This window comes from Impatiens glandulifera, chromosome 7 (genome assembly GCF_907164915.1).
Source record: "Impatiens glandulifera chromosome 7, dImpGla2.1, whole genome shotgun sequence".
Taxonomy (NCBI): Eukaryota; Viridiplantae; Streptophyta; class Magnoliopsida; order Ericales; family Balsaminaceae; genus Impatiens; species Impatiens glandulifera.
In genome coordinates, this window is record NC_061868.1 from 8,180,144 (window position 1) to 8,252,232 (window position 72,089).

The 72,089-nt window shown below is 32.7% G+C and overlaps 3 protein-coding genes across 4 annotated transcripts; 1 reads left to right on the plus strand and 2 right to left on the minus strand.

The window, feature by feature from the left end:
* Positions 1-14,783: 14,783 nt before the first annotated feature.
* LOC124910486 lies at positions 14,784-15,620 on the minus strand. Its single transcript, XM_047451131.1, has 2 exons — positions 15,112-15,620; positions 14,784-15,005 (listed from the first exon to the last, which is right to left on the minus strand). Exons 1-2 carry the CDS (start codon positions 15,459-15,461, stop codon positions 14,948-14,950), a joined length of 408 nt encoding a protein of 135 aa, XP_047307087.1. The 5' UTR covers positions 15,462-15,620; the 3' UTR covers positions 14,784-14,947.
* Positions 15,621-30,991: 15,371 nt separating this feature from the next.
* LOC124945157 (mRNA cap guanine-N7 methyltransferase 1) lies at positions 30,992-34,574 on the plus strand. Its single transcript, XM_047485543.1, has 13 exons — positions 30,992-31,255; positions 31,457-31,596; positions 31,675-31,743; positions 31,806-31,877; positions 32,123-32,224; positions 32,324-32,380; positions 32,612-32,750; positions 32,927-32,991; positions 33,090-33,140; positions 33,739-33,801; positions 33,918-34,041; positions 34,147-34,208; positions 34,284-34,574. The coding sequence occupies exons 1-13, from the start codon at positions 31,177-31,179 to the stop codon at positions 34,380-34,382; spliced, it is 1,122 nt and encodes a 373-aa protein (XP_047341499.1). The 5' UTR covers positions 30,992-31,176; the 3' UTR covers positions 34,383-34,574.
* A 1,154-nt stretch (positions 34,575-35,728) lies between these two features.
* On the minus strand, positions 35,729-37,396 carry LOC124910434. Of its 2 annotated transcripts, XM_047451075.1 has the most exons (5): positions 37,096-37,396; positions 36,517-36,619; positions 36,335-36,431; positions 36,099-36,259; positions 35,729-36,015 (listed from the first exon to the last, which is right to left on the minus strand). In XM_047451075.1, exons 1-5 carry the CDS (start codon positions 37,311-37,313, stop codon positions 36,010-36,012), a joined length of 585 nt encoding a protein of 194 aa, XP_047307031.1. In that variant the 5' UTR covers positions 37,314-37,396; the 3' UTR covers positions 35,729-36,009. The 2 variants fall into 2 exon arrangements, with proteins under 2 accessions (XP_047307031.1, XP_047307030.1); XM_047451074.1 differs by having other exon boundaries at positions 35,729-36,259.
* Positions 37,397-72,089: the final 34,693 nt, after the last annotated feature.

Here is a 72,089-nt window from a genome sequence, read left to right on the forward strand (position 1 = left end):
GAATCATTGTTTGATCCAGATTGGATCAATGCCATGCAAGAAGAACTAAACCAATTTAAAAGAAACAAAGTTTGGCATCTAATTCCCAGACTAGATAATCAATATGTTATTGGAACTAGATGGGTATTTAGAAACAAACTAAATGAAGATGGACTAGTTGTTAGAAACAAAGCTAGGCTAGTAGCTCAAAGATACAGACAGGAGGAAGGAATTGACTTCGAAGAGTCATTTGCTCATGTAGCTAGGTTAAAAGTTATTAGAATCTTCTTAGCATATGTTGCTTTCAAAATTTTTAAAGTATATCAAAAAGACGTTAAGAGTTCCTTTTTTAACGGCATACTCAATGAGGATGTTTATGTGGAACAACCTCCTGGTTTTCAAAATCATACTTTGCCTCATCATGTTTTCAAATTAGATAAAGCATTATATAGACTTAAGCAAGCTCCTAGAACTTGGTATGACACATTGTCAAAATTCTTATTTGAGCATGATTTTGTTATTGGCACCGTAGATAAAACACTTTTTTTAAATTTGTCAAAGACTCACATATTTTACTTGTACAAATTTATGTAGATGACATCATCTTTGGTTCAACTACCCCAAATTATGTGAAAAGGTCTCTAAGTTGATGCATGAAAATTTTGAGATTAGCATGATGGGTAGGCTAACATTCTTCCTTGGACTTAAAGTTAGGCAGCTTGAAAATGGAGTATTCATAAATCAAGCTAAGTACACCAAGGAATTACTGAAGAAATTTGGTATGGAGAACTGCTCAGCTACTTCAACTCCCATTAACTCATCGAGCAAACTAGACAAAGATGAAGGCGGTCAAAATGTTGATATCACAGCCTATCGATGGATCATTGGCTCCCTACTCTATCTAACAGCTAGTTGACCAGACATCATGTTAGTTGACGGCGTGTGTGGAAAATTTCAGGCTAATCCTAAACAATCTCAGTACATAGTTGTTAAACGTATTTTGAAATATCTTAAGGGAACTCAATGTCATTGATTGTGGTATCTAAAGGATTCCAGTTTCAACTTAATTAGTTACTTTGATGCAGACTATGCAGGATGTAAGATTGATAGGAAAAGTACAAGTGGAACGTGTCAGTTCCTTGATGATCGTCTAATTTCGTGGTTTAGCAAAAGTAGACGTATATTTCCACTTAAACAGTAGAAGTAGAGTACCTTGATGCTGGAAGCTGCTGTTCTTAGTTGCTGTGGATTCAACAACAGCTGAGGGACTTTGGCATTAAGGAAGATGAGTCGCCAATCTTCTATGACAATACCAGTGCTATAGCGATCACATATAATTTGGTGTTGCACTCAAGGATAAAACATATCGACATTCGACACCACTTCATCCGAGACCATGTAGCGTAGAAGCACGACCGACTGGAATACATGTCAACGGATCAACAAGTGGCTGATATCTTCACAAAGCCACTCCCCGAGACTATGTTTCTTACTTTAGAAATATTTTTTGTCTTTTAGATTTAAATTAATTAATCATGCATAAACTTAGGGGGAATCTGATGGTCAGCTGATAAGCTAGACATGCTGAAACAACTATCTCTAACTCAGCTGAAAGAAAAGTCGGCTTATGACACTATACATCATACGTGGCTATGCATAAGCAACTTGTAATTTCAGTAGAGTAATGACACTCAACTGATAGACAAAGTCTGTTGTCGACACTGTATATCAGTTGAATACTACGCGCTATCAGCTGAGTACTTTAACTCAGCTGAAGAAAAAGGTATGGTGCCAAGCATAGTATATCAGTTGTTATTGTGCGTCAACAGAACGCCTTCGGTAGAGTAGTGACACTTAATTGAAATACAAGGCATGCGCACAACACGGTGTATTAGTTGTCTTAGTGAGTATTAGTCGACTACTCTTCAACCGAGGGGAACAACATTTCAATCTTATCAATACGTTGTCGCATTATCTCCCTTAGGATAATGAATGATCACATTTATAAATTAAATTTTTAAAAATAAATACTTCCCTTTATTTCTTTTTGAAAATTGTGTATGCCAATTTTGTTCAAATAACATGAAGACACGTGGACTGTCATGTTATATAAATATGTGACAACATTTCTAAACGACTCACATTCTCAAAAGCGATTCACATTCTCTCTTTGCGATCTCAGCTCTAAACCCTAACTTTCTTTATCTTCTCTCTAAAACCTTAAGCATCTGACATGACGTCTTTCTCTCAGAACATTCTTCAAGTAGACTTCGAATCTGTATACACTCTAGCGATTCCTAAGATGGTGGAGATGTTCTGATCTCTAGAGGCAATTGGCCTGAAGAAGTTCCTTGAGGAACCAACAACATACATGACGAAGAGGTACGCCAGTTCTTCTCGACAGCGAAGGTCGTCGTGGACACCATCCAGTGCATGGTGAAAGGCACTGATCTCACTGTCTTAGAAAAGGCATTCTCCAAACACATTGAGCTTCCGACGGAAGGGCTCATCGCCTTCGGCCAAATACCAACAACCACGATTAAGGAGATGCAGACAGCTTTCTCAGAATTTTCTTAACCAATTCCTCTTTATGGAAAGAAGAAGTTGATGAAACCAGAATATCGTCTATTAAACGATATTGTAGAAAAATCCCTTTGAACAAAGGTAGGGTTGTTCGACGCATACAATCAGTACCGCTTCGAGATAATGGTGTGCATCACAAAAGGAATGGTCATCAAATGAACATCAGTCCTCTTCATAACCCTAATGACCATGGTGACGCTCTCGAAGTAGAAGCATACTGGATTTGCTGTGCAGATCAGTAGGATGCTCAAGCACTTCAAAGTAAACGTAGGGAGAGGAGTAAACATCCATTCATCTAGGATTCTGACCAACGGGACGGTCAACACCTACATTCTCAAGATAAGAGGGGTGCAGGACTCCAGCCTCGAAATATTCGCACAACAGTCAAGCAGATAGTTAACAACCCTCTTCAAGCGACCAACAGCAGAAAAGAAGGAGGCTGGTAGTTGAAGAATCTACTGAAAGCTTAAGCAACCGAGCCCTTGACTCAATAGGAGAGTCAGCCGAGACTATTTCTAATGCCAAGAACGCATGGCTGGAGGAAACAACAGCATCAGAGGTAGTAGTAGACTCTAATGTAGTAATTGAAGTAAATGTCACTATAGTCCCAGTTACAACTCCTAAGGTAACCCATGTAGTGGTACCAGCCGAAGCGTCAACTGAACGTCTTGCCGCAGTACCAACTGAAGTTGAAGGCTTTGCTGAAACACTAGCGGCAATGTCAGCTGATAATCTTGCTGAAAGATCAACTGTAACGTCAGCCGAAACCCCTGCTGCAACACAACAAACATCAACAACTTCACCAGCAGTTGTTTTATTAACAACTGTCTCACCAGAAGCTACCGTAGCAGCAACTCCACCTACTAAAGGTATCCAAATAAGTGAACCAGTCCTAGTTGTTGCACGACCTGCCCAAGTTATATGTAAAGGAAAATAAATTGCAATCTTCGAACCCAAGGCTCCCTCCCCGGAATAACTCAGCATATATCTGATACTGGAGGAAATCAAGGAGAAAGCGAAGGAAATACTAGAGCTCTTCGACAACTGGAGCGATAGGAGGCTTCACGGAAGGTTCTCTAACTTCCTAACAATCAAGAAGATTGAAGTGCTGATGCATCAAGAGAACATAATCCTAAAGTGGACTTCCACTACCAACATATATGAGGCTCTCAAAAGGAGGGAGTTGATCGCAGTCAACGTTAGAGGATCTAACCTGTAAACACTCCTTCGACATAGAATGGCTAATTACTAGCCAACGAATGGATGCCAGAGTTAATGTGAAGCTACAACAGATCATGGAATCACTCATCGAGAGCCATGACAATCAAACATGGTACTGAGTATTCTGGGTTGTTAGGCTACCATGGGCACCACTCAATGCATCCACCGCCAGTCCTCTGACCTCCTACTAAACGGAAGTGCCCGAATCAACTCCTCTACCTGAGTTAACTCTAGTCAATTTAGTGTCGACCAGCCCAGCTGCCAAGCAACAACCCTCCTCAACCGAGCAGTAAACATCATCGGTTGCATCTAGTCTCTCTGTATCAACAACTGAAATAATCATAGACATTTTTACACAAATTTAGCAGTCTGACTTCCAACATCCAGCGCTGAAACAGGTGCCTCCTCCACGATCATCTTCATCTCCAAAAGAGCCTATGTCAGCCGCTGACAAGGAAGTAGCCATTCAGAAAAGTGAACAGGCTATTTCCCAACAAATCTTACTAGTCGTTCCACACATCAACAATTGACTCCTCATTCAGCAGAGAAGTCATCACAAGGGATGGTGGATCTCCGCGGCCTTATCCAAGACTCACTTGCTCCCCTACAACAGAGCATTACCACTCTCTTTGGAGAAATAGAATCTCTCAAGGAGCGGGTGTCAGCTGCCTAGACAGTATCAGCCCAGGACAAACTTCTTGACCAGGTCACGAAGGGTAATATGGAGATTGCAATAATCAAGGAATCATTGAGTAGGCTCAAATGCGTATTAAACAATTCCTTCAGCACTCACAACAAGGAGCTCTCCGCAAAGATTGATACAATCAGAATGTTGATTGTTGAAGCCATGAACTTCCTTAAACAATCAAGGAATGCTAATGTTAAAAATGGGTAAAGTAGTAAAGGGAAAGCAGTGAGGGGAAACCAGAAAAGGGAAGATAACAAGGTAAAGAAGTCAGCTAGAGCGGGATAAAACAAGCTACAAAGGGAGAAGATAGACAATGAATATTTTATTTATTTATATTTATCATTGTCTACATCTATATATTTATCTATAGTTCCTTACGTATCATCACTTAGTTTTAATGTCATCAAAAAAATGTGAAATTGTTAAATTAAGTTTGGGGGAAATTGTTAAATAAAGTTAAAGGGGAAAATCGTTAAATTATGTTTAATTATGAAAAACGTTTTAATTGATTAAAATGAACTTAGGATAATTAAAATGAACACACATGGTTTTGATGAATGAATAAAATTAAGTTCAACAATGTGTTAATGCGAATGTAAAATCAAAGACTCGCTAACAGCAAAGTTGCCATCAACTGAAGATTCGCTAGTAGTGGAGTTGCTCAAACAGCAGAGTTCGCTGGCAGCAGAGTTGCTCAAACAGTAGAGTTCGATGGCAGAAGAGTTGCTCAAATAGTAGAGTTCGATGGCAGCAGAGTTGCTCAAATAGTAGAGTTCGCTGGAAGCAGAGTTGCTCAAGCAGTAGAGTTCGATAGCAGCAGAGTTGCTCAAATAGTAGAGTTCGCTAGAAGTAGAGTTGTTCAAGAAGTGAGTTCGCTAGCAGCAGAGCTCGCCATCAGTAGAGATCAATAGAAGATGAGATGATCAACAACTGATCTCGCTATCAGTAGAGTAGCTCATCAGCAAAGCTGATCAGTAGCAGAGATGATCAACAACTAAGTAACTCATCAATAGAGTTGATCATCAGTAAACTCGCTATCAGCTAAGTTCCACATCAGTTGAATGTTTATCATCTAAGTCAAGTAGTTGATCACTCATAAATTGCAAATACGACAAAATGTACAACCATCTCTCTACTCTGACATGCAAAATGATAAACGAATATTCCATTCTCTTGCGTACTAAAATCCCGTACGTTAGGCATACGACAAACGTATCATTGTCACGTATCGACAAAATGGATTCGACCGTTGTCATGCCTCAAGTATAAAAAGACATTAGAGAACAATAGTGAAGTTCTCAGTCTCTCTCTGTCCCTCTCTCGTCGTTCTTTAAAAGTCACTACGTTACGCATACACGAGACGATATACGTTGAAAGACGTTAACATACACGACGGTCACACAAGATAGTTTACTCGATAATCTTTTGTATCATTCGATAATCATCTTATTTGTGTAAGTTGAACAGATAATCGTTTGTTCAACAAGATAGTGTGAGAGCTAGAAATTCAGACAGGCAAGTGTTAAGACTTGTGATCTAAGTGAGTTTATGTAGCGTCTATACAAATCAAAGTCTTCTAGTGAAATCCTTCTGAAAACAGAAGAAGGGGTGACATATGAGCTTTTATCTCCGAACATCCATAAAATCTTGATTTGTCTTTTAATTGCTTTATTCATTCTTATATCTTCTACTTCAAATCCTGCAAACATTTTCCGCACTTGAAACTGTTCAAGAGCTTGCTACGATTTTTCCAAGAATAGAAGCAGATTTTCAATCCTTAATAGGATTAAAATCGCATTTAAGTGAAAAATATAATAATAGTATTCAACATCTTTCTATTGTTGGCTTCGATCCTAACAAAGGCATATTGGCTTGTTGACGGAATCTGAGTGGAATAAGAATCATTCGTCAATCCCCGAAATAAAATTAAAAAAATTCAAGTAGAACTTACAAAAAACGTTTTTTAATCAAATTCTTTCAAGGAGTTTCATCCCAAGCAAAGATTCTAAAAGAGGAACTTCAAAAAATTTGGACTTAAAAGAAGAGATTTTGAAATTTTAGGTCGAAGCACAATTGAATCAAATTGGTGATCAAAATTCAAAATTGTTTCATGCCAGTATTATATATAGACGTGGTATCCATAAGATCTGCCGAATTCAAAATTTAGAAGGTCATTGTATTACAATTAAATTAGAAAGTATAGCACTTTTCAAGATTTCTATACTGAATTGTATTGGTCAATTGAAACAAGGAATTACTCAAATATTCTTGATAAAATTAGATGGATGGTTACAATATGTATGAACCAAACTAATGATCGAAATCAAGGCATTGATAGTTAGTATGGGTCTACTAAAGCACCAGTTGGATGGATTTGGGTTAGTTCAATCAAGCTTATTATGATCATAATGAGGATATGAATTCAAATAATTCAATTTTCTTTTAACATGGTTAATCCCTTCGGTAAATAAGACAAACTTAAATGTATTATTCCAAAAAGGTAAGAATCCGAATTGGGTAAAACAATATAGCCCATTAATTTATGTAATTCTCTTCCAATGTGAGCAAATAAGTAAAATCATTATATTTTATTCAAACCATGATATTAATTAGGGTAAATTATTTGGTCGGCATTTGAATTACTCCGATCGTTCACTTTTAGCTCTCAAATTAAATTTTAAAACAAATGGCCTTTTAACTTTTAAAAATGTCACCAATGACCATTCCGTCAACTTTTTGATTAAATATAACGGTTTAAGCTTAAAATAATTTTTTTATATAATATCTTTAATCTTATTTTTTATATTTATGTATATAATTATTAAATCACTTATATATATATATATAAATAAAAGTTTAAAAATAAATTATATGTATTATCTTTAATTATTAACTATATATATATATATTATTTACTTTTATATATATTATTTATTTATATATATATATATTAATATATATAATATATATAAAATAAAGTTTAAAAATAAATTAGATGTATTATATTTAATCATTAATTATATATATATATATATATATATATATATATATATATATATATATAAATTTATACAATTTATAGAATATATATTTTTAAAAATAATTTGAAGGTTAAAAGTAATGTAACCTTTCAAATACTTATTTACTTTTAGCCTTCAAATTATTTTTTTAAATATATATTATATAAATATTATATATAAATTAAATAAAGATAATATATATAAATTATATATATATATATTTATTATATAAATTATTTTAAACTTTATTTTATATAGATATAGATAAAAATAAATAATATATATATTATCTATATATTATATAAAAAAATTAATAATTATATAAATATAAAATTTAATAATAATATATATATATATATATATAATATTATATTTAAGTGATTTAATAATTATATATATAATATTATATATAAGCGATTTAATAATTATATATATAAATATAAAATATAAGATTAAAGATAATATATAAAAATAATAATATTTTAAGTTTAATCGTTAGGTTTAATTAAAAAGTTGTCGGGAAGGGTTATTGGTGGCCTTTATAAAAGTTGAAGGGGCGATTTGTTTTAAAAATTAATTTGAAAGTCAAAAGTGAGTGATCGAAGTAATTAAAGGACCCGAAAGTAATTTGCCCTATTAATTAATATGGATTGAATTTGGACGGTATTATCTATTAAATAATTTAATTTTTTTAAAAAAATTCTCATTGATCAATATATATTTTTTAATTAATGTTTATCTTATTTTTTTTAAATTTTTATAAACCACTTGATTTAAAAAATATATTATTAAATTTAATTTTTTAATAATATTTTTTGTTATAGTTTTTTTATTTATTTATAATAATGTTAAGATATTATAGTCAATAAATATACTTTTTTATTTGTTCAATAATAACTATAAATTTAGTTTTGTTTAAATATATTTGGTTAAACAAAAATAATTATAAAGAAGAAAAAAATATTGTTTGTGTTGCGATAAGAATGTAGAAAAAATGTATATTTTATTGAGTTACGATTATTTTTTTGCTTAGGAATCAATTTTTAGCAAGGAGGAAGATTTCTGGATTAATTTGTATCGTACAACGTTGAGTATACTTATTTGCACACAAAATAGGCTGTGCTTAAAGCCTTTCAATATGTGATTGAAGATATATTGAATGATGTTTATATTTTGGAAGTTATTGAAGAATGTAAATGATAATTGATATTTTATAATTTAATATTTTGTGGTTTATATATGAACAAATATCTATAATGTGACTCTGAACGAATAGTCATAAAAATGTACCAGAGATAGAGGGTTAAAATTAAGAATCGTTGTGCTAAATTAAGTCTATTGTTTGGGTATTATATTTGAAACAATTTTTGAGTCGGTTCTATGTGTTGCTTAAATTAAGTTATGTAATTTAAAGTTTAAATTTGTCATGTGTTAGTTTTTGAACCATGTTTGTATTTGTATTTTACATTTATATGTTTAATTATTTAAGTAGTCTTTTATTGTAATTTAATTTCTTTATTTTTGTTTAAATGTCAAGATTTTAAAACGTTTTTTTAATGGTAGGAACCATGTTATAACAGATTAAACATAATTTTTAAAATAAAACATTATTTTTAAATGATTTCATTGATTCCTGACGGTTCTTAAAATTAATTAAAAATAATTAACTTCGGGTTTAATTTTAAATATTTCGAAGATTTATGGTAACCAAATCACAATTTAATTTTTTAGAATTCCTACTTATTAAATTAATTAAACATAAATAATTTAAAAGATTATTTATTTTGAAACAGAGTTGACAATTGATTTTTGAAAATCAATAAAAGTTGGCACAAGCGTATTGATTAGAGTTTTCTTTTAGTCCGTAGTTTGGTGATACTCGAGAAAAGGTTTTCGCGCTTCATTCTTCGTACCTGTTTTAAAAACGGTCTCTACTTATAAAGTTGACTTTTGAAAATTTATTGTATAACGTTTGCGTTTTAACCGATTATTCTTTCGGTCCTAGTCATGTTTCTAGGTTTTAGCGTTATTTAAAATGATGGTACCTGTTGCGGATGATAACTAGGGTGAAGATACCTGAAGAATATCAATTTTTTAAAGGCATTAGGGTTTAGAAACAAATACCAAACGAGCCTTTATCGAAATATTTTTGTGGAAATATCCTAAAAATATTTAAAATACATTTTCTAATTTTTCGAGATTTTTAGAAAATGAATTGGAATCCCAAAATTATAAAAATAATTTTGGATTTTTAAAAGTGGAACCAAACAGGTCTTAACACTAGAGTCCTAAGGCTGGGGTTCGATTTTGTTGGTCGAGGTCAAAAGACTCTCGGTTCGGGTCGAGGGGCCTCTCGGTCGAGGTTCGGGATCTTTGGTCTGGGTGCCGAAGTCCCTTGGTCTAGGTGCTAAGGACTCTCGGTCCTTGGTTGATCTTATTGGTCAAGGTGTAGAAACATATCGGTCCTGGGTTAGCTTAGGGTTAAGTTTCTCGGTCAAAGTGTATAAACCTCTCGGTCCTAGGCTAGCTCTAGGTTAAGTTCATCAGTCCTAGGTGCGGGAGATCTCGGTCCCAAGGTCGGATCTTTCGGTCCTAGGTTGAACCTCTCGGTCTTAGGTGAAAATTCTCGGTCATATTTTTTGGTCCTAGCTCAAGAACATCGATCGGACCTCTTAGTCATAGGCTAACAAGCCTCGGTCCTCAAGAACACCTAAGTGCAGGTTTTTTTTTTTAAAAAAATTAGCTCTGATTCTTTGATCTAAGAGCTTGGATAGATTCACAAAACTCCCAGGAAAATTTTGATCATCATCTCAATTTATGGATCGACCTGGATGATGATCAATTTGTTCAAAATAGTTTGTGATCGAAAATTGGGTTTTTTATTTTAAAAATGTTTTGAAGTGTAAGGAGCTATCAAATAGCTTCCTTATACTACATATATTTGATTAGTACCAAAACAAGAACACTAGTTTTCGTTTTGACCAAATCAATAACTCAACTTTTTCATTTTATTTTGAAAATTTTGATTCTGATCAAACATGATCGGTATAGATCAAACATGATCCAAACAGTTGTCCAAAATCATTATAATCATGTTGGAAAGTTTTTTGGGTTGTGATTCAATAGAATTAACCCAAGAACAGTAAATCTGTTTTTTTATTTTGAAAATTCAAATTTAAGTTTTTGTTATTTAGATCGATTGATCGATTCTATCATATCCAGATAATTTCTAAATGATCATAGGATCGGTTTCCATCCATAAAACACCATAAATAGCAATCATATAAGATTATGCAATTTGAAATATAAAAATTTCAAATTCAAACTGTAAATATGAATTATAGAGTAATTGGAACCTTACTAAGGATTGGAGAACACTCATTGATCCTTAGGGAAGCTTTGGGAAGCACAGATCCAAGTTTTAAGGCCTTTAACGGATTTTCGAAAAATCCAGAACCATTGAGCTTCAATGGAGGATTTCTATAAAATCGTGATTTGAGAGGGGAGATTGGATTCTCTACTTTTTGGTCGACTTAGGGGCTATTTATAGCTAAACTAAGTCGGTGGAGGCTTTTAGTGGCTTGAATTGACCAAAAGCCAATGGAGGATTTCTATAAAATCGTGATTTGAGAGGGGAGATTGGATTCTCTACTTTGTGGTCGACTTAGGGGCTATTTATAGCTAAACTAAGTCGGTGGAGGCTTTTAGTGGCTTGAATTGACCAAAAGCCATTAATGGCTTTTGGTTGTTCTTGGCTAAAGTCGCAGAAATATGGATGATTCATCCCTATTTTGATAGGTATAAATGATCACCATCGTAGGGTGATCATTATGGACTTTAAATGAGCCGAAATGGTGGAATAAAGAGGGAGTTCCAAAAAGAAGAAATTGAAGACGGATCTTCGTTCTTATCCCTCTGGGTGTTGCGTTAGAGACAAAGGTGGTGCTCAAAACGACGTCGTTTTGAGCGTCTTCGGTCATTCCGTTGGCGTTCTGTCCAGCGTCGTTGTGTTTGGACGGTCTATTAGCATCCTGACTAACGTGACGTTATCCGTTTCGTTGTGGCCCAGGCGCGCATTGCTTTGGCTACAACCGGCTACGTGGCTCCTTCCTAGGCGCTGAACCAATGGTCCTATCGTGCGCTGCAACTAATTCTTTTAGTTTTGGCTACACATGATATATATATATATATATATATATATATATATATATATATATAGATTATTTAAAATTGATTTTTCTTTCACCCTTTTGGCTTTAATTTTGATCTTTGTAAATACATAAAATATTAAAATAAATATGACAAATATTTTACTAATTTATTTTATTTATTTTGTATATTTTTAGGATTAAATAAATAATTGTTTTAGATGAAATGATACAACAATTCATTCTAAATTATGTATTTTTGTTCCTTACTTTTTTTTAAATTTATTTTTAGATAGATAAGTATAACATTTATCCCAAATAATTTTTTTTGTTTAGGCCTTAACCCTTAATTAATTTGATTAATTACTATAATAATTAATCCTAATTAATTGTTTAAAATGGTTTTTTGCCATGAGATTAATTATTTTGATTTTATTTATTTAAAAAATAAGTCAAAATAATTATTTTAATATTATAAATAGGAGTATATATTTTTAGTGCTTACACACTCTAATATAATCTTATCCAAACCGAAATAACTAATCCAAATTAGTATTTTGTATTCGGATCGGTTTGCAATCCGAATTAACACGTTAAATGATCAGCCTTATATACAACAATAAATGAATCTTTCTATAATCTCAAAGGTAATTTGATTCAAGATGACATTATGATTTCCCATGGAGTGATTCAATGATGCCTTCTATAATCTAAAAAATAGATTGATTCAAGATAACATTATTATTTCTCATAGAGTGATGCATAACTTCAAACAGTAAGTAAAAATCTAAAATTTTGTGAGAAAATTGTTTCAATGATCATGTATTGTGTGAGGTGAATTGAACATCGAAATCCTCTTGAATGATCAACCACACAATCCTTTAAAATAATTATGGCATCTATTTTCCAACTTTCAAAAGAAATAATTACTTCTCTTAATCTAACCATGGCTTGATTCCCCAGAGTTTCAAAGTCTGAACTAATTTGTAGAGAAGTTTTAGAAATAAAATCGGCAATTGATAAAACAATTTTGCACAATTAAGTGAAATGAATCATATTATAAAAATGTGGTGATGCATTATTTCAAAGAAAATATATTGAAAATAAAATGAATTTGTGACGAGGTGTCAACTATTTTGCATAATATTTCATAAATCAAGTTCAATTTGCATTACAGATAATAAACAAAATCAACTGATTGTGTGACAAATAAAGGTGTATAAAGGTGACTTGGATCATGTCCCCTCTAATTTTATCATTGTAAATGACATATTATTTCAATTAATATAACATTTTATTGATAAAAGAAATGGTTAATGTTTTATTCAATTAAAACATTTTTTTTGGTTATGATTTTTATCTATTATTACATTTATTTAGTTTAACAATTTTATTTTAAATAAGAAAAAAAATTAAATTTATTATTATATTATATTTTTTATTTAATTTTGTTTATTTATTATTTTAAAGTTAATTTAGAATTTGAATTATCCAATTCAATGTAAATCAAATTTAAAAAAAAAATTATTAAATTAACTAAATATCTAAATTCATCAAATTGGCTCAATGTGAAAATAAGAATCTTAATATAATATATCCAATATAGTATAATCATATTTAGATTTATGAACAAAAAAATGTTCAGTTTAGTATAATTAAGTTTGGCAATTTTTGACCCGAAACGAAAACACGGTTGAAACCGAGCACAAAAAAATCAAGTTATGGTTATGTTTTATTTTTGGGTTCGGGATAAAATTAAGGTCAACTCATTTAACCTAATTTATAAACTGGTCAAAATTGGGTTAACCTAAAATATCAAGGTAGACCCACAAACTTGTTTAGAATTTTTTTGTGTGTTTGTTCTTTCTTGCTCATTCACTCTCCTTGTGCTGATGTCATTTTAATCTTAAATAAATATATATTATATTAATTATATCGGGTTGAATTCGAGTTTAGTGATGTTAATTTAGAGGTGTTCAATCAGTCGGTTAATCGGACAGTCGGTTCCGATTAAGTCCAGGTTTACCTTGTATTTTGCAAACTAGTTAACTAATCGATAATGGTATCGATTTGGTTCTGGTTCTATTGGTTTGGGTCGGTTTTAATCGGCTAACCAGGTTTAACCGGGAACCAATAATTTAATTTTTTAATTTAATATTAAATTTATTTAAAAATTCAAAATCCTTATGTGCGTGGTTATTATGCTATTTTTATCATTATTGACTATGTTATAATATATTATATTATTGTAATAATATAATATATTTTTTAAGAATTCATTTTAACCTAATAGTAATATAAATTATAATTTTTTTTTAAAAATAATTTTATATAAATTATAATTTAAAAATAACTAATATATATTATAAAATATTATTTATAATATATATAATATTTACAAAATAATTAATATAAATTACAAAATATAAATATATAATTAAATTATTACGGACAAAAAAAAATATTTAAATCGAAAACCAAATATTAAACTAATAAAAAAAACTAGCTAACTTTATAATCAGTTAACTGATTGATAAAGCGGTAAAATAAAACAGGTAAGCTATGGGTTTTGGTTATTGGTTTTTTAATATTTTTTTTTTTTTTTTTTTTTGTACAATCCTAAATTAATCTAGTCAATTACAAATAAAACAAGTAAAGTTCATATTCAATCTTGTGATTAGAATTAGGAAATAAGTCAAGTTCAGTTAGTATCAAACAAATATATAAATAAACATTTATACTATTAAAATACATTACATTGATGATTGACCTATTTACACATTTATATTGTAAATATTTATAATGGTCCAATTAATAGTATTAATAATAATAAAAAATAACATAATATTCTACATAAAATAAAATAATATGAAATTTATGCCAAAATTTAAAAAAGAATAATATTATTAAATTTGTTAATTTATATAATTAATTAAGATATATTTTATAATATCATTTTATTTAAATAAATATTCGAATTAAATACTAACAAAAAAAAATGATTAAAATAAATTTATTATTTTGTTTTCAAATCAATAATATCCAACTTAAGATCTGATAAAAAAAAATCATAAACATTTTTGAAAAAATTCCAATTATGATCATTAATTGATCTAAATTGACCTAGAAATCAATAATGTACCAATGCAAGAAGATGATAACAAGGAGAAGGAAGATCATATGCAAGCATCTGTTCTATTAACATATCCAGATCCAGATTCAAATCCAGTATCATCCAAATCACTTTTAGTATTTACACAAGAAGGATCTAGAGTACTTACTATCATCTACCACCAACAGGCAACAGATCAGATCATGAATGGCGTCGCACAGAATCCTGAATTCATCGAAGGTAAACTGCGTCGTCTGAACACAACAATCAAATAACATAAGAACGCAATGTTTAATTCAGATCAGGATTCAAAATATCATTTAATTCTCGATTAAGATCTAAGAAAATCGAATAACGAACCCGAAGTCATTAACATCAAACGAATAGCTTCGAACATCGAATTTAGCCACCGAGATCGCCGATTTCTTCTTCTTGTTCGTTCCTTTATCAGATCCAGCGATCACCTGCTTCTTCTTCTCCTCCTCTTCCTCTGTAATAAAATCTTCCTCGTAGATCGAAGCCAGCGAAGGTCTCCAATCGACAGACGACATGGACCTTGAGATCCTCCGCCTAACTCGCTTCCTGCCTCGATTCAGACTATCATCGTCGGTTTGATGTTCCAAAATGGCCAACGGAGGCAACGGCGGCGTTGATGTGGAGCGGTAGGTTGAGGATCCGCAACAAGGTACGCATTCGAGGAGAAATCTCATCTTGAAGAGGAGGAAGGAGAGAGATGGCGATGAATCGCAATCTCTTTCCTAATCTCTTTGGAGACGAAGATGAATCGCGATCATCTTTTTCATATTGGTAGAGAATTTGTGACGGAGTCACGGAGCTCCGTTTTGGAAGATACTCACGTTAATTATTAACTACGTTCTAATTCTATTTATAAATAAATTATTAATATCACTAAAATGATATGTCACTTTTATTTTACCACGATGATTATCCACTATCAACACTCGCTGCTCTACATGTTCTCCTCCAACCAAATGAGTGTAAATTATAATTTTGGTATTAGTAACATTATTAATGGGATGCATCCCCTTTGAATTTAGACCTCACATAATAATGCAATTACTTTCAACCTCATTTGGTTCTATGTCAATATCATTTTTGCTGAATTTTTTTTGTTAGTAAGAACTCGTTTGATGAAAAGGTTTTTGAAATAAAACTCAGTTTTTATTTCAAAACTTAAACATATTATCAACCATTAAATCAAATAATTTTATTATTTAAATACTAAAATTATTCTTTAATTTTATTCTCTCTTTATAATTCATCATTCTCTCACATATACCATATCTTCTAAAGTCAAAGAATAAATTAGTTTTCAAATTTTAAAAACCAATTTTTTTCTAATTTTTACCAAACAAGGGTTTCTAATTTTTATAATTCTTTTAGTTAATAGTATTTTGAGTTATATTGAGTTTAAAGGTATTTTTCTAAAACCATTTCTAACCCAAAAATTCAATCTCAATCTAAATATGTAGTAACTTGACGGATCTATGTAGGGGCGGACTCGGGTGGGCTGAAGCCCAAAAAAAGAGTTTGTTTAGGGTAAAAACTTGATATTATCACCTAATTTCTTAAAGAAAATTCAATATAATTCACGGTTTATTTATTAAATTATTTAAAAAATGGTCAGACATACCTTCATCTACACGTTTTATCAAAAAATTTCTCATTATTATTTAAGTCTACCCTTAATTTTTTTTAATTCCACTCCAACTCTGAATCTTAATCATTCCCTAGTAACTATCACATTAAACATTAATTTATCTTCAATTCAAAGACTCATTTACAAATGATTATTATCAGAATATTATTTTTTACACAAATTATTTAACTTTTTGAATAATATATATTTATCAATTTTACAAATTTAACTCAATAAAATTGTATTTTTATTTTTTTAGCTTTTTTATTTATCAATAATATTCATTATTATAAATTTATAATATTTAAAAAATATATTAATAAAAAATAAAAAATAAAAAATTATACATATAAAAAAATTATATAAAAAACTAAATATATAAAATTAAACCATGTTACTAGGTTGAAGACTAATTTATATTTGTAAAAATATTTTTGAGTATTTTAACCATAATCACGCAAATATATGTTTGAAAGTGATAGAGAATTGTGAAAAACTCATTTAAGTTTTGGTTTAAGTGTGAATTATAATGGAAGAACTCATTTTGGGTTTGGGACGAGGAGGAGGAAATACAAAGCAAGGCACGGAGAACCCCAAATCTACAGTTATAGCAGGGAAGAAGAAAAAAGAGGCTTACGCGATTCAGAGACTTCTGTTCTAAATAAAAAAACTTTGCTAAACAAAAATCTAGAAAAAGTTGGTTTTCATTATAGACAATAATTTTTTTTCTTTTATAAAAAAATGTTCATCAAGGAATTTTAAAAATCAGGTATAAGGCTCACAACCTCAAATAGAAATGTTTTACAGGGACAAAAGATAGTTAATGAAGAAGTAATAAATTTTTACAAAGGGCTGATTGAAACAGAACGAACACAATAATAGAGGACATCCAAAAATTACTTCAACAGATTGTGCAAAGGAAAACCAGTGAGAAAAGTGGTAACTAATTGATTACAAGAGTCAGTATGGAAGAAGTCAGAATAACAGTGTTTTCGATGAAAGGGGATAAAAGCTCAGAGCCAGATAATTTCAACGTGAACTTCTTCAAAGAAAACTGAGAAACAGTGGTAAAGATGTAATCGAAAGGGTTTTGAAATTCTTCAAAAACAGGAAAATGTTGAAGTAATGGAAAATCATAGTGTTGTATTTGATTCTTAAGAATTCAATTCCGGAAAAAAAAAAAATCAAAACTTTCGTCTTATTTCATGCTGCAATGTTATTTACAAAATTATTTCCAAAATTCTTTCGCAATATTTGAAAAAGGTTATTGATAAGCTTATAGGATTAGGGCAATCATCATTTATTTCTAAACGCTTTATTTCCCATAACATCCTACTCATGCAGAGCTTATTGAATCTATATGAAAAGAAAAACATATCGCCACGTGTGGATTTCAAAATTGACATTAGAAAAGCTTTTGACTCGATTAGATGAGGATTAATCCACGAATTCCTCCTTGTTGCAAGTTTTCCAATTATTTTCACTGATTGGATTATGCAATGTGTATCCACTTCTCACTTTTTTGTGAGCGTGAATGATATTCATGGAGGCTTCTTCAAAGGTGAAAGGGGGTAAGGCTAGAAAACCATATGTTGGGTTGAAATTTTTAATGTTTAAACTAGTTTTGATAATTTAGTTTAAATAATCAAAAAGGGAGGAATTGTTGGGTTGAAATTTTTAATTGATTTAAAATTAATTAACAATCTTGATTTGATGATTGATGAAATAGTTTTTGGATAAAACTAAGTTCAATAATTGTTAGTCATATCAAATATATAAATATATATTTAGATATCAACATCTTAAGTGGTGTAGTGGTAAGCATGCCCGCCGGAATTAGACATAAGTCTAATATATTTGCGGAATTAGACGTAAGTCTAATATATTTGCGGAATTAGACGTAAGTCTAATATATCTGCGGAATTAGACGTAAGTCTAATGGATTGTGAAAGTTAGACGTGAGTCTAACTCCTTTAGATTAATCTGAGGTAGAACCGGAATTAGACGTGCAGTCTAATTATTATTGGATAATTAGACGTGTAGTCTAATTAAGTGAAAGTTAGACGTGAGTCTAACTCCTTAAGATTAGTCTGAAGTGATTGCAATTAGACGTAAATCTAATTCTATTAGACCAGGCGGTCTAATAGACTCTGTTATTAGACGGGGATGTTTAAATTTCATTAGACTGATTTTCACAATTCGTCTAACTGAAATACGTCTAATGCTCAGCTTAAGCAGTATGCTTGAAGCTAGCACCCGCCTACCCACGTGCTCTAACTGTACGCTACTCCTGCTCCACTCTCTTGTGAAGATCAGTACGACATCCAACTGTAGCCAATTGATGAATGCCACATAAGTAAATATTTTCTCACTACTTGTTCTGTGCAGGACAATTTCAGAAGAATATTTGGCCACTATCAGATTGGTACGGCCACGTTCCATATGCACAGTGCCTGCTGTACTTGTGTACTATGGGCGGCTTTCCAATGGATGCTTGCCACGTATCCAAAAGGAAGATTCGACCGTTGAAGCTTTTCAAGAATATATTGTTGCTTAAGGATGAAGATGAAGAGAAGCAGAAAATATAAGATAGAAGCTGAAGCTTTCTCTCTCATTGAATCAACAGATTTCCAGAAGCTTGATTTCTTGAATCAACTTACTCTCTCTCTAGATATTTTATTCTTAAGTGTATTTTGTAAATCACTACGTGAAGTTGAGAGATAAGTTACTGGACTATTTGATAATCATTAACAGTGTGTTGTAAGTTGAACAGAGGTTGTTCTGTTCAACAGTGTGTTAGCTAGTCAGCAAACTGTATTTGATTGAAAAGTATAGTGAATCCTTCCAGTGGTTGGAAGAAGGGGTGACGTAGGAGAGTTTGCTCCGAACATCCATAAACAAATTCTTGTGTTCTTTACTTTCTGCCATTCATCTTTCATTGGTTCAAAGCTTCAAATCCGACGAACATTTCCGCACTTGAATCTGTTTCAAGAGTTCGAAGGATTTGCGAAGAATAGAAAGAGATATTAATCCCTAACAGAATTTGTTAGGATCTAGGTCGCCGCTGGTGGACCGGGGGTTGGACCGGTTAGCGGTTCTCACTCGTAGGGTGGTGGTTAATCCGGTTAGAGATTAACACCGGGGTTTCAATACTACACAACCTGTCACAAACCCTTGAACTAGGTTCAAGCGCGGAAGAGGTTTGCTTTCAAGTTGAAGCGGTACACGTGTATGATAGGCGGAGTCGGTTTCGGATGATGGAGATTTGAAGAATGGTGGGTCGGTTTCGGTTATCTGAATATTCGGTATGGTCAGTATGGAGTCGGTTTGGAACGGTATGGATAAATTAGTCGGTTATGTAATGACGCCAACAGAAAGTAAATAACACAACAGAGTTTTATGGATGTTCGGAGATAAAACTCCTACGTCACCCCTTCCTCTCGAAACCGCGAGAAGGATATTCACTAAGGAATACAAATACAATCCGATCGAGACTTATTTCCTGCTCGATAACACCCGTACAATTTACACCGAAATTGTAATCATACTTAAGCTCTCAATCTTGTAGAGAGATAAACACACTTAATTTATCTTGTCTTGTGTCCACAATTTACACCTCTTCAGCTGCTCCTTTTATAGGTGAAATATGCCAACGGTCATATTTCACTTCCTTGAATCTGATTGGCTGGTCAGCGGTGCAGTGATTCAGTGTCTCAGACCTGCCGGTCGTCTCCTCAGACCTGACGGTCAATCTCAGACCTGGTATCCTGTTTCAGACCTGCCGGTCTGTAAGGCAAACCTGCTGGGTTTGTCTTTTACTCAATGTAGGCACTGTCTGTTTGGACAGTTGTCTGTACTTTGAAGATTTCCTTTCTGACTTATCCCGAAGTAGAAGGATCCGGTAGTACTGTTTCCTGCAGCCTATAGTCTTTCCTCAGACTTGCATGGATATGGAAGTATTCAGTCTGTTCCTTTGGTATCATTCTCAACAGATACCCAAAGTGTCTTCTTGTACAGGTCGGCCACTTGACTTGGCCTAGGTTGGCCACTTGACTTGGCCGAATGTCTTTTGATAGTGAAGAAACCGGATTTCTTCCGATTATACTTGTCTTGTGGATTGATCGGCTGTTTGATGGTTCGGCATTGAGGCTTTGGCCGATCCTTCCTCTGTGCGGTCATGTACCGAATACTCTTGATCGGTTTGGTAGCTTGACCGGTTCGGTTTCTTCACTTGGTTTTCTTTTGTTCATCCGGTCCGGTTCCTTGTTCCTGCGTAGGAAGTTTGTTTAAGTTAGGTTTATTTGAACCGGTATGAATTTATCTAACAGAATTTTATCAAACTGTTTATCCGAAGTCGTCATCAATAGCTAGACCCCCGTCTCTATTGGTGTCGTCGATCCTAACACCATATATCTCCTTACCTATTCGTCTTAACAATGAAAATTCTTGACTGTATTTTTAAAATGCTTCTCAGAAATCATCATTTTAAATTTTACCCGTACTGCAAAGAAAAGTAATAACTCATATATGTTTTGCAAATTATTTATGTTTTATGGCTTATGCGGATGTTGAATATGTTAGTATAATCAAAGAAGTTCTAACAATCTTTTGAAGTATTATAGGTTTATACATCAATGAGGAAAAAATGCAGGCTTTCTATGGAGGGATTAATAAATAAAGGAAGAAAAACATATTCAATATTATATGAATTAAGGAAGGTGAACTACAAGTTAAATACCTTGGAGTACCCTGTCATCAAAACAACTCAGATATAATCACTTCAAACAACTTATAGAAAATGTTATAAATTATGTCATGGGTTGGGATACGAAAAATCTGTCCTACATAAAATCGAGCTCGATAAAAGAGTCATCTTTGAAATTATTGGCTACCGGAAATAACAAATAGTCATCCCAAAGAAAGTAATGGCTGAACTAGATAGAATAATGAGAGATTACGTCTGGAGAACCCAAGGCGGAGGAGGCAAAAAGGTCAAATGGGGGGGATGTTTACACTCCACACTCCCATAGAAGAATGAGGACTAGGAATAAAAAGTTATGTTGAATGGAACAAAACCTTCACCATCAGGAACCTATGGGCGTTTAAGTAGAAAGCGGATTCCCTATGGGTCAAATGGGTGCATACAAGATTTATGAAAGAAGAGCAAGGAAAGAATGACATGGTCATTGAAGAAAATACTAAAAACAAGAAAATATGCATTTCAAATGGTGCAAACCACAATTGGAAATGGAAGAGGGGTACTATTCTAGCATGACCATTAGCTGAATAATATTCTCATTATGTTCAAAGAAGAAATGCACAGAAACAGAGTTAGAAGAGAATGCATCAAGTACTCATTAGAGACGTCTATGAAGGTAAATGTGATTCACTTTTGAGGCGTATTCCAGAAGATAATAGAATCCTAAACCTAATGAGGCAGAACCAACTCAATGAAAGAAATGATGAAATATACTAGAAAATAAAAAGCACCGAGAAGTTCAATACAAGAAAGAAATGAGGAATAGTTAGAACAAGAGGACATGAGGTAGATTGATATAATGTGGTATGGTCTCCAAAGATTATTATCCGTCACCAATTTATTCTTTGGCTAGTATACATGAAAATGTTGACAACAAAAGACAAAATTAGAAAATACATAAACATTCTTAATATCAATTGTGTCTTATGTTCGGGAATTGATGAAAATATAAACCATTTATTTGGGGAATACTCTTTTATAATACAAATTTGGAGGAGGTATGCTACAAACATGAACATCATCAACTTTCCAAGAACATGGGAAGAAATCCAATAGTAAATGAAGAATAAAGCAAAAGGAATATCATTCTATGTAAGTATACTGAAATGCTATTTTGGAGTAGTAATCTGTAATATCTAGAAAGAAAGAAATTCAAGAAATCACAGTGGAAGAAATAGAACTGTTGAAGATATTTGGGGAGATATAACTTCAGATGGAAATACACTCATTCAATCATGGAGATAAATTGAAATGAATGAAGAGAATAGAAAGCTCTGCCAAATATGAAATATTTCGTTTGAGAAAGTCACAAGTAGAATCAAAGTAAAAACGCTATAGGAACTAATTGATTATTGTTGATGTCTATAATTCAGTTCTTATTTCACTATCAAATCTAGAAATTGTTTAGATCTGATTTTAAACTTTTGTATTTTTTCCCTCTTTGGGTTTTTTTATGAAATGACAATAAACTGTTTCCCCCAAAAAATGAGGAGGGTTGAAGATCATTTTAAATGAATTAGCATATTCAATCTTTAATTGGAGAGTATTATAATTAATTGAGTTATTTTAGAGGTAAATTATGAAATATTTATTTTGAATCAAATTATGTTTGTTACCCATAATAATAATGGTGTACTATTTATCATGTATCTAAGGTTATTTATAACTTATATATGCTTAATTTCAAAGTGTTCGGATTGTCGGGTCGACAACGGTGATTAATTCGAATATATATGTGAGAGTAAATGAATATTTGTGTCAGATTACGGGTTGATCCAGCAATAAACTTAAAACGGTTAAAAATAAAATTAAAAATGATACATGTATGTTTCAAAGCAACCTAATATAACAAGTACAACTCCTTAACCAAGTGTGGTTGGGATGTGGTTTGCCGATTGATAATAGGCCGGTAACAATTGACCAAAGTGTGAGGTCATGATGCTAAATGTTAAAAATATTAATCAAATATTTGATTGACCAAAGTTAAATTGTAAAGTCACGTGAGGTTCATTGAAAAAATAATGTGATGAGATATGTGAGAAATGAGTTGTTTTATCGAAATGAATACAATGTAGAATGAGAGTGTTCTATTTTTATTTTAATATATTATTCGTGTTTATTAGAAATTTTAAACATTGAATACATATTATTATAATTATTTTATAAAATTTATTTTGTTTATATTTTTATCCGAGTATACCGTACAAGAATTTTTTTAAAATTTTGTATTTTTTTCTCTTTATCTAATTTTGATAACAAAACATAAATATATTATACTCATTAACACAATTTAAGTGACAAAAAGAACAAGATTACTTTTTAACTTTTAACATTAAAAATATAGCAACAAATTTTATTGCTAAAAAATATTTTAAATAGATTTTTATGTGTCTTTCTTGAATTTTTTTACTTTAAATTAGGTTAATATTATACAATGACAACACCACAAACAAAATTAATATTTTTAATCATTGTAATACACTAAATTTCTAAACAAAAAAGTTATTATAATAGTTAAAGTTAAAAATTATTGCCTAAGATATCTAAAGTTTTAGTTTCGATTTTTAGAATGGAAAGATATATCTTTATAGTTGTACTAACTTTCTAAAATAAAATAAATAAATAAAATTCATTAACAATGACACCACTAACTTATAATAAACATCCAAAACATAAACACGTGTCTCATTCCAAATCAAAATTAAAATATGTGACCATAATCTAAAAATATAATCAATCATCAATTTAAAAAAGTGAAAATGTTACCATAACCCATTGTTTTAAAATAAACTGTCAAATAATTTTGTCTTCAAAACGTCACATTTTGAAATGGTCAAATTCAGGTTCAACCGAACGGTTGGACAGAACGATAAAACCGAAGAAATCAAATCGAATATTTTCGTTTGAAAAAGTTATAATATAAACTATTATTATTTAATTTATTTTCTTTCTCATACAGAGTAGAGCTCTTTCTTTCCTGATTCCTCTAGTTCGAACGAAGAAAGACGAATATCTATGACACTGATAGAATTCTCTAATCTCTTCCTTAATAGTTAACGACTTAACTCACCTTACATATACGACTGTCTTACATATACTACGACTGTTCTTCAGCTGGAACTCATCAGTAGGGCAGAAGGATCGAGGAAGATGACTATAGAGGAGATAAGATCGGAGGAATCATGGTTCAAGCGAAGCGGAACACAACAGGTTGAGGTATGGAAACGCATGTTCATATATATATATATATACTATTAGACCGACGACAACTTGAAGTATGATTGCACAAATTTGCTTTATCTGTGAAAATTCTAATGTTACCTAGGAATCATTCCCCATTACTTTATCAGTCTGTTTCGAACTTTTAATTGCATATTACTATATCTTAATATTGAAGTTGCAACAGAATGAGATTAGGGTTTTCAATTAGTGTTTGGATTTAGAAGAAAATAAGTGCCGAGAATTTCGAATGATAGCTTCCTCCCTTGGATACTATTAAACCAAATAATTAATTCCTCATTTATTATTTAAAAACTTTTCGTATTTCTAGCTTTTCATATTCTTAGCTTTTCATAGTCTTAGACTTTTCATTTTCCCATTTCATGTATATATATATGTCTATTGTTTATCAATAATATACACAATATCAATTCTAATCTTCTCTCTATCTTATCTTCTTACTATCTTCTTTCTTGGTATCAGAGCTTCTGATTAATTTCTTTTTCGATCCTAAGTAATGGCTGAGAGTAAAAATATTCCTCTATTAGCTTCTTCTTTCCTCCAGCCTATTTCTGTGAAACTGAATCAACAAAATTTCGTACTCTGGCGATCTCAAGTTATTCCCGTTTTAAAGGGGAATCGTCTTTTTTCTTATGTCAACGGAACTCTTCTTGCCCCGAGCCCAACTCTTGCTCCGGCAGAAGAAACTTCAGAAGCAGTCATGATCGTCAATCCTGCTTTCGAATCATGGGAAGAACAAGATCAACATATCATAAGTTGGCTTCTCTCCACCCTCACCGAACCTATATTGGCTCAAGTTGTTGGTGATGCTTGTAAAACGTCATTTCGACTATGGACGGCCTTGGAGAAAATGTTTGCAACTCAATCTAAGGCACGGTTAGTTCAGTTACGACTTCTTATTCAAACTCAAAAGAAAGGAACAAAAAGTATGACTGATTATCTGCAATCTGTAAAATCTATTGCCGATTCACTTGCCTCTATCGGCGAAAAAGTCTCTGATTTGGATCTCCTTACCTACGTTCTTAGTGGCCTCGGCCCTGAATATGATTCCCTTATGTTGCTGTAACAACACGAGTTGAACCAGTGAGCATTGAAGATCTCACGGGGCTTCTTCTAAATCAAGAACAACGTCTCGAACTCTCTCATTCTAACGTCTCAAATAGATCAGCGAATGTTGTTATTAAAGAAAACAGTCGCGGATGGAACTCGAAAGGGCAATCACGAGGCTTTTCATCTTCTTTCAGAAACCATCAATATTCCTCTTCTAATGGACATGGTGGATCTAACGAACAAAGCATTCTTGGGTCTGGCGTTGATAGGTCAAGCATGATTGGGCTGAAAAATAATAGGTCCAACAATGGTTATAATGGGCCTAGCAAACAGTCCTATAATGGACACAATAATTTTTCTGGGAATCGTCAAAATTTTGAAAATCGTAACGCAGGAAATAATAGACCAAAATGCAATACATGTGATAAAACTGGTCACACTTCTAACAATTGTCGTGCTCATATACAATGTCAATTATGTAACATTTTTGGGCATTCAGTCACCAATTGTCGTCGTCGATTTGATCAGAATTTTATGCCTAGTAATCCTCATAAAGCAATGATGGCATCAACAACGGTTATCTCCGACCCCGCTTGGTACGCCGATTCGGGTGCATCAGATCATATTACTTCTGATCTGGAAAACCTTCATACTCATTCTCCTTATCAAGGTAATGAAAAAATAATTGTTGGTAATGGTGAGTCTTTGTCAATTTCTAATATTGGCAACTCCAAGATTAATTCTGTGCCAAAACCACTACATTTACGAAATATTTTGCATGTACCTCACATATCGAAAAATCTTTTGAGCATTGCTCGTTTTACTGCCGATAATAACGTCTTCTTTGAATTTCATCCATCATATTGTTCGGTAAAGGACCGCAATACGAAGATAGAGGTACTTCGGGGCAAACTTAAAGACGGGCTATATTATCTTTCTCCGGCACCTACAAATAAACAAGCTCTTATTGGCACCCGATCATCAGCAACAACATGGCATCATCGTTTGGGGCATCCATCAGCTTCAACCACATCATTTCTTATTTCACGTTTCATGTTACCAATAATTGGAAATAAAAATGTTCCATTTTGTGAAGCTTGTCAGTTAGGGAAAGCACATAAATTGCCTTTCAATGTCTCATCGTCACGAACTAATGCTCCACTTGATTTAATTTATTCTGATGTATGGGGTCCATCTCCGGTTTTTTCAAACTCAGGTTGCCGCTACTTTGTTCATTTTGTTGATGACTTTAGCCGCTTCACATGGGTTTATCCCATCCAAAAGAAATCCGATGTTTTAATTACATTTACGAAATTCAAAGCTTTGGTAGAAAATCAGTTCAACAAGAAGATCAAAATACTTCAAACTGACGGGGGTGGTGAATACCGTAATTTTGGATCCTTAACTGAACTCAATGGAATTCAACATCGTCTTTCTTGTCCATACACAAGCGAACAGAATGGTGTTGCTGAACGGAAAATCCGTCATCTAACTGAGATATATCAAGTATTAATAGCTCAATCATCCATGCCATATGAATATTGGGATGATGCTTGTCTCACTGCTGCTTTTCTCATCAACCGACTTCCTACACCCGTCTTGAGGAATAAGTCTCCATATGAATGTTTGTATAAACGAACACCTGATTATGCATTTATGAAGGTTTTCGGATGTGCATGTTATCCTCTAATGAGACCATACAATCAACACAAAATGGACTTTAAATCCATTCGGTGCACGTTTATTGGCTACAGTCCCAATCATAAAGGATATCGATGTCTACATATTCCTACTGGCCGTATCTACATTTCACGGCATGTTACTTTTGATGAGCAAACATTCCCTTTTTCAACTCTATCAAACCAAACCAATCCTCCATCTGAACCACCATCACCAATATCATTCATAAATATACCTATCCCCACATCTCAAACAACCATCCCATCATCTCCATTACCTACTTCTACTTCTCCCCAAATCACCCTATCTAATTCACCAATTAATGAAACACCATCATCATCTCATTCCTCTTCATATGAACCCTCAACCTCATCTAATTCCTCATCATATGAACCCCCACCATCACCAACCACCAATAATCTACCTTCACTAGACAACTCACCTAACTCACCCATTCATACACGTGGGCTCTCCACCGCCATTCATGCTCCGGAATGCTCTTCTCATCATATGATCACACGTGCTAAAACTCGTGCTCTTCATAATGCAAATCTTGCCACAATCTCCATCTCTCCACCAACATGTTTTTTCCGCTGCCAACAAAGATCCCCAATGGCGTTCTGCTATGGCAAATGAGTTTAATGCCCTCATTCAAAACAAGACGTGGACTCTTGTTCCTCAATCCTCTCAGAATATTGTGGGGTGCAAATGGATTTTTAAAGTCAAACAAAAAGCTGATGGTTCCATTGAACGACACAAAGCTCGGTTAGTTGCAAAAGGTTTTCATCAACAAGAAGGCATTGATTATCTAGAGACTTTTAGCCCGGTTGTAAAACATACTACTATCCGGACTATCTTATCTCTTGCTGTCACTCAACAATGGCCAATTCATCAACTTGATGTCAGCAATGCCTTTTTACACGGAACTCTCAAGGAAGAAGTGTTTATGTCTCAACCGCCTGGTTTTATTCATCCTGATTATCCTAACCATGTGTGCAAACTTCACAAAGCCCTCTATGGTCTCAAACAAGCCCCTCGTGAATGGCATACTACTCTGAAAACTGCTCTTCTTTCCCTTGGTTTTCATGAATCCAAAAATGATACATCTTTATTCATTCATCACTCTCCCAATACTACATCATTTTTTCTTGTTTACGTGGATGATATCATCTTTACTAGCAACTCCTCTTCTCACATCTCCTCCATTATCTCTCAACTCAACAATCTTTTTCCCATCAAAGATTTGGGACCACTACACTACTTTCTTGGTTTTGAAGTTCATCGTTCTACCTCTGGTATTTTTCTATCTCAATCCAAATATATTAAAGACATTCTCCTTCGAGCCAATATGAGTGACTCAAAACCTCTTCATACCCCAATATCTTCTGGGTCATCCTTATCTCGACATGATGGTGACATTCTCCCTGATCCATTTCTCTATCGCAGTACTGTTGGAGCTTTACAATATTTAACTAATACTCGACTAGATATTTCATTTGCTGTTAATCGTGCTTGTCAATTTATGCAGTCACCTACTACCACTCATTGGACTGCTGTAAAAAGAATTCTTCGTTATCTTCGTAACACGTCTCATCATGGACTTCTTATTCGTCCATCATCATCAATTGAACTTTCTGCCTTTTCTGACTCTGATTGGGCTGGTTGTCCTGACGACCGGCGTTCTACAACAGGTTATTGCATATTTTTGGGTGATAATATTATCTCGTGGAATTCCAAGAAACAACAGGTTGTTGCTCGATCTAGCACAGAATCTGAATACCGAGCTCTAGCCCATGCCACTGCTGAACTCATTTGGCTTCAATCTCTACTACAAGAACTTCGTGTCTCTCTCATTCAACCTCCCACTCTCTGGTGTGATAATATTGGTGCTGCCTTTCTCACCGCCAATCCTGTCTTCCATGCTCGTACAAAACATATAGAGATTGATTTTCACTTTGTCCGTGAACGTGTTGCTCAAAAATCTCTCACCATCCGGTACATACCTACTGATAATCAAATTGCAGATATACTCACCAAAGGACTTGCGACAAACCGTTTTGCTCTATTACGTGACAAACTCACGGTGTGTGCCACTCCGTTTCGTTTGCGGGAGGATATTAAACCAAATAATTAATTCCTCATTTATTATTTAAAAACTTTTCGTATTTCTAGCTTTTCATATTCTTAGCTTTTCATAGTCTTAGACTTTTCATTTTCCCATTTCATGTATATATATATGTCTATTGTTTATCAATAATATACACAATATCAATTCTAATCTTCTCTCTATCTTATCTTCTTACTATCTTCTTTCTGATACCAATACCGGGAGCCATCACTGAATTTTAGTGAAGAAATAGGACTGATTTGCAAGTAATCATCATAAAATCAGTTACAACTTACTAAGTGTTTATTATGTTTGTTAATTCGATTATAAGGAATTATGAATATTTAGTATAATATAAATTTTATTGACAAATATTGAGTTTAATTACTATTTATTTAATTATTTTATATATATATAAATATATATAATTTATGTATTAATATATTTAAATTTATTTTTTAGAAAAGAAAAAAATAAAATTGATCGGACATAAGTACACCACAGTTCTGGGTTGTTCGTTTTCAAAGCAATGCAATAACCCCTCATGTATTATGTATTGTGTATTATAAATAAAAAATATTTGGATTATTCAAATTCTTAGGGAGAGAGAAATATAGATAATCTGAAAATTAAGATTTAAATATTGAGATACTAAATAACTTAAATATTTAAGAATAGAAAAATAAATTTTTAAATACTTAATATTTAAATTAATTTAATAATATTTAAAATTAATATTTTGACAAAATATATTAAAACTATTATACCTTCTATATTAATTATATTAGTTAATAAACTTAATATACTCAATTATATAATTTAATATATTAAATATTAAATAATTAAAATAAATATTAATATATTTCACATCTCTTTTATATTTTATAATTACTTTATGTATTTCATTTTTATATTATGATTATTAAAATTAATCTCATAATATTAAAAAATTTATGAATTATGAGGGAAGAGAAAAAGAAGAAAGTTTGAAGAAAATATAAAATTTAATAAAATTTTATATACAACAGTAATTTTATTACATTTAAAAATATAAAATTACCTTTTAATGATTTTTTTTTTAGAGATTAGTGTTTAGTTTTTTTTTTTTAAAAATAAGTTTGATATTTTAATTTATTATTTTTAATATATTTTTATCTAAATTTATATAAATAAGTAATTATAAATATAAGTAATAAATACATTTTTATTAAATAATTTTTTAATATATTAAATTTAGAAATTTCTTTTTTTAAGTCATTGGGCTTGTTGTGCCTGCTTTGTGTTGTGTCCCGTAAAATGTAATAAAAATCAATACATTTTTTTTCAATAAATCTACAAATTTTTGTTAAATATTAAAAATATATATTTAAATTTTTTAATAAAATAATATTTTATCAAATTACAAACAATTTAAAATTTTCAAATTAAAAAATAAAAATCTTTTTAATAAATTTTATATAAAATTATGATTAAATTTAAATCATGATACTAATATAAAAAAACACCAACAAAATAATATTTTAACCACCACAAAATACAAATGAACAAAATAAATCAAAATCAAATAAACATATTTTCAAATAACCCTCCTAAGCTTATTAGAAGTTTGGTTATTTAGAATTTTTATTCTTTCAAAAAATATATTATTTGATAAAAATATAAATTATTTTATAAATTTGAGTTATGTAATTGTTAAAAAGAAATATATGATATGGAAAAAAAATCTTTTAAGAACTTTAGAGTTAGCTGAACCTTGAAAGGAGGTTTCCGTCCGTTTTTCCGCCGCAGAGCAAATCTCTGTAATTTTCCCCTTTTAGCGATATCGATATCGCAAGCGATAGTTGCATCTCTCTCTATATCTCTCTTCACGAATTAGCTAGTTAGGATTCCTTGTGAAGCTAAGAGAGGTCACCGTTTCGATACTCAAAGATGAAAAGAGGATACCCTAATTCTTCACCGTCAGATTCGTCAGGACCGCCTCAATCTAGAGTTAAACATAACCCAGAAGGTAAAACTACAGTCTTTTCATTGCTGCTAATCTATTCGAGGTCACTTTGTTAATTGGGAAGTATAAACCCTAAATTATTCTCAATCCATTTATTTGGAATTAGTCTCAGTTTCGATTTCCCTGAATTGGATACCTAGATTGAAGTTTCTGATGTATGCAGCTTACTGATACATATTCTGAATTGGGTTTCCTTGAGTTCAGGTGATGATGATATTTTAGACGACGAGAATACGAAAAAGTTTACCAGGACAGTAGCTGATCATTACAGCGCACGATCAAACCAAACTCTTGAAGAACGTGAAGCTAGCCCAATCATTCATTTAAAGAAGCTCAACAATTGGGTATTCTTTATCTCGCCCATTGGATATTTTCTTGATCTTTTCAATCATGTATTGAAGCATTGTCCATTATTTGGTTAGATCAAAAGTGTCTTAATTCAGCTTTACACCCGTCCAAGAGATGCTGTTCTTGATATGGCTTGTGGAAAGGTATTTTTTTCTTTTCAATAGTACTTGTAGTTAAATTCAGTTCTTATGGATTCAATTTCTAGGGAGGCGATCTGATAAAGTGGGACAAAGCTAAGATTGGATATTATGTTGGAATTGATATAGCTGAAGGCTCGGTATGTCACTTTCTTTTTTGTTTGTTTGTTGTGACCCGGTTTTTATTTGTGGGGCTAGCTAGCATGACCCCATAGTAATTACCCCTTTAAATCAGAATTTTCTTAGTGTGAATCGAAGTAAGACTTTTGCCACTTGAGTTATCCTTGTGGGTTGTTCGGTATGTCTCTTGAGGCAATAATAAAGTGAGTTTGACCCAAATGTATATTCTCGTTTGTTTATCTTCATATTCAACAACTATATACAGATAGAAGACTGTCGTACACGTTACAATAGTGATGGAGATCAACATCAACGACGTAGAAAATTCACATTTCCTGCCAGGCTCATATGTGGGGATTGTTTCGAGGTAATTTACTATTGAAAATACGATTCTTTAAATTGGTTCGTTCAAAATCCACATGTTTAATGAATGATTATATTTTGGTTTGGTTTTGCTTGACATCAGGTTCGTCTCGATAGAGTTTTGGCAGAAGATGCTCCATTTGATATTTGCAGTTGCCAGGTAAAGCTATTATTGAGTATTATGGCTCCATTAAGAAATACTGTTGTTTTTGTTTCTATCTGTGACTAAAATTTGTTTCCAAACATTCCTGTATCCAGAAGTTCAATTTTGTACCCTAGTCCTAAAAAGTAAAATAAATCTTCAATTTGCCAAGTTCTTTCTGATATTGATTTTGTTTTTCGTTAATAATGTAATACTGATTCATATCATTATAAAATTGGAAAATTGCAGTTTGCGATGCATTACTCGTGGTCAACAGAGGCACGTGCCAGACGGGCTTTGGCCAATGTATCGGCTTTACTGAGGCCTGGAGGCGTCTTCATTGGTACAATGCCCGATGCCAATGTTATCATAAAAAAACTTAGAGAAGGTTATATCTCTTTTTTTTCTTAATTTCTTTCTTAAGTCATCCTTTTATTCGCTCACTCACCTATATAATATTGAATATTTCTTTAAATTCATTTTCGACTACCTATTTGTTTTACACGAAATCCCAATAGAATTTTCTTTCTTTACGAATACTGTTCTTTTCACTTGATTGTGCAGCCAAGGGTTTGAGTTTTGGCAATAGTGTGTATGGTATACAATTTGATGATGAATTTTCTCGTAAGGTAATTTATTAATTTTAGTCACCATTTTTTATACATATTTCAACTTTAACCTTTGTGCGGTTGTCTGTAATAATGATATTTGCTGAATTTCGTTTCAGAAATTCAATGTTTCTAGCCCTTTTGGTATAAGTTACCAGTTCCACCTTGAGGTATGTATGTATCTCCACGGTTTATTTTTTCTAATGACTTTTGACTTAATTTTCTTATAATTTCTTTTGGAATTTCTTCGAGTTTTATATAGTTTTACCTCTATGGGAGAAATAGGTATGAGATGTGAAACCTGAAACATAATTTTACGATATTTTTATTGACATTAGTATTTAAAAACATTCTTTTGTATGCCATGAACTATTATGAAGAACGTCTAACCAGAAAATCATCCTAAATAAACAATTCAATGCAACTTTGGACTCATAATATTTGTTTCCAAATAGGTCTATGATGCAACTTTTTGTTTTTTCAAAATTTAAACAACTACAATAGAAAAATCTGTTAGGGTAGCTCAAATGACAATAGTCTTACCTAAGAGACCAAATGTCCTATGTTCGATTCCCAACTACGAAAGCCTTCAGTTGAAGCAGGGGGCATGACTGTGGTGGTCGTGTTAACCTCCTAATTTTTTTTACACTGCTTGATTTGGAAGGGGATTGCATGAAGTTTATGCTTTTGGATGAAAAAATTAATTTTTAAGAGATCCATTAGCATTAGACAATATTTACGAGACGATTGGTCATTTATTGTTTGCAGGACGCGGTTGATTGTCCAGAGTGGATTGTTCCGTTTAATGTATTTAAAGCATTGGCTGAGGAGGTATAAGCATATCTATCTGGTCATTGATATTTTTTTTCGGTTATTGATCGTCTCTTCTAAATAAAACAAAAGTGTAGCTTTCGGAAAACTGAATTGGGTTGATGCCAAATATGCAGTACGGTTTCGATCTATTGTTTGCAATGAATTCACATGCTTTTGTCCAAGAATACTTAAAGAAACCAGAATACATAGAGCTCATGCATAGACTTGGAGCCTTGGGTGATGGTAAAGATGATCAAAGTAAGCAGCCTTTCATTTTTCAATTTTATTTTCTTTCTTACTTCACACCGCCATATTATAAAATATCCCTTTAAAATTGGGGAAATAACCCTTTAATTTTTTTAGGTACATTGTCTCCAGATGAGTGGGAGGTAGCTTATCTATATCTTACCTTTGCATTAAGGAAGGTATGAAATTAGTATTATTATGATTAATAATATATTTAATTTTTTGGGATTTATTAATGTTTGAATGATTTGCAGAAACCTGAACCGGGATGGAAACCTGTGAAAGGTAGAAGAGACTTGGCGAAGATGAACATCTCAAAAGAGGACGTTACATTCGTCGATTCTAGTGTTTAAATAGTTTTATTTGAAAATTTTGTTATTCTCAAGAGTTTTCTGTTTGAAATGAACTGTTATAATTTTTTACTGTATTTTGTTGTTATATAGACTGTAGAGTAGAAAATTGTGATATGGTTGAAAATTATTTACTGAGATCTTTTAGTTGAATTTTTAGGTTGGATTAATAAATTAAGAGAAACTATCTCTTTATAACTGTTTTCAAATTAAGCAATTTGTTTATGATTGGGACCTAACTTGAATCTTTTCATATGTTTTTGTCTGATTTTGACATATTATTGTAGAAAGCTTAATGGGGTTGAGTATATATATAGTATTTGTAAAATTTAGATTTACCTATGAGATTACTTAAAAAAATAAGTTTATCTATTGAACAAATAATATTAAAATGTTCAATTTTTTTTTTTAAAATTAAGCTAAGTTAATTCATATAAAATCAACTAATATTAGTTGTTAGTAAAAATAACTTATTATAATATTCAACCAAATTTGTTCATTGTCCATTATAAGTTAAATTTATTTTATAAAAATATTAGTTATTAAATTTAATTAGCTTATCTACTAAGTTATTTTGAATTTGTAAATGTAATTTTTCTAATTTTTTTTTTTTTATAGAAGTGTAAATTTGTAAAAGTATAATTAGTTTATGAGTTTTTTAAATTTATCATTTAAAATAATTAGATTTAATAATTAATTCATAAAAATTTTTGAAAAAGACTTTGCAATAACGAAGATATTATTAAGTGATTGTTCATTTATAGTGTTTACACAATTTTTAGTTAAAAAATTCGAAATTCCGATTAACATGGCAATTATAATCCGTTTCACGGTAGATGGATATATTTGTGTCTCGAACCCTTTGACGAATACTAATAAACACAATTAATATATAAAATTATCAATATATTTATTTATTCTTCATATTTTATAAAAAAAAAATTAAATTTATATTCTTACAATAAAATTTTATATATTACACATATTTTATATAATTTTGTTTTATTTTAAAATATTATATAACTAACGTGAGTTACTCAAAGCCAAATAGAGCATGGATATTCGTAAAAACAAAAATGGAAGTAAACGAGAATGGTAATGGTAAATACACTCCCAGCCCAAGCCAAATAGAGCATGGATATTAGTAAAAAAAATTGAAGTAAACGAGAATGGTAATGATAAATACACTCCCAGTCCAAAACCAAACGAAGCATAGATAATAGTGAAAAAAATCGAAATAAACGGAGAATGGTAATAGTAAATACGCTACCAGCCATGTTCTGCCACATTGTGTCATGCCTAATAGTGACATTGCAGAAATTTGAATCAAAATGAAATCTTGTGTAAGGTAGAAGAGACATAGCAAACATTAATATTATTTCAAATGATGAAAAGCTGCTTATTTAACATCCATGAAATTACACTTTGATCAAATCAAAATGAGAAAACCATCCAACCACAGAATGGTATAGAATATGTAGGTAACTAGAGAAGTGAAATTTTTGACAAATTCGAAATAAACTGCAGACAAGGATGGCAGGTTTATATTCTTCGCTTGAAGACCACTATCATAATAACAATGATAGCCAACCTAACTAAAGTTCCACCATGGGTATCCATAAAGCCAGATTCAACACTTGGATCATCAACACCAACATCAGCAGCAGAATAAGAAGAAGTATGCAATTTGTTGTATACATATTTGGATAAGTCACTCACCATCACCACAGCTCGAGTTTTTACATTCCAAGCCAAATCCATGACCCGACCTCTTAACCTCCAAAAGAGAGACAAGTTCTTCACAGGCTCATCGTAGATAAAGTCCAATTTACCAGCAATTTCATTAGCAGACGATATCATCTCTAAAGAAGGAACGGTATCTGCAGAGAAATAACATAACGTTTTAGTGGGCGATACACGAATATACAAGAGACAGAAAACAGAATGATTCTCACTTCTCTTCTGCCAACGATTCCTAAATTCAGCGACTTCGGGGTTATTCATCACAGCATTGTAAACAATGGGGTCACAAGCAATTGAAGCAGCAATAGACTATAAATAAGAGAAAATTTATGTTTTCAGATAAATAAATGAAACAATTTGAAGTTCAGAAAGATCTCAGAATAGAAAATTGGACCTGAAACTTGGGAGTTTTTGCGAGAAGTTCAACCCTGTGCAGAACATCTTTTCGATCATGGTTTGTACTGATTTCAGTTAGTCTTGGTTCATTATTACAGATCCTGAAAGTTATGTCATTCAATATCCATCATACTATCATCAGATCATAGTCCAAAGAGAGGAAATGAAGTTTAAATACTGCAATGGAATTGAACTCCAAATTCCAATTTATGAAGTTCACATGAACTGTGATTAATTTTCACCCTTAACCAGATTTCTAAACCCTAACCAAAAAGTGTTTTTGAGTTCAGATGTAGTAGCTTTCATCTCTAAGGGATTTGAATTTTTTATCATCTGATCTTTAAATGTAATAACAGATATCAAATACCTTAACAGTAGCAACATATGATTTCACATGAACTGTGATTAATTTTCAACCCTAAACCAGATATTTTCCAAACCCTAACTAGAAATCGGCAATCGATCATTATTACATCGAGCAAATACTTAAAAAGCAATCAACTTGGATCAGATATAGAAGTAATCGCCATTGATTATGCAGAAAGTGATAATGATTTAAGGAAGGAAGGAAATATACATAAAACTTTGTAGGACGTCCGTGAGTTCAGACGTAGCAGCTTTCGCCTCTTGCGGAGTTGGTGGTCCACCAAATACGCATCTAGGTAAAGGTTCGCCGGTGGAAATTTTCATGTGATCAAGCTCGTCATCGCATGGAAGCTGCATCATCGTTGTGGTCATGTCTATCTTACTAACCTCCTCCGGGGAGGTTACGACGGCCTTCACGTCGGCGGTCATGACTGCTCCGACTGCTATTGGTGGTCGGAGTGAACTCTGATCTGAACTACTATACTGTATTAGTCAGTCTATTAGCTTCATAATTAAGGATGGTATCTTTGCTTTTAGTGAATACTTTATATATATATATATTTAGTATCATTTCTCTTTTATTATATTTATATTTGTTACCCTACATTTAAAAAAATAATTATATTTATCTTTTAAAGTTAGTGATTCCTAATCGTGGCCCATATGAATCTAAATCTGTTTTTTTTAATTGAACTAAGTTTGTTTTCTTAGCAAAGGCTTTTTCTTAATCTAATAATTTTTTTAAATAAAAAAAATTGTATGACATAATACTGTTCACATTAGTGATGAGAAGTTATATGAACTTCAGAATTTATCGCTTTTTTTAGTTTTGTCGTGAATGATTATATTTTTAACCCGATTTTTTTGCGAATTTCTGTTCTACGATAACAAATCTAAACAAATTCAAGCTCATAACCATACATATAACCATGTGGTTGCGTTAACTTAAACAATTTGACAATTTGTGAGTGAAAGTTGGAAATTTAAAACTTAAACAATTTGACAATTTCTGAGTGAAAGTTGGAAATTTAAAATTCACTAAGAAATCTATTAATTAACCGAAGTTCAGAAATTCCCTTGTAATTCAAAGACACAGATTAACGGAAAATTAGAAACATTAAATAATAGAAAATCTAAAACCTATTAATTATCCCTCACAAATCAGTCTCAAACACTCAACAATTTCACAAATCAAATGGAAGTAGTTGGACGAAACGGTTGTTGGACCGCGTCGGAGCTATCATTTGCGCGAAAGTCAAAGCCTAGGAGCCACGTCGAAGCAATCATTTGCGCAAAAGTCGAAGCCCGCAAAGGAGCCGCATCGGGAGCCCCTTCTGACTTGGGGAGGGCAAAATTTGTGAGTAAGATCCTCTGCAACCAAATTGCGTGTTCCATACTCTTTCTCAAAGAGGAGGAGTATTAAGGTAATTTTTATTATTATTTAATAATAAAAATTACCTTAATACCCCTCATATATGAGAAGGAGTATGGGAACAGACACATTGCAGAGGATCTTAGGTTAAACTTGTGCGCTTCATCTAGAGAATCTTAGGTTAAACTTCACTTTCTAAGAAGGGAAAAAAATTGAAATTTAGGTCTAGGTCAATTTTATGTAGTGGGCTAATCTTTTGAATAAGAAATTTCCGTTCCGAGTGAACCGTCCTGTCGGACCGAATTTTAATCGGTTCAAAATGTACCCGTATTGAAGTCAGAATCCGGAATAGTCATTCACCCATTTCACGATTTGTACCCCATATTTTAAAACCTTTATATTTATTTTTTTAATAATATATGAACGGTTAAAAAAAAAAAAATTTGCATAAATATAAAAATTTCTTCTTTTTCATTATAAGTTGGCATGTTATCTAAAATCAAACAATATTTTATTCGAGTTATTTAGTAAGAATTTTGATTGAAAGTTTCATTAAAAAAATTGTTTTAAAGAGGTAATCTTATGCCAATACATATGTTTTAAAGACGATCTCATCTGATTTCACAAATTAAGATATAAATAAATATTATATATTGCCAAATTATAAATTAGTAATAAATAAACAGTAAACATTATCTAACAATAATGATAGCCATAGATTATGATTAATACAAAGAGAAAATCCATAAAAACAAAACCAACCAACAAAAGATCAACCAACATAGATAATTATTAATAAAAATGACAATCCATAAAGACAAAAAGCAAATGAGGGAACCATTTATAGTTGATCATTTTCCTACAGAAGTACTAAATATGTTGTAAATATATTTAGAAAAGTCACTCACAATCTCCACAACTGGAGCCACCACATTCTTAGTTGAAACAATGATCCGATTTCCAATCTCCTTGAACCAATCGAACCATCCACCATTGTTGGTAGTTTCAGTTTTACCATTTAAGGTTTTTACATTCTCAGATGTTAAAACCTTGCCCTGATTTCCAAATTCCTTGACCAATTCTACAAACTTAGGTAACGCAATATCAATAATAATATCTGCACAGAGTTAATACAATTATTATTATTTTAAAGACAGAAAACAGAAACAAATAAGTGAATATTATTAATTATTCTCACCATACTTCTGCAAGCCAAGTAATTCAATTAGCCTTTTTCTCACCCAACGCAAAACACGATGGTCATTTGCAAAATCAGAAGCAGACTAGAAAAAAAAAAACAATTATTATAGTGAGAATGAGAAATTAATTTGTAGTTTCCAGAATGAAAATTGGACCTTAAATGTCAGTTCTTTTGCCAGATTAAGAAACGCCGGCAGAAGTGAGAGTTCCATTGTGGGTGAAAATGAAGTCTGAGCTAAAGAAGAAGATGATATTGTATTTATATACATAGAGAATTTATGAGAGGGAGATAGACAGACCGAGCAAGTAACTCAAACAGTCGACCGTTTTACCCAAATCAATCATGCTATAAAGGTTCATTATTATTTAATTTGTATAACAGTTCTTTATAAAATTAATTTACCACATTAGAGATTTTTTTTTTCACATGGACAAAATTCTTATTTTTTACTTGTCTTTACCCTCTAAAATTAAAATAAATTTGTTCGGTCTAGTATAATGATCATACTTGATTATTGGACCGGGGGAGTAAAAATCGAAAATACTTTTCAGAATTAGCTCAAAACGACCCTTGAATATCGGTCCAAATGCCAAGTTCCAAAAATAAACGATCTTTAAATGTTTTCGTACTTTCAGGAGGATCAGTTTAAGAAATAATGAACTTTGAGTATAATATTGTTATTGGACAAAATGTACCAAACAACCAGTTCAGAGCCTATTTGTGCATCCAAATGTCATTTTTCATAAAACATCGGAACTCGGGAGACCTAATACGTTCAGATTAACCGGTTCGAAAATTTATGAATTTTGAATATAATATTATTGTTTGCAATTTTGTGCAGAAGGCTTTCAAAATGGCAAAAAGGTCAAAAACCGAGTTGAATCGGACGAGTCAATGTAAGTCAACAATTTTGACCGCGTGCGTTAAAAGAATTCAAAATGCGAACGCTGATGTCATGTTGATGCCATACGCAGATTATTTGAAAAAAATGCTCAAATGCACATGTTTGGTGTTTTGGTTCGCTGAAGAAATCATGTAATTAAGGATCGCCAACTTAAAAAAATTCACCTAGATCGCTATACTCAATGGAATTATATGATCTTAGATGATTTAAAAATTTCGAAGGGTTCTCTACAAGATCCGTTGTATAAAAAAATGAGTCGAAGCTCTTAACCCTTCGAAATCAACGGTAAAAACAATGTGACCAAAACGGGATCAAACTGGACATATAGTGTAAAATTCGTAACTGAAGCTATATAGCTTCTAATTTGGATTGTGACCTAAGGTTGGAAAGAGAAGAAACAGCTCGTTCCAACAACACCGGTCTTGCCTCTCCATTCGATGGATAAGGTGGTCAATTCAGCTCGACAACCCGATGTAAGATCACCCACTTTAGTCTTGGAACGAACTGAAGCATGGTGTGGCTTTGAAAAATCATATCTTTGTACTCACTTGACCATTTCGTGTAAGTGAGCTACCATTGAAAATATCATTGAGTTGATTTTCATTTGATAACAAGTAACACTCATGAATCGACCTATAGCCCACGCTAGGTCGCCCGTACGTCAGACTGTTCCTTTCAAGACCCACGAGGCTCCATAGAGAATTTCATGGACCTGTGACTTGTCTCGAATTTCTTGGGAAAACGAAACATTTATCCAACCTCAATACCTTTCCAATGCACATTAGCTCAACCTTAAAGGTGTCCTAAGTCAGAAGTTATGGCTGTTTGAAGCTTCGGTTGATCCATGTTGGTTGAAACTAGAAACTCAAAAGAATCATGACTTTAAAAATATGTAACTTGGGCCACACTCCATCATTTGATCTTCTTCAAGTTGGAGAATGAAGGTGGACGAGTTACCTACACATAGGACTTGGTCTCAACCAAAATGAGCCTAAACTTAGTCTGGGTGACCCGCTGAGTGAGTTGCTGGTTTAGCCAACTCCAGAATTAAAATGTCCCAAATATACCCTTGCCTAATAAGTATATAAGGACATTACCTCATTCAATTTAGGTACGGTTCATCATTTTGCAAGGTTCTACCGACACTAGAGTGAGCAAGCTTGAGAGCAAAGTAACAAAATCAAGAACAAAGCCAATGTGATTCCGGCGAGTGTTCATCTTCTCAGGTGAGTTCGATTTCAGCTTTAATTCTTCTTTTTCTTCTACTTTCTTCAGGTAGGCAGGCCTCTATGCATTGTAGATGTTGTGATTCATTGAAGATGTTAGTTTTGTACACTAACATCGAGGTTAAGTTGAACTCATGTAATTTGTTGATTAATTTATAGTTTTTTATTAATTGATGAATTGTTGGATGATGTTTGAATGCTTGGTTTATATTAGTTGCTAAAGTCCTAGGTAGATTGAGTCTAGTTCTAGAAAGAGGCTAGGTCTTGGCTAGCCTCGTTTCTCAAATTTCTTCTCGCCGAAGGAATAACTGTCGGCAGTTCTTCGGAAGAGTTCCAGACAGTCTTCTCGTTGCAGCGAAGGCGCAATCGAAGCTATGGAAGACGAGGAGAGTTCATGTGTTATTTGTAGAGCCAATGTCTTGACAAACAACGAGTTATAGAAGGTAACTATCGTTCGATTTCTAGATCCGTAGGGGATCATCCTTCGAATTCTCTATTCTTCATTTCCGTTAGCCGAAATGTCTCTTGAAAGTGTCCAATGAATGAACGAACCTCCGTAGCGACGAGCTCCATAATTCTGAGGTGACGGCGAGGTAGAACGAAGCTCTGTCGGGGAATCTCTCTTCTAGATCAGAAGAACATAGTATGTCTCTATTCTTCGACGATGGATTCCAGTCGCAAAGCAGGCAGTGTCAGAACCCTAATGCATAAGTTCAATCGTCAATACTGAAAGTCGAACTGAAAGTTGAAGCCTTAAACCGAAGAAGTTTCATTAAAAGAAATGCCACCTGTCATCATTTAAATAAATAGTTAATTAATAACTTTAATTAAGTAATAAAAACAATTAGTAAATAAATGTGTATATGGTTAAATTCTCCTAATATAAATAGAAGGAGATTATAACTTTTGGAGATATCTTTTGATTAACACTTTATCTTTCTTCTAATAAATCATCTTGAACCTTGGTTCTTGACATTTTTCTATTCTTTGTCTTTTTCCCTGCCTATTCTGTTATTTCTTTATCATCTTCTTCTCTACCCATTCTGTATTCTATTCCTATTTGAGTTACTTACAGTTTGCTGGTATCGTGAACTGGTGGGTCACGACAATTGGTATCAGAGCTAAACAATCCTCGGCAAAATCTATTTACAAAATGACAAGATCACAAGCCACGGAAGAAAGCATCCAAAAGTTAGGCGAGCGCATGAATAATCTAGAAGAAACTATTTCTACTAAACTAGAAAACGATTATGTCAAGCCAACTTATTACGTTACAGCAAGAATTTCAAGAACAACAAAAGGTATCAGAAAAAAAGTTAGTATCCAAATTCATTGAGTTACAACAGAAAAATGCTAAACAATTCGAACTCATACATCAAGAAACCACAAGATTCCAACAAGATGCAACCAAACGTCTCGAACTAATGCAGTCGAATTTCTTAACTAATTTGGAAGCCAAGCTTGAGTCAAGAAACATACCTAACAAAAGTAATGAGGAGGAAGTTATAGGGGTATTTTCTTCAAATACAAAAGGAGGGAAAAAGGTGGTTGAAGATGGACTTTTGATGCGATCAGATACAATCTTGACAACCAACAATAAATCTCAAAAAACCGGAAGCTCACGACCTACGAAACTAATGGGATTGCAATCAGTTGGAAATTTATCACTAAAGAATCCTAGGATTGACAAGGAAAATTTTGATGGAACAAATCCAAGGGGTTGGGTTAGAAAGGCAAACCAGTTTTTTGGAAATTTCATTCTTGAAGATATTGACAAAGTGAATTATGCGATCTATTTCTTTAAAGAACGAGCGGATATATGGGTTACAAATTATTTGGTAGATCATACTATAACTTCATGGGATGAATTTACTAATGAAGTTTTATTAGCTTTTCAAGAAGTAGGTCATCAGAACATCATTATTGAATTTCATCAACTTAAATAGACAGGATCATTAACAAAGTACATTGACCAATGGTGGGAATTATGGTCGCTAGTTATTGCCAAGAACGTACCTCAAAGCGAAAATTACTACGTGCAATGTTTCTTGGGGGGGGGGGTTGCGGGATGAACTGAAAAAGACGTTGAAGCTATTGGAACCAGAAACCATAGACAGAGCCATTAGATTAGCAAAAAATAAAGATGAATTCTTACCCCCTTTACACAAATATGTGAAGCATTCAGGAAAGACGACAGGAGACTCAATCAAAGCTAATCTTCCGAAACCAGCCTAGTCAGACAACAAAGGAAATAAATCTAGTCAAGATCAAACCACAAGAACAATAAATTGGGCGTTAATTAAAGAAAAGAAAAAAAGGGTTTATGTTTCAAATGTGATGAAAAATATACTCGAGGCGATGTATGCACGAATCATTGTCAAATGTTTGTGATAGAAGGTCTTGACGATGAACTAGAAGAAAAACTAAGGAATGAGGAAGTTTCAGATGAAGAAGTGGTTGTAGAAGAAGGAGAGCTATCAGTATAAACCCTAAATGGAACAGCTAACAACTCTACACTCAAGATTCTCGGACAACTCAAGAAGAGAAAGATCTCAATTCTAATCGACAGTGGCAGTACACACTCATTTATTGATGAAGGCACGGCTAGACAATTGGATTGTGATCTCAAGGAGACAAATCCACTAACAGTTACTATTGCAGATGGGGGAATTATACATAGTCGACATAGTATTCCTAACTTAACTTGGAAGATGCAGGATTATGAGTTTTCACTCACTATTAGAACACTCAAGTTGGGGGGTTGTGACATGGTGTTAGGTGTTGATTGGATGAAGAAATTTGGACCAGTCAACCTAGACTATAATAAAAGGTGTATGAAAGCAAAAGTAAATGGACTGAAAATTCGACTATACGGCACAACGGAAAAAGGGTCTTTCAGGCTTATGAGCGGTGAGACGATGGGTAAAAGTATCAGGAAAGGGTTGGGATGTTTTATAGGACAATTATATCACATGGAGGCAATTAACTCAACAAAACAGATTAATATGCAAAAGGGGGGAAACATAGATGAAAGAATACCTCACTTAATCCAACAGTATCAATTCGTATTTGAAGAACCCAACTAACTACCTCCCATTCGAGCTAAAGATCATGCAATAAACCTCAAAGTTGGTGTTGTTCCCCAAATCAAAGGCCGTATCGCTATCCATTTATTCAAAATGGAGAGATTGAAGCTCTAGTGGCAGAAATGAAAAAATCAGGTTTTATTAGAAGTAGTACCAGTTCCTTTGCTTCACCAGTAATATTAGTCAAAAAGAAAGATGGAACTTGGCGATTTTGTGTGGATTATAGACAATTAAATGAAATTACTATCAAGGACAAATACCCCATACCTGCAGTTGATGAATTACTGGATGAACTCAATGGAGCCACGATGTTCACAAAGCTAGATCTGAGAGCGGGATATCATCAGATAAGAGTACGAGAAGAAGACATATACAAAACAGCTTTTAGGACTCACTCGGGACTATATGAATTCAGAGTTATGCCATTCAGTCTTTCTAATGCACCTGCAACATTTCAAGCATTAATGAATGATATTTTTAGAGAAAAATTGCGAAAAAATGTACTGGTATTTTTCGATGATATCCTTATTTACAGTACTAATATGGAGTTACATTTGGAACACCTTGAAGAAGTATTAAAGATTCTCACAGCAAATAGCCTACTCGTTAAACAGTCAAAATGCTCGTTTGGACAAAAGAAATTAGATTATTTGGGTCATTTGATTAGTGGAAACAGAGTGGAAGTTGATCCACAGAAAATATCATGTATTCAAGACTGGCCAGTTCCAAAAAACATAAAAGCTTTAAGAGGATTTCTTGGATTAGCGGGATATTATCGGAGATTCGTATGCAATTTTGGTGTTACTGGAAAACCATTACATGGTTTGCTTAAAAAAGAATGTTCAAATGGAGTGATGAAGAAGATAAGTCTTTCAAGGCGCTTAAACAAGCTTTAATGACTACCCCTGTATTAGCATTACCAATTTTTTTAGAATATCTTGAAGTTGAAACAAATGCTAGCTATTATGGGATTGGGGAAGTACTAATGCAGAAAGGAAGGCCCATTGCTTATCTAAGTAAAACCATTTCTAAAACACATTTGGGATTTTCCACATATGAGAAAGAATTGTTAGTTGTTCTTATGGAAGTCACTAAATGGAGACACTATTTATATGGGAGACATTTCATTATTCGGACAGATCATCAGAGTCTTAAGTTTCTAATGGAACAAAAAATCATGACAGTATTACAACAAAGGTGGTTGTCCAAACTTCTCGGATTTAATTATTTTATTATCTATAAAAGAGGAAAAACAAACCTGGCTGCTGATGCACTATCTAGGAGAGAATTTGCAGAATTGACAATGATTTCCATAATCACTTCAGTATGGCAAGGAGAAGTTGAAGATTCCTATAAAGAAGATAAAGAAGTACAAAAGCTTATTATCCTACTTACAACACATCCAGACAAATTCCCTCTCTACAAACATGAAGGAAAAGTGTTCAAATACAAAAATCGGATTTATATAGGCAACCAAGGAAATCTGAGAAAGGAAATATTGTCATTATTGCACGAATCTAGTATTTGAGGACATTCAGGAACACAGACTACGTATCAACGAATTAAGACAAACTTTTATTGTCCTGGATTGAAGAAGGAGGTGCAAAAGATGATCAAAATATACGATATATGTCAAAGGTTTAAAAATGAAAAATCTACAAAAGTAGGATTACTATAGGCACTGCATATTCTCGATTCACCCTGGTTACATATTTCAATGGATTTTATTGAAGGACTCCCTGTTTCAGATGGATATACAACAATCTTAGTGGTGGTGGATCGATTTACTAAATATAGTCATTTCATTAAACTGAGGCATCCTTATACAACATCACATATAACAAATCAATTTATTGAAAACATTTGTAGACTACATGAATTGCCTCAATCAATTGTTACAGATCGAGATCCTATATTCATCAGTTACTTTTGGCAGGAGCTACTAAAAGTTAATGGAGTAAACTCATTGCTAAGTACTGCCTATCATCCGGAGACAGATGGACAAACAGAAAGGGTGAACCAATGTTTAGAAGCTTACCTAAGGTGTATGAGTGGATATAAACCTAAATTCTGGAGCAGGTGGTTAGCATTGGCTGAGTGGTGGTATAATACATCTTTTCATTCGTTGTTGAAACTGACTCCCTATCAGGCATTATATGGAGTTGCTCTGATACCTTTGCCAATGGGAAATATGGTGAAGACATCAGTAGGAGCAGTGGAAGATTTCCTGAAGGAAAGAGTTCAAATGAGTCAAGTGATGAAAGATAATTTAGTTGTGGCACAAAACAGAATGAAACAGTATGCGGATCGCAAAAGACAAGACAAAACATTTGCCGTGGGAGATTGGATATTTATGAAATTGCAGCCTTATCGACAAACTACAGTTGCAGAAAGAAAAAACATTAAACTAGCAACAAAAATTTTCGGCCAATTCGTCATCTTGAAAAAGATAGGTCAAGTTGCTTATAAACTAAAATTACCTGAGAACTGTTGTTTTGGCACAATTAGAATCCCACATCGGAAGATAATGGAAGTGAAAGAAGTTTCTTAGTATATAAAAGAAACTATATTCACAATTAGCATAAATCCCACATCGAAAGATGATGGGAGTTGGGGAAGTTTCTTATTGTATAAAAGAAACTCTCCCCTCTTTGGTTTATCGCACCCAATATTTGTATCTCTTCTTTCTTATTAATTGATAGCCTTAGTGCTCGGAGACGTAGGCAACATTTTGGCCGAACTCCGTTATCAAATTCTGTTAGTGTTCTTTCGTTTGTTTTTTCTTCTTTTGTGTTTCTATCAGGGTTTTTCCCAACAAGAACTCTAAGATACATCTTGTTTTTCATGTTTCTCTTCTTAGGGCCAAGCTAGGAGAACTTCAAGGGGTACAAACGACGTTACCTTCCACCGGAGAAGCTGGAGAGATACAATTACAACCAGAAGCTTTATTAGAAAGAAGTTTGATTAAAAGAAGAAATCACCTTGTAGCACAAGCTTTGATTCAGTGGACTCATACCGCGATAGAAGATTCAACTTGGGAAGACTGGACGTTCTTCCGATCTTAGTTTCCAGAGTTCTGCGAACGATTTCTTACAAGTAAACCACGTTCTACAAGGAGGCTTTTATGGGGTGGGGAATGTCATAACCCTAATGCATAATTTCAATCGTCAATACTGAAAGCTGAACTGAAAGTTGAAGCCTTAAACCGAAGAAGTTTCATTAAAAGAAATGTCACCTGTCATCATTTAAATAAATAGTTAACTAATAACTATAATTAATTAATAAAAACAATTAGTAAATAAATGTGTATATGGTTAAATTCTCCTAATATAAATAGAAGGAGATTATAACTTTTGGAGATATCTTTTGATTAACACTTTATCTTTCTTCTAATAAATCATCTTGAACCTTGGTTCTTGACATTTTTCTATACTTTTGTCTTCTTCCCTGCCCATTCTGCTATTTCTTTATCATCTTCTCTAGCCATTCTGTATTCTATTCCTATTTGAGTTACTTACCGTTTGCTGGTATCGTGAACTGGTGGGTCACGACAGGCAGAAGCTAGATGACGCGAAGCTAGCTAGCTCTAAGGCGACTTCAGAGCAGGAGAAGTCAGATAAAGAATCTATGAACGTCCATAGAGTCGGGAATCGGCGAGGCATAAGCGGACAATGAGGAAGAAGACTAATGGCGTTAGTCCGATTATCGACCTTTTTCTTTCCAAATTCCTGAAGTTCTGAGGGATGTTCACTTAGGCCCTTAGACTTCCAGCTCTTTTAAATTTGCATGGAAATTTTAATTATGAATTAATGTTTTAATACCGAATTAAATTGGCCCCCAACTATCTACCTTGTGCAACTTTAACCTCAAATTTCCAAATTCGAATTATTTTCAATAAATTCGAATCAATTCGACCCTTGGAATAGGTTCACGTCCAGTTCAACCCTCAAACTTTAAATTTGTCCAATTTTGGATATAAAGTTTCAATATCCATATTTTTAGGAAATCTTTAGGGCTTGTTTGGTTCCTTTTACACCAAACAACCTTGTTTTTTCAATTGGAGCTTCTAAATGATTTTAGAAAAATCCAAAAATTTAAGGATGGTCAAAAATATTATATTTAACAATAATAATATTATTTTCATAATTGTTGGGGCTCATTTGAAAAATGACTTAATTTGAAACGCACATATCTTAAACTTTATGACCTAGAAAATTATGAAAGTTTTGTATTAGGTTTAAAATAGTTTTTTGACCTCCCTGAAAATTTTCAAATTTTCCGGAATACTTTTGGAAAAACATGACTCATTTTAGCGGAGTCATATCGGGAGTATTGTAACTCCAAAAAGTTCTGAATTCGAGTGCGGAATGTTTCTAAATATAAGTTCAACAGGCAAAAAAACTTTCGAGATTTTCCAACCTTTTGGAAAAAATCTTTTCGGTTGTCGCATACCTAGGGGCTCCAATTCCCCTTTTCGATCTTTAATCCACATCCCAATACACTCGTGGAATCCTTTTTTTATAAGAATTCACAGTTCAGGTCAACAAGCAAACTTCCAAGCAAATATGCAAAGCGATGAGTTCACATGTGTGCTTGGGGAGAGCATTCATCTTCTTCTGTCTAGGATAACCTAACAAGAATTTAGAGTCATCTCTAAACTAAACATATGATATCCTATTAAATAGACTTAAAGACATGATAGTGTAAACCAAAAGAATTCTAATGGCTTGATGTCAACCTTTATTGAAATCTTATTAGAGTTATGATTACCCATTCTAGATTAGATACAAAGTTAGGATATACACAAGAAAGAGAATTATGAACTCAAAATGCAAACGTGTAACGTACCTTCACAAACAAATGACCAACTACATTCGAGTAGAGACTATTCCACGGGATAAACGCATATGACATAACTGTTACAACTCTTTCATCATGCGTAACCAAACATCGAACCCTTAATATGTTAATACTCTATTTTTCTCTTTTAGTTTCTTTGTGAAGTAAACTAAAGTGGAGACGGTTAAAGTCAACCAGATTACTACGTTTTGCTACACTACTAATTTGGAACCTGTACGGGCCAATCAAGAAAGATCTATGATATAGAACTCCACTTTAGCTCCTCATTTCAAACAGATAAGACAATATTCTATATAGATAGTCTTCTTATCTACTTTTTGAAAGATTCGATAGAAAGGTAAGCAGGGGGTTCTATAGCATAACTTTCATAATAAAAAAACTTTTTTTCTTCTAAAAAGTGCAAGGGTTGTGTTATCATTCAAATTCTTCGTTGTGTTCCCTTCGTGGGCGGATCACTCGAAAGGATATGTTGTAAGGCATGAGACCGATTAATTTCGGATCGCACATACCGCTCTTAAAGAATGAACATTTGAATGAATAAATTTACTATTAAGAACATATTCTTTCATGCTCTAAAATAAAATACATTAGGCAAACTCTAAAATTGGTAGACAGATAAGAAACTCGTGTATAGAAAACATTCGTGAACATTGGGGGAGACGAAACAAACTCGTACAACGTGAAATTTTCTTTTAACTAATTTGTAGTTAGTTAAATAAAATGAAATTTATGATATCTTAGATTTATTTTTTAAAATAATTTATTTTTAAAATTTACTTATTTTAAACCATTAAAAGTTCGTTTAAATGAATAAAAAAATGTATAATTCAAGGAAAGATTTAGAATAATTCGAAAAGAATATTTTCGAAACGACATAACTTTTATTTATTTTTTATTTATTATTATTTTTTTTTGTATAATATACTATTTTGGATATATATATTTTTTAAATCGAGTTTTTTTTTTTAGATATGTAAGAGTTTCAAATTGAATATGTAGTTTGAATACTTAAATAATATGTAATTTGTGAAAAGATTGAAAAATTGGAGAATTGATATTTTATTTTACAAATGTAATAAATTAATTTTTTTAAAACAGTCTTTGTCCATTTGATAAAAAGTCTAAAATTGTTTGAGTTCCAAGAAAATTGACTAAAATTCGAGCTCAACTATTATTTTGAGACATTTTCAAAAGAGACCTGAATTATTATGTTTGTTTTTTTTTTATTTTACTAAAAAAACTCATCAATCACTTCATATTCCTTTTAATTATTTACATCAAAATATACTTAAAGTGAGTTACTGGTAACATTGAATATAAAAAAAATTATATTCTTATTTAAAATTTTTGTTCTAAAAGTAAGTTGTCTGCAGAAATTTACAAATATAAATTATATATAAATTTAATTAAATTTTGTTTTAGTTCCTTAATTGTTTCTATAATTATAAAGTAACTCATGATCCACACATGAACTTACAAGCATCTTTAATTATTTAAAAAACTATTATTTAAGCTTTTTAATGCAACTCAAACATGTAATCTTTTGACTGCAATATTTTTGAGATTTTAAATTTTTCGACAAGTCTCTTATTGATTGTCATGAGTGAAAATAAAATCTAAAACTGTAGATGTCTTTATAAAAAAAAAGAGAAATATTTTAGTGAAATCAAACTTGAAACATTCCAAATATTTCACCTTGTAACAAATAAAGATAAATATAAACTATAATAACCAACCGAACAAACCATCCATAGAGACAAAAGTGGTTACAACTTACACGAGTAAATGAGTTAAACAGAAGACAAAAACATAAGACAAGATCAAAAGGAACAACTAACATTACATAAAGACAAAGAGTAAACTACATAGCAGCATTTGTGTGAACCATACTCAGCAGCATTTGAAGAACCAAAGCTAAATATGTTAAATACATATTTAGAAAAGTCAGTCACCATTTCCACAACCCTAACCATTACATTCTTAGCCATAACCCTAACCCTATCAAATGACTTCTTGACCCAATCTCCTATCTTCACAAGTAAATTACCCAACCAAACCAAACAGGATCCATTTTGGGTGGTTTCACTTTTACCCATGAAACTAGTATATTCATCATCATCACTTGACTTATCAGAAGAAGAATTACCAAATATACTGTTGACAAAATTGGATATGCCATTCACCATCATCAAAATTCGATCTTTTTCTTCCAAAGCTATATCTTCGTCCCGATTACCCAAATTCTTGACCCATTTTCCCAACATATGAAGCAAACAATCAATAATAGTATCTGCAAAGAATACAATTGTTATTTTAATGGAAACAGACTAATACAAAATTACAAATCAATTAATGATTCTCACCATTGTTCAGGGAGACAAGAAATTCCTTGACCTTGGGGTTATTCATCAGAGAGCGCCAAACATTGGGGTCACTTAAAATTGATTCAAGAAGAGACTGGAGAAGAAAAAATACATATTTTTTAAGAAAAATAAATAAAACAATTATTATAGTGAGAATAGGAAATAGAGAAAATTTGGACCTCAAGAGCAGGGCCATCTAAGACATTAAGAAACTGCTGCAAAAGATGTAAATCCATTGTTGGTGGAAATTTAACTATGATGTATGAAGAAAAAGATGTAAATCCCATTTATATATATAGTATGAGAGGGAGAGAAAGCAATAAGAGCTTGTTTGATTTTGAGTTTTTTTTTTTTAATTTATCTGGATTTTGAATAAAAATAATTGTTTGTTTTTTATAAAAATAAAATCCTAACAAAATCCAATATCAAACAAACTCCAACAGGCGTGTTCTCTCCTTCTCGGTTTACTCAAATCAGATGCTTAAAATATACGTTATTAATTAATTTATGACGCTTTGAAACTTGTAATATATTTTTCCAACCTAAATTTAATAATTACATTTTTTAAGAGATATCATTGCAAAGCCGTAAAAGTAGTTTCAGACTTTTATAAGAGTATAATGACTAATTATGAAACATACAGTGTCATTAATGTTTTAATAATTATATTTATTTAAGTAAAAATTTAAACTAGTTAAGGTTTATGATTTGAAATTCATAAAGAATAAAAATTATTCTAATCAATTACAGTTTTTGTAACTTGATGTAAAATCGTAGTGAAAATGTAATGCTTTATATCAGGGTATTGATGCCTGACTTTTCACTTTTAATTGAATCGTTACATTCTGGAAAGTCAAATAACTTTGATTATTTAAAATCATTAAATTAGGTTTTTTTTGAAAATTTCAGTTACTTGCTATGGATTTAATGGTAATGGATAATACATCCATTCAGGGGCGGAGTCATGAAAAATTACCTAGGGCTGATTTCAACTTACATCTTAGATTTAACTTTCTATGTTCCGTTTTTTTTCAATAAAATTTTCACGATTATTAGAAGATGGAGACTCGTCATGCCCTCTCAATGCACACGCTTGCAAAGTGAGTCACCAAGTGCTTTCAATAGTTGCTGTAAACCGTAATCTGTTATTTTGTTTTTCATCTGAAGACTGTGCATTCAATACTTTGTCAATATGACAAAGATATTCATTAGATTATCAAGATATTCAACTGTCATATTATGTGGTGAAATATTACATCATATATGCATAACAAAAGAGCATCTATTTTCATCATTAACTCACTTTCAATATTTGAATCTATCTATTGTAAATGTAGGTTTTTGGGGTTACTTATGTTCAAACAAGAAACATGAGAAACAAAAAGCAGCATCTTTTAAAGGAGAGTATTCTAATTAAGTAAATTACTTAAACCAATGACTTTGGAACCGTCAATTTTGATTTCTAAATTTGGTCGGTGGGTACTCATCCTTAATAGGTTGATATGACTCATATTGATATAAGCTCGTCTAATTTCATCCCTTTGATTAAAATGATATTTCCATATCGGAATACGTAATGCTGAATCAAGTTTAAGAGAACTTACATCAACATCAATTCTAGGAGATTTCTTAGGTTTTTGAGCAGAGATATCAAATTCTTTATTTATTTTTATAAAATAAATAATATTATTATATGATTTACATTATTTTATATAAAAAAATAAAAAATGAGGCCCGGGTTTGAACTTCTAACCTCATTTTCACAGTTTGGTTACATAGTCAACTGGGCTGAGTGACACATGTTAAACACATATATAAAATGTTTTATTTTAAGATTTTAATTTAGGTAGGGCTATAGCCCACCCTAGCACATGCGTGGCTCCGCCCCTGCATACATTGTTCTTCTTTGTTTCGATACCCTTTTTATGAGGTATAGAGATACACGATACAAATAAATGATGTGAATAATAATAATTAAATAACACAAATTATAAATATAAAAAAAAACAATCTAAGACAAATTTAAATCAGGGGATCACTCATGTTAACTATTAAGTCAAGAAAACAATATGATAGAGAAGAAGAATAATTAATTCTTTTATATCAAAAAGTCCTAACTAAGAACCATATTTGTTAGTCAAATATTTAGATATTACAGTCCAAAGTTAAATATTTATGATTTTTTTAATGTTATTGGAAGCATAAGTTATCAATTATGACTTAGAAAAAAATTAGGTGTACTTAAAAGTGAAAATTATGGAACTGATTTCTTTGAGGATTGGTTTGATATTGACAAAATGTATTTTTTTTATAATTTGTAATTATTTTATTTAATTATTTACTTTACAAATGGTTTAGTGTTTAAGGTTTCTTTGTTTAGTTATATATTACTTATTTATTATTATTTTTTACAATTACAGGGATTAATAAGAGTAAAAAAAATATTTTTCTAAAGCTAAACACATATTTTGTGCAAGACATTGATACACCAATTGATTCAAAAAATTTTAAAGGTGGCGACCTCAAATTCCGATTTTGGAAATGTGCAAGATCTACATATACATATGTAGAAGAATTAGATAAGAATATTACAAAGCTGGAAATTTTGATGGAGAGTTAAGACAGATAAGTTGTTTAAGTAATAAAAAATGTGGACAAAGACATTTCAGTTTGAAACGACAATATGTGACATTGTAGAAAACAACATGTGTAAGAGCTGAAATTCTTCCATCCGAAGAGCTCGTGATACAAACATTTCTACTATGTTAAAAATGATAAGAGAAAATGTGGTTGAGCAGGTCCGTGAGAAATGTGATTTCACAACATATCACTCGATGCCAAAAGTTTACTTGAAAAGAGTACATCTCAATATCAAAAATGTCATGTGACTTTCTGTGGTGGTAATGATTATGAGGTAACCCTTGGTAATTATAAACACACAGTTGATCATTTGAATTAAAGATATTCATTAGAATGTGTAATATTAGTGGCATTCTGTGCGCACATGCTATCCGTGCAATATGTGAGTGAAATAGTGGCATTTTAGAGAGTTATGTGTCACGGGCTAAAATTAGATCTGTGTGGCACTAAACTAGATCGAAGAGATTCTAACTTATTAAGCCTTTTAGAAACAACTAGCATTTAGCCCGTGAATTTGCACGATTAATAATATAAATCTAGCATTTTTAATTTTATTTTTAACCGTTTTAAATTTAAAGGCGAGTCAACCCACAATCCGACCCAAGTATCCAAATTAACCACAGCTCTCGACCCGGCAATCCGGACACTTTAAAAATTAAGCATCATTATATATATATAGATTAGTTAGTTAAAAAGTTGAACTTATATTAATATTAAAACGTCCCGCGTTTATCAAATTTGGTGTTGAATTTAAAATATAAAGTCTTTGTAGCCTAGTTGGTTAAAGAGTTGTACTTATTTTGTTAGGTTGCAAGTTCGAAACATACCTCTAGCATTTTAAATTTTATTTTAAACCGTTTTAATTTTAAAGGTGGGTCAACCCACAATCCGACCCAAGTATCCAAATTAACCACAGCTCTCGACCCGACAATCCGGACACTTTAAAAATTAAGCATCATTATATATATAGATTAGTTAATTAAAAAGTTGAACTTAAATTAATATTAAAACGCCCCGCGTTTATCAAATTTGGTGTTGAATTTAAAATATAAAGTCTTTGTAGCCTAGTTGGTTAAAGAGTTGTACTTGTTTTGTTAGATTGCAAGTTCGAAACATAGTTCTAGCAATTTTAATTTTATTTTTAACCGTTTTAAATTTAAAGGCGGGTCAACCCACAATCCGACCCAAGTATCCAAATAAGCACAGCTCTCGACCCGGCAATCCGGACACTTTAAAAATTAAGCATAATTATATATATATATATAGATTAGTTAGTTAAAAAGTTAAACTTATATTAATATTAAAACGTCCCGCGTTTATCAAATTTGGTGTTGAATTTAAAATATAAAGTCTTTGTAGTCTAGTTGGTTAAAGAGTTGTACTTGTTTTGTTAGGTTGCAAATTCGAAACATACCTCTAGCATTTTTAATTTTATTTTTAACCGTTTTAATTTTAAAGACAGGTCAACCCACAATCCGACCCAAGTATCCAAATTAACCACAGCTCTCGACCCGGCAATCCGGACACTTTAAAAATTAAGCATCATTATATATATATAGATTAGTTAGTTAAAAAGTTGAACTTATATTAATATTAAAACGCTCCGCGTTTATCAAATTTGGTGTTGAATTTAAAATATAAAGTTTTTGTAGCCTAGTTGGTTAAAGAGTTGTACTTGTTTTGTTAGGTTACAAGTTCGAAACATAGTTTTAGCATTTTTAATTTTATTTTTAACCGTTTTAAATTTAAAGGCGGGTCAACCCACAATCCGACCCAAATATCCAAATTAACCACAGCTCTCGACTCGGCAATCCGGACACTTTAAAAATTAAGCATCATTATATATATATATATATAGATTAGTTAGTTAAAACTTGAACTTATATTAATATTAAAATGTCCCGCGTTTATCAAATTTGGTGTTGAATTTAAAATATAAAGTCTTTGTAGCCTAGTTGGTTAAAGAGTTGTACTTGTTTTGTTAGGTTGCAAGGTCAAAACATACCTCTAACATTTTTAATTTTATTTTTAACCGTTTTAATTTTAAAGGCGGGTCAACCCACAATCCGACCCAAATATCCAAATTAACCACAGCTCTCGATCCGGCAATCCGGACACTTTAAAAATTAAGCATCATTATATATATATATATATTAGTTAATTAAAAAGTTTAACTTATATTAATATTAAAACGCCCCGCGTTTATCAAATTTGGTGTTGAATTTAAAATATAAAGTTTTTGTAGCCTAGTTGGTTAAAGAGTTGTACATGTTTTGTTAGGTTGCAAGTTCGAAACATAGTTCTAGCATTTTTAATTTTATTTTTAACCGTTTTAATTTTAAAGGCGGTTCAACCCACAATCCGACCCAAGTATTCAAATTAACCACAGCTCTCGACCCGGCAATCCGGACACTTTAAAAATTAAGCATCATTATATATATATATATAGATTAGTTAGTTAAAAAGTTGAACTTATATTAATATTAAAACGCCCCGTGTTTATCAAATTTGGTGTTGAATTTAAAATATAAATTCTTTGTAGATTAGTTGGTTAAAGAGTTGTACTTGTTTTGTTAGGTTACAAGTTCGAAACATAGTTCTAGCATTTTTAATTTTATTTTTAACCGTTTTAAATTTAAAGGCGGGTCAACCCACAATCCGACCCAAGTATCCAAATTAACCACAGCTCTCGACCCGGCAATCCGGACACTTTAAAAATTAAGCATCATTATATATATATATATATAGATATAAAGTCTTTATAGCCTAGTTTGTTAAAGTGTTGTACTTGTTTTGTTAGGTTACAAGTTCGAAATATAGTTCTAGCATTTTTAATTTTATTTTTAACCGTTTTAAATTTAAAGGCGGGTCAACCCACAATCCGACCCAAGTATCCAAATTAACCACAGCTCTCGACCCGGCAATCCGAACACTTTAAAAATTAAGCATCATTATATATATATATATATATATATAGATTATAGATTAGTTAGTTAAAAGTTGAACTTATATTAATATTAAAACGTCCCGCGTTTATCAAATTTGGTGTTGAATTTAAAATATAAAGTCTTTGTAGCCTAGTTGGTTAAAGAGTTGTACTTGTTTTGTTAGGTTGCAAGTTCGAAACATACCTCTAGCATTTTTAATTTTATTTTTAACCGTTTTAATTTTAAAGACGGGTCAACCCACAATCCGACCCAAATATCCAAATTAACCACAGCTCTCGACCCGGCAATCCGGACACTTTAAAAATTAAGCATCATTATATATATATATATAGATTAGTTAGTTAAAAAGTTAAACTTATATTAATATTAAAACGTCCCGCGTTTATCAAATTTGGTGTTGAATTTAAAATATAAAGTCTTTGTAGTCTAGTTGGTTAAAGAGTTGTACTTGTTTTGTTAGGTTGCAAATTCGAAACATACCTCTAGCATTTTTAATTTTATTTTTAACCGTTTTAATTTTAAAGACAGGTCAACCCACAATCCGACCCAAGTATCCAAATTAACCACAGCTCTCGACCCGGCAATCCGGACACTTTAAAAATTAAGCATCATTATATATATATAGATTAGTTAGTTAAAAAGTTGAACTTATATTAATATTAAAACGCTCCGCGTTTATCAAATTTGGTGTTGAATTTAAAATATAAAGTTTTTGTAGCCTAGTTGGTTAAAGAGTTGTACTTGTTTTGTTAGGTTACAAGTTCGAAACATAGTTTTAGCATTTTTAATTTTATTTTTAACCGTTTTAAATTTAAAGGCGGGTCAACCCACAATCCGACCCAAATATCCAAATTAACCACAGCTCTCGACTCGGCAATCCGGACACTTTAAAAATTAAGCATCATTATATATATATATATAGATTAGTTAGTTAAAACTTGAACTTATATTAATATTAAAATGTCCCGCGTTTATCAAATTTGGTGTTGAATTTAAAATATAAAGTCTTTGTAGCCTAGTTGGTTAAAGAGTTGTACTTGTTTTGTTAGGTTGCAAGGTCAAAACATACCTCTAGCATTTTTAATTTTATTTTTAACCGTTTTAATTTTAAAGGCGGGTCAACCCACAATCCGACCCAAATATCCAAATTAACCACAGCTCTCGATCCGGCAATCCGGACACTTTAAAAATTAAGCATCATTATATATATATATATATTAGTTAATTAAAAAGTTTAACTTATATTAATATTAAAACGCCCCGCGTTTATCAAATTTGGTGTTGAATTTAAAATATAAAGTTTTTGTAGCCTAGTTGGTTAAAGAGTTGTACATGTTTTGTTAGGTTGCAAGTTCGAAACATAGTTCTAGCATTTTTAATTTTATTTTTAACCGTTTTAATTTTAAAGGCGGTTCAACCCACAATCCGACCCAAGTATTCAAATTAACCACAGCTCTCGACCCGGCAATCCGGACACTTTAAAAATTAAGCATCATTATATATATATATATAGATTAGTTAGTTAAAAAGTTGAACTTATATTAATATTAAAACGCCCCGTGTTTATCAAATTTGGTGTTGAATTTAAAATATAAATTCTTTGTAGATTAGTTGGTTAAAGAGTTGTACTTGTTTTGTTAGGTTACAAGTTCGAAACATAGTTCTAGCATTTTTAATTTTATTTTTAACCGTTTTAAATTTAAAGGCGGGTCAACCCACAATCCGACCCAAGTATCCAAATTAACCACAGCTCTCGACCCGGCAATCCGGACACTTTAAAAATTAAGCATCATTATATATATATATATAGATATAAAGTCTTTATAGCCTAGTTTGTTAAAGTGTTGTACTTGTTTTGTTAGGTTACAAGTTCGAAATATAGTTCTAGCATTTTTAATTTTATTTTTAACCGTTTTAAATTTAAAGGCGGGTCAACCCACAATCCGACCCAAGTATCCAAATTAACCACAGCTCTCGACCCGGCAATCCGAACACTTTAAAAATTAAGCATCATTATATATATATATATATATAGATTATAGATTAGTTAGTTAAAAGTTGAACTTATATTAATATTAAAACGTCCCGCGTTTATCAAATTTGGTGTTGAATTTAAAATATAAAGTCTTTGTAGCCTAGTTGGTTAAAGAGTTGTACTTGTTTTGTTAGGTTGCAAGTTCGAAACATACCTCTAGCATTTTTAATTTTATTTTTAACCGTTTTAATTTTAAAGACGGGTCAACCCACAATCCGACCCAAATATCCAAATTAACCACAGCTCTCGACCCGGCAATCCGGACACTTTAAAAATTAAGCATCATTATATATATATATATATAGATTAGTTAGTTTAAAAGTTGAACTTATATTAATATTAAAACGCCCCGCGTTTATCAAATTTGGTGTTGAATTTAAAATATAAAGTTTTTGTAGCCTAGTTGGTTAAAGAGTTGTACTTGTTTTGTTAGGTTACAAGTTCGAAACATAGTTCTAGCATTTTTAATTTTATTTTTAACCGTTTTAATTTTAAAGGCGGGTCAACCCACAATCCGACCCAAGTATCCAAATTAAGCACAGCTCTCGACCCGGGAATCCGAACACTTTAAAAATTAAGCATCATTATATATATAGATAAGAACTCAAATACAAGAACACTTAGAGATTCTAACTTAGAGAGAGAAACAAAGTTTGATAATAAGATTGTATAAAAATGAATGAATACTTTACATGGTGTGGCTACATGTATTTAAGAAGATTGTGTAAACTACAAGTAAGACATTAAATGCATTAAATGATGGATAAGTTGAGTGTGGAAAAGAGATAGGTTGAGTTTGGTTTTGGTAATAGATGGAGTGTGGACAAGACATCTTGTTTGAGTGTGGTTTTGGTTGAGTCTTGTTTGATTGTTCCTCCACTCTTCTCCCTTCTTGGAATGGGCCATGACTTTGATGGCCTCTTTTTCTCTTGATTGAGCCCTCACACAAATGGGTCGTGGCATTCTCCCCCACCTAAGTCTTGGCCGCCCTTGGCTCGACCTTAGACCGGTGCTCAGTTCGATTTCTATCGGTCAGCTCCAACTAATAGGAGACGTTTCCCACACGTCCCTCGATTTTGATCGGTCCCTCACATTTGTGCACAAGCCCCTTGAGCACAGACCACATAGACTTCAATTGATGTAGGGGTAACTTCCCCCTTCCTTGGTCCCCTTCCTTGACTGTACGCCCTTCAGATCTGTCCCCTTTTTTCATCTTCTTGGTGACTTTCTCCAAAAATGCCTGAGCACGATCTACTTCCCCTTCTACGGATTTGGCGAGAGCGAAGGTGGACTGACATTGACCAACATAATCTGTGGCCAAACCTTGTGGAAATGATGGTTGCTTGGTGCCTTTAGCCTTGAGCTCCTCGAAGGTCTTTCCGCACGCTCTCTGGACTCCCTTGGCTACTTCCCCTTTCCCCTTAGAACCATCACCATCATCATTCCTAGAAAAAGTAGAAAATTTCCCTTTACCACGTTTGCGACCTCGGCTGAATTGCATCGCCGAGAACATGCCCATTCCCTCTCATTCTCTCCCTGTTGGTATTACGATACTCTTCCAATGATCCTAATGTTAGGATTTGTATCTCCCAAATCCGACCTGCTTGAAAACAATCTGTAAAAACACAAGAAAGAAGAACACAAGAACACACAGATTTATAGTGATTCACTCAAATTGAGCTACATCCACTTCAGCCACCACCAAATTTACTATGAAGAAGAAGAAGGAATACAGAGTTTTTGCCTCACACTTTATCTCTCTAGAATTCTGTCTCTCCATGTAAACCCTTAATAATCACATATTTATAGGGTAAACATTCAGGTAATAAACCTAAATAACTTTGGTCAGGCCCAAGCCCAAAACCAAAAAAAAAAAGAAAACCCAATAAACTCTAATTAACAATGTAGAATTTATTATAAGTGTAGGCTCCATAACTCAACAATCTCCCACTTGGAGACTAACTTCATCATCTCTCGATCGGTAGTGGCTTTCCATTCGGTGTCTTAATGAAGAAGACCAATTGAAGTTGCACACAACTTCAGTTTCTCATTTGTCACAACTTTCGTCAACATAACAGCTGGATTCTCACTCCCGGGAATCTTCTCAAGAGCTAATACTCCATCTTCTAAAGCTGACCGGATGAAATGATAACGAACTTGTATATGTTTCATCCTGCCTTGATAAACAGGATTCTTTGCCAAATGAATGACACTCTGACTGTCGCATCGCAACACACTTCCCTCGTAGTCTTGACCCAATTCTCGCAAAAAGGGTTGTAACCACATCATCTCCTTAGCAGCTTCTGTTACAGCAACATACTCTGCCTCACAACTAGAAAGAGCAACAATCTTCTGCAATTTTGATACCCAATTGATTGCAGTACCTCCGAGAGTATAAATGTGCCCTGTTGTGCTCTTCCTACTATCAACATCACCACCATTGTCAACATCAACATATTCTTCTAAACACATATTAGACTTTCGAAAACATAAAGTGAGACCCGTACTTCCTCTTAAGTATCGTAGTATCCACTTTACTGCTTCCCAATGTTGTTTACCCGAGTTGCTCATGAATCTGCTAACAACTCCCACTACATGTGCTATGTCTGGTCTTGTGCAAACCATCGCATACATAATACAACCAATGGCAGAGACATACGGAACAGTGGCCATGTAATTTTTCTCCTCCTCTGTTGAAGGCGACTGATCTTTAGATAGTCTGAAGTGACTAGCTAAGGAGGTAGTAACTGGTTTTGCATCATACAAGTTGAACCTGCTAAAAACTTTCTTCACATATTCTTCTTGTGAAAGCTTGAGAACTTTATCATCCCTGAAAATTCTCATCCCAAGGATTTGTTTAGCAGCACCCAAATCCTTCATTGCAAACTTTTCAGACAACTCTTTCTTGAGCTTGTTAATCTCATACAAGCTTGCTCCAGCAATCAACATGTCATCAACGTAGAGAAGAAGAATAATGTACGATTTATCAAACCTCTTGATATAGCAGCAATGATCAGCTTCACACCTCAAAAATTTGTTACTTTTCATGAAGCTATCGAACTTCTTGTACCATTGCCTTGGAGCCTGTTTCAAACCATACAGACTCTTCTGAAGCTTACACACAAGCTCATCTTTTCCTTTGATTTCAAATCCTCCTAGTTGTCGCATATAAATCTCTTCATCTAAATCACCATGAAAAAAAGCAGTTTTGACATCCATTTGTTGAAGATGAAGGTCTTCTTTCATAACCAAACTCAAAATAGTTCTGATTGTCATCAATTTAACTATTGGAGAGAAGATCTCATTGTAGTCAATACCTTCTTTCTGTTGAAATCCTTTCACAACCAACCTTGCCTTGTACCTCATGGTTTTATCATGTTCTTCTTTAATCCTGAAGATCCATTTGTTGTGAAGTGCTTTCTTTCCCTTTGGTAGCTCAGTGAGCTCCCAAGTCTGATACAACATCAAAGAGTCAGATTGTATTGCTTCCTCATAACATTCAGGTTCACCTCTATCTGTCAACAAGATATAGTTCAGAGATGGAGACCACCTCTCAACTGGTTTTCGATTCCTTGATGATCTTCTTAACTGTATAACCGGTGTTTGCTGATTTACCTCTGGGGCCACGTTCTCAACGATTTCATCTTCAACAACACATTGTTCTTCTTCGACAACCGGTATATATTCAGCTGAAAATTGTCTCAAATCGACTGTATCAGTCTCTTCCAACTTGGAATCACCATCTGATGTCTTCCCAACACAATCTTTGTAGAGAACCTGTTCATTGAAGATAACATTTCTGCTACGAATGATCTTCCGATTTTGATTATCCTAGAAACGATAACAAAACTCGATATCACCATAACCAATGAAAAAACATTTATTAGACTTTGGATCAAGTTTGCTCCTATCACATTCATTAATATGAACATATGATAAACAACCAAACACTTTCAAATAAGAAAGATTTACCTGTTTATTGCTCCAAGCTTCTTCAGGAATTCTGAATTCAAGAGGAACAGAGGGTCCCCTGTTTATCAAATAGGCAGCAGTATTAATAGCTTCTGCCCAGAAGGTTTTAGGCAGCCCTACATGCAATCTCATGCTTCTAGCACGCTCGTTCAATGTTCGATTCATTCGTTCAGCTACTCCATTCTCTTGAGGCGTTCGGGGAACAGTCTTCACCATACTGATCCCATTCACAGCATAATATTCTTTGAAATCTAGATTGATATATTCACCTCCATTGTCGGATCTCAAGCACTTAACTTTCTGATTTGTTTCATTTTCAACCAAAACCTTCCACTTCTTGAAAATAGCAAATACTTCAGACTTGTGCTTCATAAAGTAAATCCATACTTTTCTTATTAAATCATCTATTAAAGTCACATAGTAGTATGATCCGCCAATAGAAAAAACATGTGCAGGTCCCCACACATCAGTGTGTACCAACTCTAGTCTTTCTTTCTTGAGCTCCTTCCCAATCTTTAAGAAACTCACTCGTTTCTGTTTTCCAAGAATGCAGTTTTCACATAACTGATGTTCAACAGACTTCAGTTCTGGAATCTGTCCATTCTTCAAAAGAGTTTTCATCCCTTTTTCACTCATATGGCCCAACCTGCAATGCCACAACTCACTGTTCTTCGAGTCATCAACTACAGCAGCAACTGTTTCTCTGCAAATTGAAGTCGTGTATAACGTTCCAGTTTTATGACCTCGAGCAACAACAATTGCTCCTTTAGTCACCTTCCACGCACCATTTTCACAACTGAAATTGTGACCTTCTTCATCAAGTTGTGTAACAGAAATCATATTGCGCATTAAACCTGGAATGTGTCTCACTTTATTAATCTTCCAAACAGAACCATTTGCCATCTTCAATTTGATGTCACCAATGCCAACAATATTCAGTGGCTCACCATCTGCGAGATAAACTTTCCCACAGTTTCCAGCCACATAATTCTCCATTAATTCTTTGTGAGCAGTGGTGTGGAAAGACGCTCCTGAGTCCAAAACCCATGAATCTATCGGGCTATCAACAGACAGAAGTAACGCATCAGTGACAGATTCTGTAACAACATTGGCTTCATCATTTTTATCATCACCGTTTTTCTTCGGTGCTTTGTAGTTCCTCTTAAGATGACCCTGTTTACCACAATTCCAGCACTCAAATGTCCTCCCAGACTTGGACTGACTCCTCCTGCTCCATGACATAGATCTGCTCTTACCTCGGTTGAAATTTCTATCATTACCTCTTCCCCTGTTTTCCACATTCAGAGCAGAACCTTTGAATGTTTCACCAGAATCAATTTTACGAATCTCTTCAGCAAGAATACAATCTCTAACTTCAACAAATTTCAGTTTAGCATTTCCAACTGAATTACTAATTGCTGCCCTCATAGGTTCCCAACTATTTGGTAGAGATGCTAACAAAATCAGGGTACTAACTTTATCCCCAAAATCAATCTCAATAGATAGCAAATGATTCACAATTGTATTGAATTCATTCAAATGAGTAGTGACAGAAGTACCATCAACCATTCTTAAGTAAAAGAGTCTTTTCATTAAGTGTACCTTGTTGTTAGCAGATGGTTTCTCATACATATCAGAAAGAGCTTTTATCAGACCCATGGTGATCTTTTCCTTTGCTACATTGTGAGAAACCGTCTTGGCTAGCGTCAATCGGACAACTCCCAAAACCTGTCTATCAAGGAAATTCCATTCAGCTTCATCCATCTTCTCTGGTTTCTCACTCAAAGGAACATGAAGCTTCTTTCCATAGAGATAATCTTCAATCTGCATTCTTTAGAAGGCATAATCTGTCCCATCAAATTTTCCAATCCCATGTCCTATACTGTTCTCACTTGCCATTGTTTCTAATGCTCAGATCTAGCCTAGCTGCTCTGATACCAGTTGTTAGAATTTGTATCTCCCAAATCTGACCTGTTTGAAAACAATCTGTAAAAACACAAGAAAGAAGAACACAAGAACACACAGATTTATAGTGGTTCATTCAAATTGAGCTACATCCACTTCAGGCACCACCAGATTTACTATGAAGAAGAAGAAGGAATACAGAGTTTTTACCTCACACTTTATCTCTCTAGAATTCTGTCTTCCTAATGTAAACCCTTAATAATCACATATTTATAGGGTAAACATTCAGGTAATAAACCTAAATAACTTTGGTCAGGCCCAAGCCCAAAACCAAAAAAAATGAAAACCCAATAAACTCTAATTAACAATGTAGAATTTATTATAAGTGTAGGCTCCATAACTCAACACTTAAATGATTAATAATCAGAATAAGGAATTATACAAGCACGTAGTCTTCCATTGGGACTAAGGTGAACGAGACTGTCCCATACAAGTCTCCGATCCTGGTGCGCACTTTCCTAACCTCCCCAGCCACTAGCTTGGCTACATTAAAGGACATTATTGTCCCTCTCATTAGGTTAATGCGTAGACTCAACGACTTAGACACTCCTTCACGCATGAAGTTGTGAGTAGCTCATGTATCCACTAGTGCCTTGAAGAGCCTTCCATCGATCAAAGCTTCCACGAACATCGAGCTTCTCATTATTCCCTTGACCGGATCCGCAACACTAGTCTTCATAGCATTTAGAAGTCTCAAGGATCCTACTTGAGTCTCATCCTCTTCCTCGGAAGACTCGGTTCCTTTAACTACTACAACCCTTTCCCCTTTGAACGGACACATAAATTTTATGTGATTATGAGCACCACAAATATGACACACTCTTGGCTTACCCGCTTCGTCGACTTACATCCCCGAGTTGCTTTGTGCATGCCCCTTCCTAAGTGGACAGTCTCCCCCACCTCTCTCCTTATCATGTGGGCGGTCTCCCTCACCATTCTCCTCATCACCTCGGATGAGCTTTGGTCTGTCCACTGAAACCTTGAGCTCTATCAGTCTCTCTGCAACTGCAATTGCCTCGACTACGTTCTACACCTTTGCCCTTTGTAGTTCTAGTTGTTCTCAGGTCTCTAGGCCATTAACCAACGCGAACATGGCCTTTTATTCCGTTAGACTTGGTAACTCAAACATCAACTCCTGGAACTCCTTCAAATACTCCTTGATGGTTTTGTTGTGCACAAGTTGACTTAACCTTTCCATAGCCTCAAACTCGGCGTTCTCTGGGAAGAATTGGCGCTTGAACTCGGTCTTGAAGACTTCCCACGTCTCCATTCGTAGCGTACCTCGTTCAATATCTATGTCACGCCTCCTCCACCATAGTAGTGCCATATCTTGCATGAAGAAAGATGTTGTTTCCAACTTCAAACGATCATCTAGTATGCTTGATGTCCGAAAATACCTCTCCATGTTCCAAAGGAAGTTTTATACTTCCCTTGCACTCCTCGAGCTTTTGAACGGAGTTGGCTTGGGAACATCCATCCGACGAGGTGCCGCACCTCTTTTCTCCCCTCCATTCCACCCAATCCGACCTTCCATCGCATCACACCTCCCCATCATTTCCCTTGGAAGAGCGTCGATCATCGCATGGGTTTCTTCTTGGATTGTCTCGAATACTTCATATCGAATATCATTAATCTTCCCTCGAATTGATCCAAGCACTTTGTCATCAATGCTTCGATTCAAATTGTTAATGATCCCCATGACCTCATTCATCAACTTTTCACTTATCTCATCCAACACCGTCACTTTATTAGCCACCGCGCTAAACACTTTGAGAGCTTCTTGGTGATCGCTCATGGCTTCTTCAAGCCGGGTCACCCGCGCTTCCATGGCAGCACCTCTCTCGACGGACTTATCCCTCTTGGATCCATTGTCTTTATGTTTGTCGGTCGAAACCTTAGTGATGGTTGCACTTCAATATTATATGATTTTCATTATTTTATATATAATTTTTATATTATAACTTATATAAATAAATCTTATTTATATATTAATTAAAATTTGTATTATTATAAATATTGTATCTTAGAAAATATTGTTGATATAAAATAAAATATTTATAATAATTATTTTAATAAAATTATATTTAAAATTAGAATACTATAATTATAAATTAGTTTTTGTGTTAATTTTTATAAAAGAAAGTGTTAGTTTATTATAAAAAAGTGTGAGGTTATTATAAAGGAAATGTGAGAGTCAGAGTTTGATTACCTGCGGGTCGGTGTAATTTGTATGTTAATTTTTATTTTAACATTTTTAACATGTATCATTATAATCATTTATAATATTAATTTTATAATTTGAGATTATATACAAATACACTAAATTAGTGATGTTTTTTTAAACATTTTAATAGGTTCTCAATAACCTAGTGTCTAATCTTGACAATATTTTGTCATAAAATTTGCATCGGTGAGTTATTTAAAATAAATGTAATATTCTATATTATAAAAATTTATTTAAAAAGTGAATGATGATTTCAAACAAATTTCACATTTAATTAGTCTTATTTACGGATGAAAATGAGGCGGTTTAATGCAGAGAATGCATTTATCGTCCCCGCCCCGTTTTTATTTTGGGAATTTTTTTAATACCATTCCCGCCCCGTTCGATTTTATTCGGTTTTGAGAAATCCTCGCGGGACACCGTTTATAAAATATTTAAAAATAAAATAAAAAATTATACAATAAAATTATATATACGGATTTTTTAAATATAATATATATTATAATATATTGAAATTTCATATTATTATAAGGAAATAAACTTATGACTCTTATAAAATATAATGAATAAATAAATATATTTGTGCTTTTATATATTTTATTGTGTTTATAGTATTTGGGGGCAGAAACGGGGTGAGATTGAGGCGGGTCGGGACGGGGGACACAAATACCATTCCCGTCCCATCCCTGTTCAGTTTTGGAGAAAAATCTTTCCAAACGGGGCAGTTCAGTTTGGTTTTCGGGGTGATTACAAATTGTCATCTTTAGTCTTTCCTTACAATTATTTTGTGAAAAAAATTTAACCCTAAATTTTTTTAACCCTATATCTATTCCATTTTATTCATATGAAAATTAATAGTGAATTTTATATAAATTAATAAATATAAAAAATATATTATTCTATTTAAACAATATAATTATTAATTTATTATAATAAACCCATATCATAGAAATAATTTTGAGTGATCGATTTTGAAGAGAGATATTTTTTTAAGTCTTAAAGAGTATTTCTATATAATGATATAATAATTTTTTTTAAATAAATAAAATGTTAATATTTATTTAATTAATTGAGTGATTAATTAACGAAAAAATAGATAAATTTATGATTACTTAATGTCAAATTTTTTAAAATAAACCCAATCAAACAAACTCCTAAGTAAAATTTTGTTCCTTATTTGTTTCCTTCAAATTCTTCAATAAAGTTATTACCAAACATCATTGGGAATTAAATCATAATTTTGGATGTTTAATGAAAGCATTTAGACCAACATTATTAATAAAATCAAATGGGAAACATTTGAAATATTCAATCTCTTAAGTAAACATTTACCAAATTAAGTTAACGATGATTAGTGATACAATAGTATTAAGCATTCACCCTCAAGTGAAACTGTTCAATCACCATTGGTTAATAAGGAAGCAAAGGGTTTTGTGATCATTGTAATGGGTTTTGTGATCAATGTGATGCCTTTGTGTACTTTTAAATATACAGTTAGGAAAAAAGGAAAGAAAACTAGAAGAGATGCGTCTAATATGGGTGATGAAGGAAGCAGAACATCTACTGTTAATCTCTGCTAATCTCCAATTGATTTTATGACATAGAATATTAAAGGGTTAAATAAACACTTTGAAAATGAGAGAAGTCAATAAGATTATCGAAAGATATGGTATCACAATAATTGGTATTCTTAAAACAAACGTCAGTCAGGCTAATTCTATGGGATTGTTGCAGATTATTTTCAGGAAGGTTGGAACTTTTTTAAGAATTCAGTTGATGACAAAAGTTGGATTTGAGTTGGATTTGAATTGTCAAACTTTTCAGACAATTCTTTCTTTATTTTGTTAATCTCAAACAAGCTTGCTCCAACAATCAACATGTCACCAACATAGAGAAGAAGAATGTACGATTTAGCAAACCTATTAATATAGCAGTAATGATCAATTTCAAACCTCAAAAAATTGTTAAGTTTCATGAAGCTATCGAACATCTTGTACCATTGTCTTTAAGCTTGTTTCAAACTATATAGACTCTTCTGAAGTTTATACACAAACTCATCTTTTCCTTTGATTTCAAAACTTTGTGGTTGTCACATATAAATATCTTCATCCAAATCACCATAAAGAAAATCAATTGACCTTCATTTGTTGAAGATAAAGATATTATTTCACAACCAAACTCAAAATAGTACTAATTGTCATCAATTTGACTATTAAAAAGAAGATCTCATTACAGTCAATACCTTCCTTTAGTTGAAATTTTTTCACAACCAACCTTGCCTTATACATCATAGTTGTATCATGTTCTTCTTTAATCCTAAATATCCATTTGTTGTGAATTGCTTTCTTTTCCTTTGGTAGCTCAGTGAGCTCTCAAGTCTGATTCGACTTCAAAGAGTACATCTCATCTTTCATTGCAGACTCCCACTTAATTGATTCATCAGATTGTATTGTTTCCTCGTAGCATTCAGGTTCGCCTCCATCTATCAACAATATATAGTTTAGAGATGGATACCACTTCTCAACTGGTTTTCGATTTCTTGACAATCTTCTCAACTATATAACTGGTGTTTGCTGATATACCTTTAGGGTCACGTTCTCAATGATTTCATCTTCAACAACATATTGGTCTTTTATTCAATAGTCTGTATATATTCATCAAAAAAATCTCTCAAATTGACCGTACCAGTCTCTTCTATTTTGGAGTCACCATCTAATGTCTTCCCAACATAATCTTTGTAGAGAACTATTCATTAAAGATAATATTCTACTATGAATAATCTTTCGATTTTGATTACCCCATAAACGATAACCAAACTCGATATCACCATAACCAATGATTTTTTTTATTAGACTTTGGATCAAGATTGCTCATATCACATTCATCAACATGAACATATGATAAACAACCAAACACATTCAAATAAGAAAATTTTACCTTTTTATTGCTTTAGGTTTCTATAGGAATTCTGAATTCAAGAGGAAAAGTGGGTCATCTGTTTATCAAGTAGGAAACAATGTTGATAGCTTCTGTCCAAAAGGTTTTAGGGAGCCCATCATGCAATCTCATGCTTTTAGCATGCTCGTTCAATGTTCGATTCATCCGTTCAGTTACTCCATTCTCTTGAGGCGTTCGGGGAACTTCCTTCACCATACTGATCCCATTCATAACACAATACTCTCTGAAATTTGAATTGATGTATTCACCTCCGTTGTTGGATCTTAAGCATTTAACCTTCTGATTTATTTCATTTTCAACCAAAGTCTTCCACTTCTTGAAAATAACAAATACTTTAGACTTGTGCTACATAAAGTAAACTTATACTTTTCTTGTCGAATATTCTATAAAAGTCACGTAGTAGTATGATCCGTCAATAAAAGAAACATGTGCAAGTCCTCACACATCAGTGTGTACCAACTTTATTCTTTCTTTCTTGAGCTCCTTCCTAATCTTTAATAAACTCACTCGTTTCTGTTTTCCAAGAAGTTTTCACATAACTGATGTTCAACGGACTTTAGTTATGGAATTTGTGCATTCTTCAAAATAATTTTCATCCTTTTTTCGCTCATATGACCTAATCTACAATTTCATATCTCTACAAGTTGAAGTCGTGTATAACATTCCAATTTAGTGACCTCGAACAACAACTATTGTTTATTTAGTCACCTTCCAAGCACCATTTTCACAACTGAAAATGTGACCTTCTTCATCAAGTTGTGAAACAGAAATCAGACTGTGCATTAAACCTAGAATGTATCTCACCTTATTAATATTCCAAACAGAACCATTTGCCAACTTTAATTTGATGTCCCTCATGCTTACAATATCCAGTGACTCGCCATCTACGAGATAAACTTTCTCATTGTTTCCAGTCACATAATTCTCCATTAATTCTTTGTGGGAAGTGGTGTGGAAAGAAGCTCTCGAGTCCAAAACCCATGAATCTATCGAGCTATCAACAAACATAAGTAACGCATCCATGCCAATTTCTGTAATTGCGTTGGCTCCATCGTTTTTATCATCACTGTTTTTCTTCGGTGCTCTGCAGTTCCTCTTCAAGTGACCATACTTACTACAATTCCAGCAATCAAATGTCCGTCCAGACTTGGACTGACTCCTCATATTCCTCGACATAGATCTTCTCTTACCTCGATTGAAATTTCTATCATTACCTCTACCCATGTTTTTAACATTTAGAGCAAAACATTTGAACGTTTCACCATAATCAATTTTATGAATTTCTTTAGCAAAAAATCGATCTCTAACTTCAGCAAATTTAAATTTAAATTTTCAACAGAGTTACTAATTGCTGCCCTCATAGGTTTTCATCTATTTGGTTGAAAATGCTAACAAAATTATGGCACTAACTTTATTCTCAAAACCAATCTCAACAAACAACAATTGATTCC

Bases quoted from the DNA above. Each gene is read 5' to 3' on its own strand.
- LOC124910486 (XM_047451131.1), bottom strand. From the start codon at position 15,461: ATGAGATTTCTCCTCGAATGCGTACCTTGTTGCGGATCCTCAACCTAC. The intron at 15,006-15,111 runs GTTCGTTATTCG...TGTTGTGTTCAG, and splicing joins TTTGATGTTAATGACTTCGG to ACGACGCAGTTTACCTTCGA.
- LOC124945157 (XM_047485543.1), top strand. From the start codon at position 31,177: ATGAAAAGAGGATACCCTAATTCTTCACCGTCAGATTCGTCAGGACCG. The intron at 31,597-31,674 runs GTATTCTTTATC...TTATTTGGTTAG, and splicing joins TAAAGAAGCTCAACAATTGG to ATCAAAAGTGTCTTAATTCA. The intron at 31,744-31,805 runs GTATTTTTTTCT...TTCAATTTCTAG, and splicing joins TTGATATGGCTTGTGGAAAG to GGAGGCGATCTGATAAAGTG.
- LOC124910434 (XM_047451074.1), bottom strand. From the start codon at position 37,313: ATGACCGCCGACGTGAAGGCCGTCGTAACCTCCCCGGAGGAGGTTAGT. The intron at 36,620-37,095 runs GTATATTTCCTT...CATAACTTTCAG, and splicing joins GACGTCCTACAAAGTTTTAT to GATCTGTAATAATGAACCAA. The intron at 36,432-36,516 runs GTCCAATTTTCT...TCTTATTTATAG, and splicing joins CAAAAACTCCCAAGTTTCAG to TCTATTGCTGCTTCAATTGC.